General features: G+C 35.9%; 1 long non-coding RNA gene across 1 annotated transcript; it reads right to left on the bottom strand.

The window, feature by feature from the left end:
* Positions 1 to 15541: 15541 nt before the first annotated feature.
* On the bottom strand, positions 15542 to 34612 carry LOC128119069 (uncharacterized). Its single transcript, XR_008221438.1, has 5 exons — positions 29128 to 34612; positions 25730 to 25799; positions 17932 to 18038; positions 16361 to 16507; positions 15542 to 15944 (listed from the first exon to the last, which is right to left on the bottom strand). It is a non-coding gene; the product is annotated as an uncharacterized LOC128119069 (long non-coding RNA).
* Between the last annotated feature and the right edge of the window lie 37477 nt (positions 34613 to 72089).

Raw genomic sequence — 72089 nt, 5'->3', positions numbered from 1 at the left:
AGAACCAAATTGCAGATCATTTTAAGCTTATAGAAGTATGTGGAAGGCAAACTGTGAATCCCCAGGGCGTGGGGCTCAGGCCGAGATCCTCACACATATTGTTTTTAATGCGGGATATAAAACTAAGTTTTAGCATTTGATCCAATAGTAAACAAAATATTTTAGATTTGATTTGTAGATGAGCATGGGTTTCAGTGAACATTCATGTTTTCTCCTGTTGATAGAAGTTTAAATTGGTTAGGAGATAATATTGGCAAGATCTTTAAAATGTCTCCTTTAAAAAGTACCCACAAAGAATTTGATGCTTCAACTATTTAATAAAATTGATATTCTTGTTATGTTTCATCTGCAATGAGAGAGTAAAAATCAAATCCATCATGAGTTGATTAACCTATTTAAAATTTATGCTTTCAGGTCACCATATCTCTCTTATTGTTGGATACAAACATTGTCTACAAGCATTAAAGAAATATACTGTCATTGTTCTGAGCAAAAAGAGAAACAGGATACGTGTGCGTGTGTGTGTGCGTGTGTGTCACACACACGCACACACACACACACACACACACACACACATACACACACACGTATATATACTTGGATGGGGTAAAACTCAGGAGGTCTCAACCCTACTAAAAGAACTATATACAAGTAAAGAATGAACAGAGTGGAAGAAATAGTCTTCTCCAGGGAAGAACACACCAGTTCAATATCTAATAACACATAGTCATCCCTGAAGACATATATACACGTAACACTACACAAATTGTGCAGGTTTTAAATGCATATCTCTTAAAATCAACAAACATAATTGTACATGTGACTCTAGTCCTTTATTTTTCTGAAACAGGTCATCTTAAGTTTCCCAGATGGACATTTAACTTGTGATCTTCCTGTATTAGCCTCTCAAAGAGTTGGGGTTACAATCCTGTAACATTAGGTCTGGCTTTTACCTCATATTATTCCCCATATTATTAAATTCAAAATATCAACAAAAATACTCTATAATAAATGGTGGTTTCATAAATGGATAAAAGAACCATGCTTAGCAGGACCAGTGTTCTTAAAGGATATTTGCTTGTCTACAGTGTTGACACTGGATGATAAAGAATGAGTTGGAAGAGAATTTGAATGAATTCTTATAATTAATATTGCTTGCACACTTGAAATTTAAATATAATTGTTTCTTTTTATGCATTTGTAAGCAGGAGCAGATTTAGATAATCCATAGAATGGGAGAGTCCATTCTAATGGATAGACTGGGGTAGTTCATTCAAGAAAATAATGATATGTGAAATCCAAGTCAGGAATTTTCAGGGCATGTTGGGCCATGTTTAGTCTTTTTGTTGAAATTGGGGGTTGAATTGTAAGAAATGTGAAAACTACATGTTAAAAGAACCATAATGCCACCTGTAAGTTGTTGAACTGTTCTTTCAGAAGAAAGAACTGTTAGAGATGCTTAAGCAGAATGAGGTGGTGTGAATGGTCTTTGCAAAGGATCAGCCTGCCTGGATATGCAAAATTCATCAGAATAGAGGGAACCTGGGATTGAACTAATCTTTTTTTTTCCAAATTATAATGAAGGAAATATATGTCATCAGTCATAATGATAAAAAATAATTAATTAAGTAATTGTGAGAAATATAATTATGGATAATTTGGATATATTTATTAGTGGCTGGAGTACAAATATGTAGTTGATAACTTCAAAATGTTAATTTGTTTTTAGGAAAAGCACACTGTTGAAATCAGAACTAATAAAGAGTAAGAAAAAACTAATGCAACTAAGTATGTGGGCTCTGAAGAAAACATTCCTTGGGCAGGACTTTTTATTAGTATCTTGGTCTATGATTAGTAAATGTCTTTAGGGATGTAGGCTTAATTTATAGTAATAATTAAAGTGGGGCTAGAAAGAGAGGTCAGTCATTAAAGTGTCTGAGACAAAGCATGAGAATCTGAATCCAAATTTTAATATCAACCTAAAATCTGCAAGCTAAGTCAAAGGTCTGTACCCCAAGAAGTCAGAATAATGTATGTATTCATGTTACAGATTTTCTTCCTTAAAGTGATAAAGATATAACTACTTTTTACATTTCTAAACAGATTTTTAAATAGCACAAGTGCTATCAGCTATTTAAATTGGAGAGTTTCCGTGATGAGATTTGCTTTCAAAATATCCCGAAACTCAAACAAGTCCTGCAGAAGGAGTCCTTCTTCGCCACGGGACCAGCTGCCTTGTCACCAACAAGAAGACCAAATCTTCTCAGACCGTGAGCCAAATTGAACTCTCCTTCCTTGACGTTGTATGTCACACACATACAAAAAAAAGAAACTAAGATTTGTGGTACTTTTTCGACTCCTTCCCCACCCCAGTCAGTCTTCTGTGCAGGCGTAAATGATCAGCTTTTTACTCTTATTTTTTTGCATATTCAAAGGAAGCCAAATGTTCCAGAAATCCCATAACATCACTGAATTAAGAATCCTGCATTTCCTGCCTTTGCAACCCATCCAGAGAATCTTTACTGATCCCCTTTATTTTATAGGCACTTGTGACTATAGTTCTGTTTTGTACCACACTCACACTAAGTTGAAACTAATTTTCTTACCAAGAGTTATTTTATGAGTGTTTTAGATGTTTGACAGTATTGACTTAGGTTGCTAAGGTGTAATTACATCTATATTTCAGCACGTTACAGTTCCGATAGAAAGATGAAGAGTGAGACACTGTGCACCTCTTGTGCGATGTTTTGATTGTGTTCTGGCAAATAAAACTTGCTTGGAGTCAGAGGATGGGGCCAGTCACCAGCTGCCCAAAATTGGCCATAGAGGTTTGGAGAACTGTAGAGAGAGGAATAAGTAGTAAGGCAGGGCAGAGAGAAGATCCTGGCCCTTTTTGGACTGAGGAACTGAAGAGGTAGGAAGTAGGTGGTGGCTGGTCCTGGTTCTCTGATCTTTCAAGTTCTTACCCCAATACTTGACTCCTGATTTTTTTTATGGATAAAGATTAATTAGATTAATGCTTCCGGCACCAACTCAACAATCTGCATGTGACTGTCCCACATAATTTGTTGTGGTACAAGAGTATGCGTGCGCCAGTGACTGTCACTCTGGGAAATGGTGGAAACACCATTCTAAAAGGTTTGCCTGACAGCTTCGAGAGGTGACAGGAATGCAGTGCCACCCAGTTTTCCTTGGTGCTACGAAAAGTGGATTTTCCTTGTATTTAGGATAAGAACAACAATGTATTGAGAACCTTTCAGGAGGAAAGCATTCTAAAACCCACTCTGCTCTAATTCAGCTGATGCAGGGAGAAAATATATATGGGATAGATTATAAAGGAAATAGAAATACAAAGACTTAATGATGTTTCCAGTAAATAACAACCTCTAAGCTTTCTAGGTTATCTACTCCACAATTATAAAAATTCTTCACCAGGCATATTGTTTCATAAAAATATAGTAAAATTTTAGAGAGAACATAAAATTTTCCATTACTTTTTTCAGCAAAGCATAATCCAGTTGCCTCTCTGACATTTTCTACAACTGCCAATGATAGTGCTTAACAGTGATCAGCTAGCAAATCCAGATTCTACTTCCTTGTGAGTTATCAATTCATTGGCACATGTTATCTCAGGGGTGTGCTGGCAGGTTGGGTAAGTGATGAACAGGAATATCTATTACTACTAAATTTAAGTACCATGTAGTCATATTAGAAGATCACTCTAAATAAGACAAGAAGATTTGCCTTCATCCAGAAACCAAATCAAATCCAATCCGTTCATTTGATTATGGGCTAGGACCAAGACACCAATTCTAATAGTGCAAAGGAACCAAAGCCATACATACTTCTATCAGAAGTTTAGTTTAATTTAAAGGAACAATGGTACGTACATGTGATAAGTTTTATAATAACTATAGGCTCTGGAATTTACCTTTTGGAAGAAAGAACAATCAGAGGTAGTTAAGGAACAAGATGATGAAGTGAGAAAAATGTTCACACTTGATTACTCAGACATTATACACACTGTGTCTGAACAGAAAAGAATGGAATCTGGGAGATTATTGTCTACTAAAATATAGTGAGAGAAGCATGGAGTATTAATTATGAGAATAAAAAGAACAGAATAAGAGAAATAGAATGAATGAAATTTTGACATTTAATAATTGGATAGAATTTAAATATATTGTGCAATCTTTAAATGTAAGTTATGTAGATAGGTTATGTAGCTCTTTTTCTTAATGTCATTCTATACTTTCCATATGTGGCTTTCTTGCTGTTCAGTTTGGAGGGAGAAATGGCATAATTACATTACAATCAGAGAAATAAAAAGAATAATAATAGCTAACAATACAAACCTGGCAATATGGTTAAAAACAGTTCTGTCAGATATAAAATATTGCCTGAAAATGAGAAAAATAGCTCTAATTAATTAAAATCATCAGGAGTGTATTCATGAGCAAGTGCCTAGTTCCCATGTGGGGTAGCTCCTGGCATTATTAAAAAAAAAATACCACTCTTCACTTATTTGCAATTCTTTTGCCTCTGTGCTCTCTGTTGAGCTCATCTTCATGCTGGGAGTGGAACAACTCACACTAGGTTGGCATGCCCCTATCTCAACATGAATAAATAAATAAATGAATAGATAAATAAATTAATGAATTTGAAGCCTACCTTTTCAATGATCTATGTAGCTCTAAGGACTGCGGATACTCTAGTCACTAAAAGTTTGAAGTAGATTCCTTTCTTAGTCAGAAATATGACCATCCCTGAAAATATTTGATCTTCTAAACTTTCAGAGACATATCTAGTATACTTGTCATGAACTTGGGGATAAAGTAGGAACTTTAAACTTAAAAGTGATTGCTGCTCAACTTGTGAATTCACAAAGATATGAAACATTGGGACTCACTGATTGATCTATTGTGACAACAATGTTTTTTGTTTCTTTACCCAAAGGAAAAAAAAGAATATTAATCAAATAAAGTGTTTGTTGCATATCTGAAAATTTTCTACTTTGAAGTTAATGAAAGTTAGCTGGGAATAAAAAACAAAACAAAACAAAACTAAGACACTCTTAATGGACTAGAACTAATGGCTGCCTACAGGAAGGATGGTTTACATGTACGGTGAAGAGGAACTAGGAGGACAAACCCCCCAAAGCACATCAGTCTAAACAATTTTCAATTAGCATGAGGGATTTCAGGAAATAAGGTTTGGGGGTTGTAGCTAGAGTTTTCCTGCCTGGCCCACAGTCAGGACAAATCTCTGTCACCTGCCAGTCCCACAGCCACTCAGACCCAACCAAGTAAACACAGAGACTTACATTGCTTACAAACTGTATGGCCATGTCAGGCTTCTTGCTAACTGTTCTTATATCTTAAATTAATCCATTTCTATAAATCTATACCTTGCCATGTGGCTCGTGGCTTACCAGCATCTTCACATGCTGCTTGTCATGGCGGCGGCTGGCAGTGTCTCCCTGACTCAGCCTTCCATTTCCCAGAATTCTCCTCTCTCCTTTGTCCCACCTATACTTCCTCCCTGGCCACTGGCCAATCAGTGTTTTATTTATACAGAACGATATCCACAGCAGGGGGTAAAACAATTGAAATTTATTTCCTCTTGGGAAGTAGTCATATTCTCTACCAAGAATTGGATTTTCTCAAACAGGCAGTATTGCTCAGATAACCACAAAGTCCTTGTTCTCACTCTCAAGCACAAAATAGACATATGTCTGATAGAACATTTCACCTGGGTGAGGGAATCCAGCCACACTTAGCAGGTAATCCTATTTCCATACCATTTATTGTACCCAGGGCTGTTTGGAGCCCACAGTCTGTGACAGGCAGTCAGTTAAATAGAGATTAGTGTGCCGGTTGAGCAATAATTCAAATCCAAGTGAACCTGAAACCTAAAAAGCCAAAATCACTCCATCTTTCCTGTTCTGGTTCATCAGTCTATTTCAGGTAAGAATAAGAAAATCGAACTTCTAAAAACTCATATTGGAAAACACAGAGTGAATGCAGTTTTCAAATAGAGTGTCATAACTTCTGTGTTATTAATAACAGTCTTTTATCTTATCCTAGTATCTATCAGATTGGAAATTTTCATTTTATGCAAAATACTTTTTATATTCACCATAACTGTATTATGATAAACTGAGAAGGCTAGATGTGTACAGGGAAACTGAGATAGTCCCCCATACAATTGGAAAGGGACCACTCTGAGAGGACAAGAATGTATCATAGATTTAAAAAATATATATATAACAGTATTTTAACGATATATAGACAAGAAGAGCACTAGAACTAAGCTGTATCCTAAGTACCATTAAAGTGGCTATCCTAAGGAAATGTAAAAATATGTATGGAACAAATCAGTGACATACATCACTCTTCTACCTGTTCAATGTGATGGAAGCACACACAATTACTGTATTTAGCATTTTGAAAACAATCTTCCTATATAAACGACCAATGACTTAAATGCATTTCATAGAAGTCTTTTATAATATTACTTTGGATTCGTATTTGTACTTATTATTTTGTTGATGGAAGATTTGTATGTTTAATTTATCAGGCAAGACAAAAAATACCATCTTTCCTATGTATAAATCATATAACCTTATTTTTACCCAGAAATTATTATTGTGACATGATATTTTATAAAGCAGTAGTTCAGAAAAACCATATAACAAGATCTTAAAGCTAGCATGAAGATCATAACCAGAGGAACCTTGAGATAAATTCCAAGCATACTCATTTGGAAATATAAACACATGGAATTCTTTAAGTGAATTAAATGTTAATTAGAATTAAAAAGAGAGATTGGGGTCAATCAATTTCAATTTCTTTTATTAGGCACATGTTTTCTGCCCAAAGTACATAAAAAACAAGACATTTGCAAATCTCACTGATTTTGAGTGAAGAACACTAAATACTAGCACTAATCCTACCTTCCACAGACATCTAGAGGGAGTATTTATTACTTAAGTATTAGAAATTAGAGGAAGAGTATGAAAATGGATCAACATCTAGAAATCATTCCCTGAAGCAGGACAGATAAAACACAAACCAATGGTGAGAACTCAGTCCAAGATTCAGGACGCCTATTCAGGAAGGCCAGGTTAATAGAAAACAATGGAGAATAAGAGGATAATACAGTCACCTCACAGTAAAACTGTGGTTTAAAACTTGTCATTCATAAACAGAAGTCTAATTATTGACAAAACAGATAAAGTTGGATGCATAATGGACAGAGAATGTCTGAACCAGAATAGTACAAAATAATTAGGAGACATGAAATAGAGACGTAAATAGATTTTTATTGGTCTAATGTCAAACAAGTCTAGATGGATTCACCAGTGCAAACATCAAGTAAACACTTCATAAGTGTCCTGTAACTGCCCCTGCTAAAATGCAAGGTACATTTGAGACTAAATCATCAGATAATCCCACTGTCTGAAGAAAAAATAATGATTATGTTCTACTTTTAACACATGCCAGCACACAGCAGTCTAGCCAGGGCACAGTCTGCTTGCTGTACTGCCAAAATTGCTTCTTTACTCTATCTTAAAAACATTTTAGAGTACTAATAGTTTCCATTTTCAGACTTTTGGAACATGGATGCTGAGACAATCAGGCTCAAGCTAGTCAGATGAGTGAAATTGGTATGTGGGAAGGTGAATCTATCTCTAGCATAAGTAAGTCAAACCTCTGTACCTACTGAAGCATTATACTGGGGTTGCGTCAGTGAGAAGCAAAGGATGTAGTTCTTATTTATTGCTACAATATTTGATAAGTTCACCCTAGTAACTAAGAAAAACCCAATGCTGTCATATAAATATTTATTGGTCAATCTTTATGTGGGCCTTATCAAATGTTTAGAATTAAAAAGAAAGCTAAAGTGTGATTTGGAATCAACAACTTTAATTTCTATTATTAGTAAGATTTTTTTTTGCTCAAAGAATACTGAAATACTGATGTGCAATAAAGAATGTTAAAGACTAACACTAATCAAACAGCACAGAAAATTTATGGGAACAACCACAATAAATAATTACATAGCCTGCCAAAAATTATGAAAATTACTCATTCATGACATTAATACTTTCAGATACAGTTGGCTTTGAAAACATTGGGCTCAATGTGGAAATGTATTTATTCCTTAGTATTCATGGGAGACTAGTCCAAGTGCCCTGTGAATCAAAGGTAGAGGAGATTTTGTGTATATGTCCCTTCTATAACATTTACATTTATATATAACCCAATGTAGCCTCCCATAGACATTAAACAGTCTCTAGATTATATGCACTGTAGAAGACTATGCAAAGACAATATAAATGGCTAATGCAGTCTGCTGTTTAAAAAGACAGTAGCAAGAAAAAAGTTCTGTACGTGTTTATTACTGATCAAATGATTTTAATGCCTACTGAGTGCTACATAGTTTTCTACTATTTTTATCAATTATACATCAATGTATAAATGAGACCAAAGTCTTCGCCTCCTGTAAGTTACCTTTTTACAAGTAGAAGTTTAATAAAAAGCACATATAAGTCAGTATAATGCAGGTTCTAAGGCAGTCAGTATGGTAGATAATATTGAGCAGTTTCGTGGGACGTGTGAATATCCCAGATTACACAGAAGACCTTATTGTATTGTGAGGGTGAGACTTGAGTAAAGTCTGAAAGGATGCAGCAGCTAGTAAGATAGATGGAAAGATGAAGGATAACCGCAAACGCCCTGAAATTAAAGCACAAGAAGTGAGTTCCAGGAAGGAAAGGCATCCAGAAGCATTTCTTGGAGTCCACAAAGACAAGAGGAGGATATTTGGGGATAGTCTACAAAGTTCAAAATTTGGGGGTAAACAAAGACCCTGAAAACCCACCATGAGCAATGGCTTTCACATCCATGGAAAGAAAAAATAATACTGCAGATTACTGATATGTTTCTACACAGGGTCTCAGATAGTTCACAGTGGCCTCATGAAGCTTTCTGTCTCTAAACATAACTTTAAAGTCCTCATATTTAGACTCTGTTTTCCATGTACTGCATATATTGAACATAACAATGTGATAACAGTCATATTCTAAAACGGCTTAATAATTTGAACAATGTATTCTATCACTTATGTCAAAGAAAATTATAAATTATTTATTGTAAAGATTAATTTAGTGCTAAAAAAGCCGGGCGGTGGTGGCGCACGCCTTTAATCCCAGCACTCGGGAGGCAGAGCCAGGTGGATCTCTGTGAGTTCGAGGCCAGCCTGGGCTACCAAGTGAGTTCCAGGAAAAGGCACAAAGCTACACAGAGAAACCCTGTCTCGAAAAACCAAAAAAAAAAAAAAAAAAAAAGTTAATTTAGTGCTAAAAACAATCATGTTTATAAAAAAGTTAACCATGATAGTTTAAAAGTGAGACAGGAAGAATTTCACATAAAGATGGAAAATAAAGGAAATAAGACTATTCATGGACATAGCAAACAATTTTATTGGATGTCTGCCAAAATAGAATTCTAGAGCATTGTGGTAATTTAGTAGATTAAATTTAAGGATTGTGATAAATTAAATGAGACATAACACTTTGAAAGTTTATTATCATCAAACCTCCTTTATAAAATAAATAAATAAACCTACGAGGCATTTAAAATACATTAACAAATTCAACCAAATCAGAAAAATTTCGACCTTAAGTGGATAAATTTAGGTCAATTTCTTAAAATATAATTTCTCTTAAATTATTTCTGACCGTAAAATATTAATATGGGGTTAACCATGTCATGTTGGACAAGTAATCTACTTGAAGTTTTAAGAGTTAGAATAAGTATGGCATAGATTTTTATATTTATTTTCCTCAGAGGATAATCAAATGGAAATGTCCTTCCAATATTCATTGTGAAGAGAAATGAATAAAACAGGGGGATGGCCTGAATATTTGGCAAGATGGGGGTTCCTTTCCATTCATGTGCATTTGTGCAGGTTAGATACACAAAATAGACCAACCACTCTCTCTACATATATATCTCAAAATCTCTGATTATAGTTACATAAGTATCTCATGTTCTTAAATAGCTTTTGAAGAAGCAATTCATAATAAACATGAGCAAAGCTAAGGTTTCTTTCAACCTCGAGTCAAAGTTCAGTTAACACTGCCAGGTACTTCTCAGGAGTCCCAATTCACACTGTGCTGTTTTCTTTAAATGCAGCTACTCCTTTGGTGGCTTCGCCACTTACTATATTTGAAGTGGTACATTCCATTATTTTAGGTGCTGGCACTTTAATTCCTTCATGATTCAAAACAACGAAAAGGATTATTTTCATGGCTTCCCAAAAGGAGGACCTTATCACCTAGAAGTGTGGAAAAGATGAATTTTAAAGTTAAAAAAAAAGGTTATCAATGTCAAAAGTACTGAAAATGAGATTATAAAGCTCAAATCCACATTTTTTATCATGTCTACCACAATGGACACTACTTTTAGCACCCCATTTTTTATATCTTGATCTTACTGTGAAATGTAAGTCTACACTTTTTGAACACATATTCAGAAGCTATTTATATATTTTCTGACAAATTTTTGGGAAAACTAAGTGAAAATATAAATAATATACGAGAGAGTATAAGAAATATTTTTATTTAATTGACTATTCATGAAATAATTTATTCTCAATCATATAAAGACATAGACTCCATAAGCAAAGTGAAAATTGCTTTAGAATACTATTTTCATATAACTTGATACTCTTTTTGATAGGTAGTACTAACATAATAAAGATAAACTGACAAATTTTAACTATATTATTTTTAATTAGAGATTTGTTTCCTACCCAAACCAATCATAATGTAATAATGAGACAGATGGATCCATCCCAGTGTCTCAATCTCCTTTAGGCAGATTCCACCCCTTGAACTTTTCAACATGTGATCTTATAGTACCTTACCTACAAGAGTCTGTATTATTACCATTGTGGCTTTTAGACAGTGATATTTATGGTTTTTTTTTTTTTTTTTTTTTTTTTTTTTGGTTTTTCGAGACAGGGTTTCTCTGTGTAGCTTTGCGCCTCTCCTGGAACTCACTTGGTAGCCCAGGCTGGCCTCGAACTCACAGAGATTCGCCGGCCTCTGCCTCCCGAGTGCTGGGATTAAAGGCGTGCACCACCACCGCCCGGCCGATATTTATGTTTTGAATTTAATTTAGTGAATTTAGATTCTCTCCCTTAAATCTTCATCAATAATTTTACATCTTCCAAAGAAGACTGATGTTACAATAGGTCCAAAGATGTATGTTCCCTTAGAGGGTTGCCTGCCAAGTTATCTTAGTTTCCTCTCTTTCCACGATGATGCAATTTCAAAGGATACTGTGTAATGAACCATGGCATAATAAAGACTAGGATGACCTTATGAACGGGCAATGGAAAGGGAACTATGTAAAGGAAGAAACAGGAACATCCTGTACTTAAATGTCACACAGTGAACTTATCGTCCAATTTGAAACATCATGTTCAATTAAGAATTCTAAAACTTCTATCACACAAGCACTTACAAAATTCACATACCTTTGAGAGAGCTCTTGATATAAATTTATCTCAAATGATTACTAAGGAGACTGGACTTCAACCAATTTACATTTCGATAGGTTTGGGGATATCTGTGAAACGGTTTTCCAGCCTCATGGAGACTACTGGAAAAACTGAAGCTGCAAAAAGAACTTTGTAAAAGCAAGGAAAACACCATTTGTTGAACAAAGAAAGTAAGTAAAAGAATCTTCCCTTTTTTGCCATTAATAACTATTTTTTTAATTTAATTTAATTTTATTTTACAATACAAATCAGTTCTACATATCAGCCACGGATTCCCTTGTTCTCCCCCCTCCCGTCCCCCTCACCTTCCCCACAGCCCCCCCCCCCCCATTCCCATCTCCTCCAGGGCAAAGCCTTCCCCACAAACTGAGATCAACCTGGTAGACTCAGTCCAGGCAGGTCCAGTCCCCTCCTCCCAGGCCGAGCCAAGCAATCCTGCATAGGCCCCAGGTTTCAAACAGCCAACTCATGCAATGAACACAGGACCCGGTCCCACTGCCTGGATGCCTCCCAAACAGATCAGGCCAATCAACTGTCTCACCCACTCAGAGGGCCTGATCCAGTTGGTGACCCCTCAGCCATTGGTTCATAGTTCATGTGTTTCCATTCATTTGGCTATTTGTCCCTGTGCTTTATCCAACCTTGGTCTCAACAATTCTAGCTCATATAAACCCTCCTCATTCTCGCTAATTGGTTTGCTAGATTTTCAATACCTGGCATGGAATTCCTCTTATTGAGTGGGCCTTAGTTACAATTAGACAATTAGATAGCTGTTGTTTATCCTTCATATGAAATCAACAGTGGTAACGATATGGGATATTGTGTCTTGACAGTCATTTTTATGATTTATAGGCTTTATAGTTGGGTGAAGATTATGAATTTTTTTTTTTGCTCATGGAAGCTTGCATAGCTCTTTCCTACTCCGTGAGAGCTAGTTCTTGGGGAAGAGTTTTCCAGGTCATTATCAGTTTGATTCCACTAAGTCCTGTGCCTAAAGACTGTGGTATGTTCAGCAACTGGGTCTTACCTTAAGTTCTGGGAAGTAAACAAAAAGAAAAAAGCTTCTTGGTACAACAGATGGAGAATACTACAGAGATCCACTGCTGGATAAAATATAAAGAGTAAGTGACAATGGGGTGGTCCATCTGTAAAGCAACCCCTACCCCTGATACTCTGAGAATGTTACAGAAGAGGGTGTGGAAAGATTGCCAGAGCAAGGGTACTAAGATTTCTGCTGAAAGATGATTTTTCTTCTCTACATTAGAGGGAAGATACAGCAATGAAATCTCAAAAATACAGTTTCCTGAACACATCCTACATTAGGAAAACTCCAGTTGCTAATGTGGATAGAGGAAATATCAAAAGGCCCCCACCTTAGATGAGGCACTATAGGCAATCAATACAATCAATCACTGCTGAGCGAGAGAATCTATTTTCTTCAGAGAGGTGCTTCCTGGAAGGCTGTTCAATCCCAAGTGATCAGCTGTGAACACATCTACATATAAGCAGCACTAAATTGAGTCAGAAAGATACAAACACACACACACATGCACACACACACACACACACACACACACACACACACACCAATAGCAGTAACTAAAGAAGTCATGAATTTGAGACGGAATGGGTGAACATCAGAAAAGCTGAACAGGAAGAGAGGGGGTAGAAATAGTTCAAATACAGTACACATGTGTGAAATTCAGTACAAAATCAAATTAAAGAGAAAAACAAATATGACCAAAACAAAGACAAGGACAAACTTCCTTCACTTCACTTAGGCCATTAAAGGCAAAGCCAGGCTAAAGTTAGCTCATATTTCAAGACCATTAACATGACTCTGTTCTAGGAGACAAATTATGTACTACGAAGAAAGACTTCAAATGCCATTTCCTAAGCCAAAACACTGCCAAAAATTATTAATTTATTCATTTATCCATGTATTGAAATGTAAATAAGCAGGCTAAAGCTGATCTTAGGTGGAAAAATATAATAATGAACTAACTAGCCACAGCCATGTTGCTGAAGTAAATTAAACTCCAGTGGGAGAGATAAGGGAAAAAGATTAAATAAAAAAAAGGAGGTGAGTCAGACAGATATAAAATGTTACCATAGTATCATGATCATGGGAAGGGAATTGTTTGACTAAGAGAATTTTTAAAAAAGTCTTCATAGGCAAAAGCATATTTGTAGTGAACTATGAAAACAGACAATTTCCAACAGATGAACCTAGGGATAGAGTGAGTGAATAAACGGTATCTAGGAGAAAGCTATTTGGACTACTATTATTGGCATGAAGTCTAATCCAGATGTAATAAACTCTCTTGTGGAAATTAAGTGGTTTTTTTTTAAAGCAGAAAAGAGATATATTCATTGTGTCCACAATGGGAAAAGAGATAGCTAGATTTAGCCAAGCTTCCAAGTCCATCTTCATTTTGAGCCTTATTGTTCTTATCTTTCAAGCATGAAAATGAAAAAAGATTGTTTATAACTTATTTCTACTGCTATGATGGCATAGAATCTGTGTTTGGTCTCACATTTGCTAGGGGAGAACTTGAACAATATTTACTGGCTGAATGATAACCAGAGCTACCTTACCAACAACCACATGGCCATCTCTTCTCCACATCATTGTAATGACTAGGAAATGTTCCTCATGGACCCATTTGTCAGAACAACTGTTCCTCAGTGGGTGGTGCTAATTTTGGAGGATGTGGAAAGTCCAAAGGCGGACTCGAGATGGAGGAATTTGGTCACTGCAGATGGGCCTTTGAAATACATTCCTAGTCTTTGTTATTGTCAGTCTCTTTGCTTCACCGTTAGTCATGATGTGAACAGTCTCCACTGCATGATCCTGTCACCACGAGTCTTCTCCTATGATTGACTAAAATCTTCCGAAATTGTGAGACAAAAATCTTTTCCTCTCTTAAGTTGTTCCCATAAGTTATTGTGTTCATGACGGTTTATTTAATTTTCAGATCCAAGGGTACATCCACCCTATTTTCCCATCATACTTTTACACATAGTTTTTTTTCATCATTGTTCTATCTGCTTCAGTCCTGAAGTATACCCAGTGCATCACTGTGGACATAGAGAAGAGTTCATCAACAAGCAAAACTAGGGTATTTGTACAACTGATAACAATGATCACTGTTCTCAAACTGAGTATGCTAGAAAAAAATGGCAACATTCTGATCACAAGGATGGTGTCTTATAGCTAAAATGTCAGGAAAGATAGGCAGACAAAAAGAACTCTTAGAAGTAGACCTGGTTTTATTGTCAATTGGCCAATAACCTACCTAGTCATTGAGGTTTTGTTGCTGTTCACGAGCTGTTAAGTCCTCTGATTCTTAAAACATATGTGTTTGATTTTCTTTGCATAGAATCCGTATCCCCAACCACTAAACTATTTTGAATTTCAATTACAGTTTTTTAATCTTTTAAACTGAAAATGTTTATAGCTCTTATTTTTATTATTATTACTTATTATTTGGTTTTGGTGCTGTTTTGAGACAGAGTCTTTCTATGTAGCCCTGGATGTTCTGAAACTCATGGTGTAAACCAGGCTGGCTTTGAACTCATAAGTCCTCCTGCTTCAACCTTTCAAGTGCTGGGATGGAACACATGCACCACTACCCTGGGTATCTTGTATGTCTTTACTAAAGAAATTAAACACCAAAACATAAACTGGAATATTCATTCTTAATTTCAGGTTTTCATGCAAACTTGAAAACAAAATCCCAAGAAAAGAGGATGACAGCCTCTCCAGGAATAAGAAAAGGTGTTATACTGAGAACCTTAACAAAAGAAAAGGCTTTCAAAGGATAAAAAGGAAAACACTGTTTTTTAATTTTAGTTTTCATTTTATATACCAACCAGTTCCCCCTCCCTCCCCTTCTCCCGCTAAACCTCCACCTCCCCCCCCCACCCCACAATTCATCCATTCCTCAGAGAGGGTAAGGCCTCCCATGGGGAGTCCACAAAGTCTGGCATATCAAGTTGAGGCAGCACCAAGCCACTCTCCCCTGTATCAAGGCTGAGCAAAGTATCCCACCATAGGAAGGGATACTCCAAAAAGCCAGTACATACACTAGGGATAAATCCTGGTCCCACTGTCAGTGGCCCCACAAACTGTTCAAGGCAAACAACTGTCACCCACATTCAGAGGACCCAGTTCGGTCCCATGCAGGTTCCCAGTGGTCAGTCCACAGTCCATGAACTCCCACTACCTCTGGTCGGCTGTCTCCGTGGGTTTCTCCATCATGATCTTTGCTCATTTCTTCTCACTCTTTGACTGGACTCTGGGAGCTCTGCCTAGTGCTTGGCTGTGGCTCTCTGCATCTGCTTCCATCAGTTACTGGATGAAGGTTCTATGATGACAATTTGATTAGACATCAATTTGATTACAGGGGAACAAACACCAGTTCAGGCACTCTCTCGACTACTGCTTGAAGTCTTAACTGGGGTCATCCTTGTGGATTCCTGGGAATTTCCCTAGCATTAGATTTCTCCCTAATCCCATAATGGCTCCCTCTATCAAGAATCTCTTTCCTTGCTCTCCCTCTCTGTTTCTCCTCAGGGACCATCCCATTGTTCCCTCATGTTCTCTTCCTGGCCCTCAGGCTCCCAATTTACTCAGGATCTCTTATCTATTTCCCCTTCCTAGGGAGATCCATGCATATCTCTTTTAGGGTCCTCCTTGTTACCTAGCTTCTCTGGGGTTGTGGATTGTAGCCTAGTTATCTTTTGCTTTATGTCTAATATCCACTTATGAGTGAGTACATACCGTGTTTGTCTTTCTGGGTCTGGGTTACCTCACTCGGGATTTTTTTTTTCTAGTTCCATCTATTTCACAAGGACATTTTCTTAACTATGTTCATAGCAGTGTTATCCATAATAGCCAGAACTTGGAAACAACCTAGATGCCCCTCAACTGAAGAAGGGATAGAGAAAATGTCGTACATTTACACAATGGAGTATTACTCAGTGGTAAAAAACAATGACATCATGAAAACACCTTTTTTTGAGACTTTCAATCATTTTTGTATAATTTCATCCCAGTGTATATTTTGCTTTCATTTTTGTTTCTATCTCTTTACAGCCTAAACTATTACTCTTCCTTCAGGGAATGAAGTGTTTTCCAGAGACAAAAAAGGAAGTGAGGAAAATAAAATTTGTAGCTGTAATTTTTTTCTATGCCATTCTCTTTTACCTGGACATGAATACCCAAGTTCAAATGGTCAGCAGTCATACAGATGTGTTATTTCTCTGATTATCTCCTGAGTGTCAATTTACTTCTCCTCATTTTACACATTAAAAAGAATCATTGAGGATCCAAGAACCAAATTACTCCACATCACTACTACTCAAATACAAGTACAACTGAAGTTGGTCTACTATGGGGAGCTAGCTTCTTTTACTGGAGCTTATCACATACTTCCTGTCACCCATCCTTACTCAACAATGATTTGTGACAATGAAGTCTTTTCATTTTAAAATACACTTTCACTATTTGTAATGATTTGAACATTGTAGGAGAAGTAGTCAGCTCTGAAGTTTTGAGGAACTATTTACATATTTTATAGTCATCATAACTGTGGACCCTTGCAATGAGAAGGAAAGTGCTTTCAGTTGGTTTAATACTTTTTTTTTCAAACTACAGTGACTAACAAAAGTTGTCAGTTATTTTGAATGTATTGACAACCTTGTTATATATAAGATAAATTTAAAACTCCTTTTGGTTATTCCAATTTACCATAAAATAAGAGGGCGGATGTTAAATGGATGTCCTCTTTCCCAGACAGACTTACTGCACAAAGAGAATTATTTTGTAGGTATAGATGTTCAGAAGGGAGAAATACTAGTCTGTCTATTGACCACGGAGTCTCAGATTGTGCAAATCTTTACCCATTGTGTTTGTGTTTGCCTTTGTTTGGGACTTACAGAGGCTAAGCTACTTTCACAATTGCAACAGTATTCATTATTAAAATAGTCATACCTGTTTCACCTGCCCTCGTAATAGGATAGGACTAACAGTAACAGATTATTTCCTGCTGTAATATGTAAGCTCTTGTGATTTATGCAGTGTCCTCGTGAGCATGCCACAGTTACCTAAAGCCAACCTGGCTTTCATTTTCCCCCAGTGAAGAAACTTCCAAACACAGCCATAATTAAAAGCAAATTTCATGGCAACTAGGAGGAGAACTTTTTAACATTCATTGGTGAAAATAATATTATGTCGTTAAATTACAAAGATAAGTAAATTTATAAACTGAGAGCAGTAGTGGCTTTGTAGTCCTATATTCATTTCCATTTTAAGTATCATTTTAAAATTTTAATATCATTGTAAGTAATTACCTGTCACTTGAAGAACCACGGTGTTTCCGTTAGTATAGTGTCTGATACAGCTTTGGAGAGAAGTTGTTTTTTTGCTTCTGGAAATGTCAGAATGTGTTTCAAACCGCCTGCAGGAATAGAGAGTTAATTGGTTTTAGTTTTTCCTGTGATTTTATTCATTGTTAACCAGTTTCTTGGTGTCCTTTAGTGTGCTTCTGCTTCCAATCTTATTTTTCCGTGCTGTTTAAAGATACTATCACCATTGGTTACAAAACAGAAGATACCCTGTGCTAAACAAAGTAGAATTTAGAGGTATCATGAGAAAATCTGAGTATAGGAACTGTTAGACTAAGGTTCGTCCACAATGAGACTCAAGGAAATATGTAGCAAGAAGAATCACTTAAACCAGAAATTATCATTAATAAATCAAGAGAAATCAAGTGCACATGAAAAGCTGCAGGCCATATATGCTATGTTCTCAGATACGAGATCCACTACCTGTGTAATTGCTCTACCATGGAGAATATGCATTTGTGCAAATGTTATAAATTATCATAAAGCATACACTATGAAATCTCTTCATAGTTCCACCCTTAGTGATTTCCCACTTGGAGAAAGAGCCCCTGACTCACACATTCTCTTATACAAAAGTAATCCTCTTAGATCAAGGGAATAAGAGATATATTAACCACTGCAATTATTCTTTACCCGTGTATTAGCATGAATGAGAGGTTCATGGGCAATAAGGATAAAAACAGAAGCAAAAGCTCTCAAAGTTTTAAATTAAGTAAAAAAAAAAAAAAAGGAAGATATGCTCAGACTACTGCTGTGGCCTACTAATTACAAAATTACGGAATGAGAGTGCATCTCATTCCAAAGATATGACTTCTTAATGCTTTTTCTTTTCTTTTTCCTGGTAACAGAATCTTCTCTTTAACAAAATCTAACTTAATCAATTAATTCACTCTATGTACCTTTGTTTTCCCACATAAAAACTATGGACAATGGCTATCTTATAGGAGGTCTTTGATACTATGCCTGCAATAATGGGAGAACTCAGTAAATGAGAGCTACCGGTTGATACCATGATTCACTGTCTATTTATTACTCTTATTATAATCCTCATATGGCAGGCATAATGGCATATTGAAAATAAACTTGGCACTCAAGTAGATTCAGTAGTAGAGTCTGGAAAATATATATAGTGTTGCTAAAAAATACTCATACCAAGTAATGTACATGATAATTAAAAATTAATGAGAGGCAATCTATCAATGCATGCTAAATATGTGATTTTGATGCACTCATCTTCTCAAAGAATAGCCAATTATAGCTAGTACATCATTCCTGTTTTATGCAACCATCAAAGAGAAAGTAAAAGTAGAAAATAAGCTCTATCCTACCTCAGCTTCTACAGCAGGGAAAGTAGGGATTATACCCATTTCTCTTAAAAATTACGGGTTCTCTCTCTCTCTCTCTCTCTCTCTCTCTCTCTCTCTCTCTCTCTCTCTCTCTCTCTCCCAAACACACACACACACACACACACACACACACACACACACATATACATACATGTGTATATATATATATACTGATTGATTTTGGGAGCCCACAGTGACTACATCTTGTGGCTTGATTCCATCTTGACTTAGGGTCAGAGAGTTCAAGCTTGTTTTTGCTACTCAGGTCTCAATAACAGGATGTTTTGCCAAAGGTGTTGGTTACCAGATGTCCTGAGAATTAAGGAGGTATTTACATTTGTCTGTTCCTTGAACCATGGTGTCCTTAAGATAAGGAGGACCTTTTGCCTCCTTACTTTCTGTATATAAGTCATGAGAAATAAATTCAGGGCTGCAGTATTCACTGACAGTCCTCCAAATCTCTCCTGTCTTGTCTCTTCTTAATCCTCTCTCCCCTAGTCAGGTGCTGTCGACAGGTTGGCTGGTCCCAACAATAGATAGACAGATAGATAGATAGATAGATAGATAGATAGATAGATAGATAGATAGATAGATAGATATAGACATGTTTATATACACACATATACCTATATAATTTATATATAAACATACATATGCAATACATATTTTAATTATTTATAATTTAATTATATATAATATATAAATGTATATATATATAATAAACTGTATGTCCTCTCTAAAGATGTATAGATACAAATTCAAGTTTACAAAAGCCACAATCAACTTAAAGTTAACATTGTATCAGGGACACCTGTGTACCAAAGTAGGTGAACACAATATCAAATATTCTGTCATGGTTAAATGTATTTTATCTACAGCCTTTACCTATTTTTAAACATATAATAGACTCATTTTTCATATTTAGTTTCTTTGAGAATTTAATTTGATGTGTTTTGATAATCTTAACCACCTCTCGAAAGTCCTTCCAAATCTGCCCATCAGCATCCCTACCTACATAATTTTGTGTCCAATTTATTTTCACTTATCATGTCCGATTTATGCTGTTTTTAAAATATTTTATATGTGGCCTTCTGCTGGGGTATGGCTGACTTATCAGGGACTACACTCCTCAAGCAAACTGACTCTCCTCATCCAAACAGCCATCAATTGTCAATAGCTCGAAGCAGGGCTTAATATCATCCTGACTTCTCTATGCCAGGATTTGGTCTGTTTTGATCTGGCACAATTCCTTGTATGTTATTACAATAGCTCTGCATTCATGTGTGCTGCTGCCCTCCTGTGTACAGAAAACACTGTTTATTTATAGTTACCTATAACCTCTGGCTCTTAGGTTCTTTCTGTCCCCTGCTCCATAATAATCCCCGAACTATTAGAGGAGGAGGTATGGTACATACGTTACAATTAGACCTGAGCAGTCTTCATTCTCTTGTATTTTTCATTTTTACATGGTGAGAGACTATTTGTTAATCATCATCAGTTGCAAATAGAAGCCTCTCTGATGTAGGTTGAGAGATGCATTAACCTATGCCTATAACAGTAAGTCTTTAGAAATTGGTTCCCTACTATATCCTTTTAGCAAAATAGGTAGGTCTCCCTTAAAGCATATGACCTATCTAGCCACAGGTTCTTGGCTTGATAATGTTGTCAGATATGAGTTTTATCTTGTAGAATGGGCCTTAAATACAAACAGAAAATGGTTGTTTATCCCCCATGATGTGTTGCCAGATCAGTTATTGCTCTTGCTCGTAGGGTTCACAGTTCTGCAAGATTGATGATTGTTTTTATCCTCAGGGAACATGCTTAACACCTTGCAGAACTATAAAAGCTAGCCAGTAGGGATGAAGCTTCCAGGTCAGTACCATCATGCTATATTCATGTTCTATAACTCATGTATGTGGTGTCTTCATCAATAGGGTCATACATTGAAAATAGCCTATAACATTTGGTGGTCTATTGTAACTCACTGGCTTAAAACACCAAAGGAAGGAACAAATTCCTAGAACTGGGCTTTTTATTTGTTAGCTTGTGATGTCTTGTAGAGGTATTGTCACCTGCATTGTTGGATACCTCCATTTTATATATATCTCCATATATATGGAATCTACAGTAGTAGGTTTCCATACAACTTTTTAAAGGATCTTTGGTAAAATCCAAATAGTTATTGACTTTTTTTCTGGCTGGCTAGCTGGCTTGCATCTTTGACAACATTCATTAAAATCTATTATCATTGTAACATTTTCCCCCTGACTTCATGGTAATAATAACAATGGCCACTGACACAGTCACTTCAACCAAAACTAACAGTTTCTATCCTCTGAATTCTTGATGGTTATTGACTGACTCCATTGTGTTATTTGAATTGGAGGCAATTTTAAACAGTAGCCAGGAAATGATAGGGCAAGGGAGTAGGTTGGTGGCCAAGAACACCTTGCAGACAGGTCATAGTTGGATCTAAGATGGAAAGAATGCTTTGTTGTATTTCTGAGCTTTCTGACTAAAACAAGTACTCAGAGAAACAACTGGTGATCAGAAGGGTTGTACTTCTTATAATACGCAACAGAATAGTTTGGCTTGTAAATTCCATTCTGGTGATGCAGAGCAACAGCATCAATATTTTCAATGAATTTTTCAATAATTGTTACATATATTGTATGTAGGGGAAATTACATGGTGTGGCTAGACTACTGAAGCTTTTAATTTTTTCTCTTCCTCGTTTCTGTAATATAATTGCACATTCCTATTTAAAATTAAATCAACTATTTCTCATACTGATTATGTGAGCTGTATCTTAAGAAAACTGTCACATTGTTCAGTCCATTTACTGAAACTGTGGAATTATAAAAACGCTAAATTATCCTCCTTTCGGTTGCATTTGAACTGACTCTTTTATTTTCATTTTGATAGGGAGAATAAGGGTAGATTTAGTCAAATGGTCTTATACGTAATAGGAAAGGGAGAAGTCCAAAACTTAAAAATATATAAAAAATTATCAAAGGCCTTGATTTTAAAGAAAAATGCTTACTGTAACATCTTAATGACAATTTGCCACTTGCTTAAAGTTATTTTTTAATTGTGTGGTACACAAGAGAGCTATAGAAATCAATGGAGCTGAAACTTTCTAAGCTGTACAATTTTTGAAAATAATGTACTCTTAAGAAATGTGTGTTCCTAATATAATAAATAAGATGTTGGTTGTAAGTATTCAAAAAGAATGTAGTAATTATATATACTTCATTGATTTGCAAAATATGTAAAAAAAAACTTGGGTTAGAAATTTCTACATAATCTACTGGGGATTAGGAAATTAAGTGATATACTGCAAAAACTGCAGGTAAGATTGACAAAATCCTAATATAACTAAAATCTATGTGTGTTGGGAAGGGTGTTGGTGAGCCTTTCCTGATTTCCCTCAAAGAGTACACAGACAGAAAGGTAAGGTCCACGTGGTAATGTCACAGCAATGTGGTACTGGTATCATGCCGAGTGCATCATCGGTCTTTATGGAACTTGATCCATTAGTATGTATAGGTTTTATATGTTTATGTTTCACTTAAAATTGAAATTAATGCTTCAAAAAAGAGGCAATCCTCATGAATGAAACAAAAAGTAGAGCATGCAAACTAGTATCGATTATTGGATATGTAACAATGTGTGGGTGGGAAAGTTCAAGGAACCTGGGAGAACTATTGAATTCTACTGTTTACTGATATAAGGGCTTGGTGATAACATGGTAACTTCACAATGATCATAGACCTCTCTTATAACAGTATTTTTTAAATTTAAGGTGTACAAGAGTCAAGATCTTCTACTCAATAGAGATGAACCATCTCATCCATAATGCAATTTGAATGTATTTTTGATAAAATAGCATTTGAGTCAATAATGGTTTTATGAGAATGATTACTGCAGTCTAGTGAGATCCACTAAGAATATGTGCAGAGTGAAAGGTGGAATATAGGGAGAGGGTAGGAGTTATAAAAGTCATTGTTGAGTTGCTTTGATTATTTTTCCAAAAATGGCAAGAGTGAATCTGTCTTAAACTTAAAATTCATAGATCTTTATTGAGTTCCACATGAGCACAATTAACCATATATATCAAAATCTGTGTACATAAATAAACCCTCATAATTTCTGTAAACACTGGAGAATTGGCCCTGTGAATAAGCACACTTGTGAAACAGGCCTGGGGGCCTGTTTTGGGATGCCAAGTGTGGTCAGATGCCCACCTGTAACCCTGGAACTGTTGGACAGAATCAGGAAGAGTACTGGGGTTTGTTATCTGCCAATCTAGGCAGAAACATTGAGTCCCAAGGTTCCGTTAAAGACCTTCCCTTAATAGAATAAGGTTGGGAGAAACAGAACAGGTCATCTGACACCCTCTTCTACCCTCTGCATGCACAGGTACACATGTGCATATAGGACATGTATGCATACACTGTAAACATATTCACAAGAAACTTTCTATAAAGTAAGGTATATTTGAAAATAAATACTTAAAGATAAAATGATAAAATTGCAAAAAAAATACACAGCATAAAAATTACATGAATCAGTGTTTTGTGGCAGTCTTAAAGGGCTGATATGTCCCCACTGACATGAAAATTCCAACTAAATTATTCTTATTTGTGTTGTTTCTGTTTTATAGCAAAACCACTACATACAATAGAAAAACCTTATTTAGAAAAAACTCAAAATAAATTTACTCTATGATATGATAAGGTAAACTATCTTTCAAGTCACTTTAAATTAAGAAAAATAGGAGACACAATATTATTTTAAAATTGGGAAAAAAATAAAAAAGGAAGTAAGATTTTCAAAGGAAAAAAATGTTAGGTATAAGAAAACCTATTAACAGTAGCTAAAAGCAAAATTGATGACAGCTGAGGTTCCCAGGCCCCTGAACAACTTCTGCTGGGCTGTCTCGAAATTTCAAACAAAGGAGATGTTGGGCCACTGGGAAATGACGGCTAAAAAACCTTCAGTGACTTTCTTTTGGCTAATAAATCAAAATCCTCCTTGCGGAAACGTACGAGTTTTTCTATGCAGTTCCCCCTGGAAATACCTTCACTGATCTGGTGGAACTTGCCAGAAGGAGTTTGCATTTCCCCTCTCTATATCCATCATTCTCATGTGCATGTCCATGCAGCCATGCTACCCTCCCTGTATCATGCTATTTCTCCTGATCTGATGATTCAGATCCTAGGCATCTTTCAAGGTCTTCGCACATCTGCCATCTGCTACCAAACCATATCCAACTATCCTAGGCAATGTTGACCTTTCCTTTCCTCAGCCTCCTGGGTAATTTTCATTTGGTCTGAAACATAACTGGTAATTATTGGAAAATCAGCAACAGCTGTTCAACTGGATGTTTTTAATGGGCCAGCACGGTGAGTGCTGTCCCATTTTGGCTTCTCTGTTCCTTTCCCCTTTCAAATGATATTGGTGGATTCCACAGAATAGTCATTTCGGCTCCGTTGTGTATGGTATCTGGTTGAGGAAACTTCACAGGAAAATCATCTAGCACAGAGTCAAATGTCAGTACCTTCCTTTCCATTCTAGACTCCTCAGGAAAGGTTTCTGCAAATGATGCACGAGTAATACAGAGACTTGAGTCCTTGTATTTGCATTTACCTGGATCGTATTCTCAGAATCTTTTCCAAGTTCTTTCAACTGTAAGTCTGCTCTTTTGCCCCCATCTCTGCTTCTTCTCTCTGGAATTTTTTGCTTCTCTCTTCTCTGTACAGCTTTCCATAAATTCCAAGTTCCTTGAAACTTTTCAATAAATTGATTTTGTTCAATTAACCTGAATTTCCTTCAGTTATTTATGGCTCAGTACTCTAGGGTGTGCAGGCACTGCACACAGTGTATAAGTAGCTGGTATTATCTCAGGTCACTGGGGGTAAACCAGAGAAAAGCCACTTTTCTGTTTCTGTATAGCTTCAGTAAATAGGTATGTTTTTACACAGCAGAAATCAATCCCAGTTAATTCAAGGCAACCTTAGTCATTTCAGTATTTCATTAATCCATTGAAAACCTCACAGGGAAGTTTCTAGTTTCTGGGACTTACAAAGCACAGGTCAAAGGAGGCATCTATTATTCCAAAACCAATTGGCATGCCTCACTTCAGCCTGGATTCATGGCAGGGTTATATACGGATCATGGCCTCCCAAAATCCATACACTGAATTCCTCACCCCTAGATGCTTAGAATGTGATGGTATTTAGCAGGCAGGCCTCTAAAGATCTAAATAAGGTCCTTATTTTGGGATCTATATAACTGATACCTTGCAAGAAGATGAAACTGAGGATAAACAAAGGCACCAGAAATGGACCCACCAAAAAGTAAGAGTTCATAAAGACTTGGCAAGTAACTGCTACCTGCAAGACAAAGACAGAAGCCCCAGCAGACACCAAACCAACCACCAGATTGCTCTTGGGTTTCCTGCCTCTAGAACGACAAGAAATGAATCATCTGTTATTTGCCACATGAAGTTTGCATCTGTGGGGGAAAAGAAAGCACACTGTGTTAAACATACTTTGTTAGCCAAATACTACCATAATTTCTTCCTATATAGTTTTGAATATTGTTTAGATACTTCTTTGACCCTGTTGAGCAGATCTGCTTCTCTTTTATACCCATGCTCTTAAGCACTATTTGAGGAGAGATGATTCAGCAGTTAAAAACAAGTGTTGTTCTTGCAGAGGACCCTAATTCAATCTCAGCACCCACATGATAGTTTACAACCATCCCTAGCTCCAGGATTCAGGGTGCTCTAACAGCCCCTTTGACCTCCGTGGCCACCAGGCATGCATGTGGTGCACATATATACATATAAGTAAAGCACTCATTTATATAAATTAAATAAACTTAATCAATATTTGAAATTGTTTCCCAATAAATAATGATGTAATTTACTTGGTTCATGCATGGTTATAAATTATGTGTTCAATGCACAATACATAAACTTACCAGATAAATGTTTAGAACCTGTATCATATTGCCAATTGACACTTTCATTATTTTAGACTGAATTTACTATTTGCAGTGACTTTCTCTTTGGTTTCATGGTTCTACTCCTCTAGTGAAACAGCATCTTATAACTGCTAAGATGATAGCTGGATATGAGGCTTGCCATACAATGACTTTACACATAGAAACACTCAAGTCAAACCTTTCACAGCTTGATTTCTATAAAATAACTATGAACACATATCATGATTTTCATATAATATAAAATATTGGTCAGCCTCTAAGCTTTCATATTACAAAATTGAAGGCAGTAGAGGGTAGTCTCAATGGTCACATATATCTTACTAATTGGCAGAAGACCATGATTAATGTTAGCATGCAACAGTGCTGAAATAAAATTGGTTAAATTCAGTTTTACCTTTTGTTGTTATTTTAGAAAGAAGTGGGAATTTTTTGTGAAGTTAGAAAAAGAGAATGCTAGTTTTCCAACTGAGAAATGACACAAATATTACTGGACAGCCAACATCTGGTCTCATTTAAGTCTGTTCTGGACAGGAAAAAAAATTAAGATTATACCAGAGGGAGCAACCCTTATGCTTGTGGGGAAATGAAGGGGATGACATGGTAGGTCTTTCCAGTGATTAAAAAGCTTCCATTTCCACATAGCCTTCCCACAAATAGAGCATTTATCTTTGTTCAACTTTTGCATTTGATTGTCTAGTGTACAAAATCTCAAGGAAAAAATGCTAGAATTCCATTTTCCCAGTGATCAATGCCAAGTAAAGGCATTAAAACCTTCCCAACTCTTTAGCCAGCTACCTTCAAAGGCCACCATAGAGAAAAGGACAATAATTTCACATTCAGGGATTGGGTGATCACCTTACTTTTAAGGAAAGTATGAAAGAAATCTGTTCTCTCAAGGTCAATATATATGATTACCAGGAAATTTGGGGAAATTAAATTCAGTGGTGTTGCAAGGGCAGATGCTGTAGGTAATAACTTCCATATAAATCAAAGGTGAACTGAAGGTTGCCTGTTTGCCTTTTTAGCATTGTAAAACACCAGGGCCAGAAGTTGGTGTCTTTGCAATGTAGCCACACAGCTGTTGTGCACTTTTGTCAATTTTACACCTGCCTGGAGAAAAAAGTCACCTCACTGAGTCATGCAAGTCTAAGGCAAGCAGTTAAAGCTGCAGAGTGTAACCGAGGGTATTCTACATGATTTCACTCCGGTCAGCCTACTTAATGTCCCCTCTGTACAATTATGATGCTGTTTCTGGTTCTATACGACTCCACTAAAAAGCTATGAGTTATAAACTTTATAACATAGTTACAATATTGTTACTAAAATTTAAATGAATGCACCGAGGCTGGAAGCCAACTGGCTGTAGGATTTAAGTCTATTTCTTAGGGAATGCTAGACTTTGAGAATCAAAATGTCAAATATATGTGAGCAGAACTGTTTGTTTTGTTTAAAATAATTATTTTCAATTATCCAGCAGCGACTGAGGATCTTTACTTCTAAATAACCTATATCATTTCAGATATGATATAGCTAGAATATAGCAGGGGATTCCAGGCAAGGAGATACACATTTTAAGATGTTAGAAGCTTTAGAAATATATTTAGAAACACAAACAAAGACACACACATATTTTTGTACAAATAAATATTTAAGGTTTACAATTGTTAGCAAATACTAAATGCTTTGATGAATAATAATGGTCACACACTCATGAGTTGTTTTTTCTTGTTGAACAGCATAATTTTAACTAATAAATTATGTATGTTTATATTTTAAGGGCCCTTAACAGAAATATCCATTTTCACTACTGTAAACTGAAAGAGACCATGTGGAAGAATAGGTTGGTGGCCTTTGGGTCAAGTTGCTTTGCTCCCACTCAATTCCAGACCTACATAGGTTGCCATAGTCCCATCAGCCATCTCTCTCCCCAGAAGGAAACAGACTTTTACCCTCAGCAGCAACTCACTGTCCAAAATCAAGGCTGGCAAAGTCAGACTTTCAGCAGCAATAGAGATGACTGGTAGAAAGAGTAGGACTGTCTGACTGTGAGGGGACAGTGTCTTAACTCCACGTGTATCACCATTCCAAACAGCAGTGACAGATGGTAAATACACATTGGCTCAACTAAACTGACACAAAGCATCACTTCTAAAAATACGTTTATAATACTAGATAATGGGGTCAATGTCTTAGATGGTAAATAAAATGCATACTAGTTATAACATTACAATGACTTGGATGAGTAACATAGCCCCACTGTTTCTTCATACGAAATGTATAATACTATTTATCCAGAAGGATCGTAGTAAAGAACGTATCGGTTAATGGCCCAACGGTTGACATTAATGGGAGCTAAAAAATTTACAAAACTATAAAATGACTTATGATATGCAGAGACAATTAGTGGTGACTGATTTTTCCCTATAGATTTTTATCCCACAAGACACTCTAAGTAGATACACAAGTAGGAAAATAGTAGCAAAAGATATCTTGATTGATATAAAGCCCCTAGCTCTAAAACACTCAGATAATCATTACTGTCTGTTGCATATACTCATCTTCAGTGTGCTTGGCTATGTGTATTCTGTTTTGCTCAACATGAACAATGCCTTTAGCCCCTCTTAGAAACTCTGACTTACTTAAATATCAAATTGGGTTTTTTTGTTTGTTTGTTTGTTTGTTTGTTTGTTTTAAAGCCAGAATGAATGCAAAGAAAATGGCTCAGTGGGTGAAGTACCTACTGTGAAAGCATGGAGACCTGAATTAGATTCTCAGTACTCACATGAAAGGTTGGATGTGGCTGTACATTGTTGTGATGCCGGCCCTGGGAGGTCAGGGTAGACGAGGGGATCCCAGAGCTCATTGACCAGCAAGTCTAGCCAAAATACCAAACTCTAGTTTAGTAAGAGACCATGTCTCAAACAAATAAAATGAGAAGCAATTGAGAAAGACATCCTAACATCCTCCTCTGGCCTCTATACACTCCTGCGTAGGCAAGCATATACACACTTTTACACATATAATATCCAAAATGGAGAACCAGGAATATGCAATGAAATACACACACAATTCATGGATTACAATATTAAATTTTGATATCTGAACCTGTTGATTAGGAGTAAATTACTCTGTTATCCATGTGCACATAAGAAAGGAAGTACTTTACACACATTTGAGTTGTTCAAGTTCTAGTGATTGACATGAAGGCCACGAGAAAAATATGAGTTCTAAACATAGATTAGAAGTAGGATATGTGGGAATATTTCCACTAAATGCTGCTTACATCAGCACCCTTAGGAAGCAATCAGTGAGCACATATTCCATGAATACATAGTTCAGATTGTTTCTTCCCTATGTGTATTTACATCGAGCTCTGTGTGAGTCTCTTGGAAGTCATGTCATATTCTAGCCCAAATATTTGTTTTCATCTCTCATGTTTCACAAAGACTTCTTGGTTATCCTCTACTCCATAAGAAGATGTGATAGAGCCCCATTCCCTAAAGCACTTATTTCTTAATCACTGATCTACCCTTTTGTCTTTCCATCAACTCTGGAGTTTTCTGCTAAGTATTTGTTTGAAAACTGTGGTATAAATCACATATATTCTGATAAAATCTCTTCTTCTATTACAGTTTTCTGTCCCTACTAAATTATTGATCCTTGCTCTTCTCTATTTCATGTGACCTCTACAGTCTTTTTTTCTGTACTGCATCCTAACGTACTAAATCTTAAATTGCATCATTTCCCCAGAGGCCTGTGACCACAAAAATGGAGTACTCTCATGAGAATTTTCCAAAATTGTAATTAATATGAAAGGTTTCATATTTTTAATCTTTCCCCATCATGTGGCAGTGAGTAAAACAATTTTAAAAGTTTATGGTCTGCTTACCTGCAAGAGATAGATTATCCTAGTTTTCCTGCATCATTTCCAGTGTGAGGAATGATTATTTTGGGGGAGATTCATGCTGCCAAGACCCTTCTCACCTTTCTACAGAAAAGTCCTCCACTTCCACATTTCCATTACTTTCTCATGTCAAGCAATTTGCTTGCTATTGATTATTCCAAACAAAGCTCAAGTATATTGTTTGCATAGGAAAAAAACAGAAATACTCCATTGCATCGATATTTGCCCTCATATCAGGCGCCTTTCTAGCATAATGCATTGGAGAAAAAGGTTATACTTTCCAGCTAATGCTTATGATATTTTTAGTCAAGTTTCTCTGTCCCACTGGCTTCTGAATATAGAAAAGCAACAGCTAACATTTATTTTTTTTAGCTACTCTAAAGCAAACCCCTGCATGTATTCGTTATTTTTAAATTTTGATTTGTTCATATGAAATATCACCTGCACTAGATTATAAAATCCATGAGGTCATGCCTGGAGGAGAGAGGGCTCAACTATCAGCTGGATCAGACCCTGTATGCATTAGTTAATTTTTTAATTTGGATGTGTTCATATGAAATATCACCTGCAGTAGATTACAAGATTCATGAAGTCATGGCTAGTGAGATGGCTCAACAGTTAAGACTGCTTGTTTCTGTTTCCGAGGACCAGAGTTCAGTTTCCAGAACTGACACCAGGTGGCTACCTGTAATTCCAGTTTCAGGGCTCCAGCTCTCTCTTCTGGCCTCCTCAGGCATCTGCGTACATGTGCACATACTGATAAACATACACACACACACACACACACACACACACACACACACACACACACACACACCACATGTAAAAAGTAAACATAATTATTACAAATAAAGATTCATAGTCACCATTCGTTTTTAAATAAGAAAGGAGTAGACAACAGTACCTATAATTGAATCAAAGTAACAAAAATTTAATAAGATTCTATACCTTTGTCCTTAAGGAAATGCACACACATTAAACATCAATAGAGGTTATAGAAGAATTTAAGGTAATAGAAAATTTTGAATAGAAACAAAGAGGACTACATCAGTGGGCTGTCTACATCAGTGCCGATTTACATGCTCCAAATGCTGAGTAGTTTTCTCCCAATGGTTATGACTCATCACTTAGCAATGATGACACTGAAGTTAAGATTAAGATGATCCTTTTTGGCTGCATTCCTTGATATTTATCTGCTGCATCATACTGGGAAACTACCTCACTGTCAATGGAGAGCAACACCTCTTAATTGTTCTAATTAGCTCCTTGATGCCAGCATCAAAAACACTTCTCTACTTCTTCAGAAAATAAAAACAATAAGATGGCTCACAATTTAAGTTTCCTCACATGTAACAAATTACAATTAAATGTAGCCATGTAACTGATAATACATGATATGAAATCCAAAGTTGTCAAAAAGGTTGTAACATTGACTGAAAGTCAACTCATTTCATATACATTTGGAAAACAAAACATATAAAATAATATGAAAGCTGGAAATGAAGTTCAAGTGAGTAAGCATATTCATTCTGGTTTGTTCATGTCAGAAACAGCAGGACATAAGAAAATTAAACAAATTAAATAGATAAAAAGCTTATCTTTTTAATTCTATGTTAAAAATCATATTAATTATTACATAATATTAGTATAATAAAAATTAATTCTGTGTTAATAAAATTAGAAATGGGAGTGAACAAAATTCTGGAGAAATGAAGCAATATAATTATAGGCCTGAAGAAGTTACATATCATGATGGGTAAATCCCATTTTTTTGAATTAGATTCTGTTGTGTTTGAGGGAATGAAGAAGAACAAATTTAACTTTGGGCAAATGAAGTACATTTTCTTTTTTTATAGGGTCTTCAATGGCTCAGTGTAGCAATTTTTGATTTGGGGGTTTTTGAATAAGTGAGTAGAATCGAAAATAAAACGGCTTGAAACAAGATACACATCCAAATGTTTTCAAAGAGCTGATTAGTTGAATGCCCTGGGATGTTTATAATGTCTACAAGGGTTTGGGTTCTGTTGACCTCCAACCTGATTTGCCCATGACATCATAGGTTTATTATAAATAGTTCTACTGCTCTGTGTGGTATGTTCCTGTTCTCTATCAGAGCAGCATGCTCTATAACACAATTTACATGGCTAATATAAAGAAACTAGAAACCTAAGAAAAAGTCCATGTTTATAACAATACATGGAAAATACTACTGAAGGAAAGAGGGTTTGGAAATATTAATCATTTCAATTATGTATTTTATTTTTAATTAGGGATATATGTGTGTCTATGTGCTCAGGTGTTCTGGTGCCTGCAAAGGCCAGAGGCTACTAGATCCCTTGGATGAGTAACAGGAGGATTTGTTTAACTGACATCTGTGCTGGAAACAGAACTGGGGTCCTCTGCAAAATCAGAACATGCTCTTAAACAATGAGTTATCTTCCCAGCCCTGAAAATATCAGTCTTTATGGATTTGCTTGCTAGTTAGAACTTAGGCACATTATGTAATTAATACCTTTCACATTTTCAGAGTCAACTCAGTTCTCCTTTGACTGGGGACCAACTGCCACAAAACCTCTATAAGAATTGCATTTTCTTCTAGGATTACCTTTTTCCTTTTAACATTGTTATGCAATTTTCTAACAGCTAAATCATATTGCAAATATATTATACCAACACCATGTGTATATAAAAGAGACCACTCATGAGAGGAACATTAGTTGACTTGTATTTCATTTACTATTATTTTATTATTCTTACTCAACTTTTCTAACAAAATTTAACCTTCTGGAAGCCACTGACAATTCTATTACTATTTTTAGTTACCTGTCTGCCTATATCACATAAAAAGCCAAGTTTGATTGATTAAGTGGTGCCCCGTTAGGAGAAGTTTCTGCCTCAGATAGTTGCTGAGTCTTGCTAGCTGTGTTCTTCAAGCATTTTAATAGCTTGTCCTCTCTATTGTCGATGCAGCACTCTGACACATCTAGTAAATTTTCTTCATCAGAATGGGCATTGTTGGCTCATATGCCTCATGCTTCAGATTTTATTATATCATATTTTTTCTATAGAACACTAATCTCAGTGGAGATCACTTAGAGATAAAAGTGAATACTTTTCAGAGCTGAACTATTCTTCTTTATTAAGGCAAGTATTTAGTGAGTTTTCAGCTCTTTTAAATTGTTTTTTAGTTTTTGAGATTAATATAATTACATCCTTTCTCTGCTCTCTTTCCTACCCCCAAACCTTCCCGTAGCCCTTCCCACTCTCCTTCAAATTCACGGCCAGCAATTTTTCACTAATTGTCATAATTTGCATATAACAATCAGTAGAATGCCATTGCTTATATGCTTCCAGAGCTGATCATTTGTCACTGAATCATTAATTGGTATACTCTTTTCTAGTACAGATTTGCTTTAACCAAAACTCCCTCTAGATTGGAGATCTGTGGTAAAGATTTGTTTGACAGAAAAAAAAATATTAAGAAACATCAGCATATTTTATATCATTAGTATCACAAACTACCTAATAAATGTTACCTTTTCATATTTCTTTTTTCTTGCTGTAAAGAAACATGTGTACTTTTGATGTATCATTATTGTTGTTAGGAGATGTGCGTGCCTGCGTGTGTGTGTGCGTGCATATGTGTGATGTAAGAGTGAAGTCAGAGGTCAACTGCCATAAATGAGTCCTCTCCTACTGCCATGGGTAGTGGGATCTAATTCAGATCATCATTTGTGCAGTAAATTCTTTTAGGGACTGAGCTATCTCTTGGGCCAACGTGATTTTTTAACAAATGAAGATCAGGAGCTTTCTCTGGTCTCAAAGAACCTGAGTGTTTGAATCCTATCACAGTCATATAAATCATTCAAAGTATTTTAAAAATCTTGCACTTGACATTGTCATTGGTATATTATTGATGCAGCTTCAGATGTGGCCTTACAGAGTGGTGTTGCCTTTAAGCCTTTAATTATGTATAAAATGAAGCAAAGTATTTTTACATTCTCCATTTAAACATGAAAAAGTCAAAATAATTTTAGTCTTGAAATATTTTGACTTTACAATATACCCTACATGCTATCACTGAATTCAGAAAGGGTTATAGTAAACAAGCTATGTTGTTCCAGATTGTACTATAGTCCTCTTCTACTTACTGTCTTATTCCTTACTGAATAAATATAAAATGCAACGCTAGTATTTTCTTTCTTTCCAAAGATGCACTTTTTCATGCAAATATGTACATATTAAGTAGACAGGTAAATGAATTATGACAAAATATATGCTACATAACCCCTTACAAAATCCTGGAATGTTTGTATATGTCCCTGGAGAATATCCATCTTCTTCCTGTCATTACCATTTTGCCTGTTTTAGAATTTCAGATATATATTTATTATATTTTATATAATTTTTATACTTATTACATTATATTTTATAATGTATTATATTAAATATATATGTATATACATATATATATATAATGACATTCTGTGTCTTACTTTCTTCATTAGAGATATATTTTCATATTTGCTGTTGTGGTTCATGCATATATCAACTGATAGTATTTTCTTCTTTGGAAATAATGTTCTATTATCTCAATGAGCAACTTTTTAAATCTGCCCCTCTATTATTAGACATTTGAGTTGTACTAAGTACTGGATATTATCAGAGCTCCAAGAACTCCTGACATCTTTGGTTCTCATATCTCTTGAGTAATGTCTAGAAACATTGTGTCAAGCAGTAAGTCTCTATAGGATATTATAAGTAATTTCCTATTTTTGCGGGGCAGTTATCCACCACATATGCCTATCAGCAGTGTGTGAAGTCCTCCTTGATCCACACCCTTACTGCCTTAGTAATTCTTTGCTATCCCCTGCTTTATCTTCAAATGAAAATCATGTCAAAAAGGTCTTACGAAATCCCATATCCATTGCATTACTGACGACAGTATATGAAAAATAGAATCAACTGTACTGATAGGTTATGACAAAAAGTTTCATATGTATGATGAAATACTATTCTGCTATCCAAAGTGTGAAATCCTACCTATTCATCACAATATGAATAGATCTGAATTTCATTATATTTTTGTTATTTGGGTCTGTTTTCCTTTTAGCAGTCTTGGGAAGTGAGCCCAGAATTTTGTACATTTAAGACAAGCACACTGCTTTCAAGCTGTATCATAAACCATACAGATCATTATGTTAAGTGAAATAAGCAAGACATAACAAGAAAAGTTGTCACATGATTTCACTAATGTATGAACTCTGAAAGATTTGTGTCACAAAAGCTGATAACAGAATGCTATCAGGGGCTGGGGAGACAGGGAGAGTAGAAGGGTGGATATCAAAAGTTCATCAATGGATATGAAGTTCTAATTAAATAGGAGCGAGAAACAGTGGCTGAGGATATAGCACAGTCAGTGACTGCCATGACAGATGAAGACCTTAGTTCAGAACCCTAATGCTCATGTAAAACATTGGTCATAATGATGCTTACCTGCAATCAAGCTGTTAGGACAGGAAGATCCCTGAAGCTTTGCTTATTGACCAGCAAGTCTTGTCAAATCCGTGAGATTTAGGTTCAGTGAGAAACCACATCTAAAAAAAATAAATAAAGATGGGATTGACTGATTTTTATATTCATTGTCAACCTCTGGCCAGTGTATGTGTGACTGGTGTGAAAATTTTCACACTTCTGTAAATATCCCAGGTATTTATAACACACACACACACACACACACACACACACACACACACACACACACACACACACACATGTACAGTCACACATGGGCATGCATGCAGAGAGAGATTAGATAGATAGATAGATAGATAGATAGATAGATAGATAGATAGATAGATCAAACGGGAGGAGAGGGAGAATAAATACTTTTGATATTGACACCCAGTTCATGCTACAGTCTCTTGAAATGGTATTGTGATGGCTGAAAATGCAGGATCACATCCATGAAAATTGTACCTGGCCTCTCATTTCTAACCAAACTTAAGCATTCCTGAAGAAAAACATTTTTTGGTTCATGGTTAGACCATTCAAAAGAATGACAAAAAAAGTTTTAAAAATAATTTTGTCTAAATTTTGTAAGTTCCCACTAGTTTGGTTTGGTTGTCTCTGTAGGCTCTGTAGGTTTCCCATCATGGTCTTGATGCCCCTTGCTCATAGAATCTCTCTTCTCTCTTTGACTGGACTCCTGGAGCTTGGCCTGGTGTTTGGCTGTGGATCTCTGCTTCTGCTTCCATCAGTTACTGGAGAAAGTTTCTATGATGACAGTTAGGGTATTCACTGATCTGATTACTGGAGTAAGCCAGTTCAGGAACTCTCTCTACTATTGCTAATAGTCTAAGCTGGGCTCATCCTTGTGGATTCCTGGGAACTTCCCTAGTAACGGGTTTCTCCCTATCCCCATGAAGTCTCTTTCTATTAGAGCCTCCACTGGACTGGACTGGACTAGGTCCTCTGATTAAGTGAGACAGTTTTGTAGCTTGATCTGCTTAAGCCCCCACCCCCACCCCCCCCACCCCCACCCCAGCACACTGGCAGTAGGATCAGGATACACCCCTGGTGCATGAGCTGCCTTTTTGGAGCCCATTACTTATGGTGGGACACCTTGCTCAGCCTTGAGACACGGGGAGGGGCTTGGACAGGCCACTACTGAATGTACCAGGCTCTGCTGACTCCGCATGTGAGGCCTTACCTTCCTGAAGAAGGGAATGGGGTGTGAGTTGGGGGAGGAAGGCTGGAGGGGAGGGAGGAGGGAATAGGGGGATCTGTGACTGGTATGTAAAATGAATAAAAAATTTCTTAATAAAAAATATTATTTTGGCACAGTTCAATAATTATAACCATTCCAAAAATATTTCTGTTCTTCTTAGATTCTGATAAGTGGTAGTTTGTGGACACATTTTTGAAAATGTGTTTTAATCATCAGTGGTGTTATCAGAAGTCTGGTCTACTTCCCCAAATTATAGGAGGCGTGTGAAAAGAAAATATATTCTGCCAGTCTGTGTCATTGAGATAATTCACCATATCTCCAAACCACATGTTCTTGGACACCATAATACAAGTTACATCATTTAAACTTTGCATTCCCATGTACAACAGCACACCTCAGTTTCTCCATCCTTAAAAATTATATGAGGGAACCCTAACTAAATGGCCCAAAACAACATTATTTTGAAGCCAATAAGAAAATGCACAAATACACATAGAAAACTGTACTTTACCAACTTTTATGCCAAATTTTCATAAACATGGCTCCTTTTAAAGATTTTCACACTCTTTCACACACATGTCCTTTCAACAGGCATGATCACATTTATGATTTTCTCCTTGTCTTAATAAAACTTTTGTTAGTGGGAAAAAAATGTTCTCACATTTCCTTCTAATTACTTTTAATTCAACTTTCCTAACAGGTAAAAATGAATTTCAAGAGTTCCTGCCCAGAGCATCTGTAGCAAAAAGTCTATTTTCAAATAGTACATTTCCTTTTCATTTTACAGAGTTTGTCCATAAAATAAACTTGGTTTAACATTAGTGTGAAATTAGTGCATCTGGGAACTTTCAATAAAAATCGAAGTAAAACAACTTCTAAACAGTACCCCAATCTTTGAAGAGAGGTGATATTTTTTTCTTACAAGTTTTGCGTTTCAAATTGCTACAACTTCCCTTTCTACAAACGCTGCAATATTTTATGAGTGTTTGTGTCTGAGAACCATGAAATGAAGTGCTATTAATGTCTGTCCTGTATGTACTTTAGAGCATTGTAATTTTTCTAAAGAGCAGATAATTGCGTGATTGTCTGTTATTAATTCAGTAGATGCAATTGTACAGAGCAGAACTTTTGAAAATACTTTTCAGAATTATCAAAGGACAGAACATAGTTTTGGGACCTTTGGGTTTTATGTTCTTGTTCCATACATGCTGTTTCTCATTAACTGGATTGGAGGCAAAGAAAACAATTTTCTCCCACTTACAATGAAAATTTTAGTGAATTAAAAAGGGCAGTGATCTGGAAAAAATATGAAAAGTCACTATGTAAGGATGTTTAACAACAAATAGAGTGTTTATAATATAAATGTGTATTTTATCTCTTGAAATATGCACATCATTTTGCCTGTGCAGTTTTCTTTCTTTTCTTTCTGTTCTTGGTGTCAGAAGAAACACGGAACAATGGAGTCAGGTGGTTAAATATAAGTTTAGGTAGGTCTAAAGGATTAGCGGGAGGAATTTCACTTCAATCCTAATGATCAAAAAAAATCCCAAAGTTCAGTAAGTAAAGGATGTGTCACAGGGACCCATCAGACACATGACAAGTTACTCAGAGAGCACAGACTGAAATTCACCTGTATCTTATCCTGTGTTTGTGATCTTTAGCTGCCTTAAAATGGAGCAAACCTCTTGCCACATCTTTCTTTCCCTGAAATACCAGCTCTTGAAACTCTTTATTATTCAACTTTTCCCCCTTCAAATAAATTCTCTCTTCTTTTACAAACTTCATCATTTTTTTCTGAACATCTACTGTCAAGAAGACCAGATTTTGTTTAAGAAGTTTATTATCCCATTTCATCTTTCAAATATATATATATTTTGGTTTTTCGAGACAGGGTTTCTCTGTGTAGCTTTGCACCTTTCCTGGAACTCACTTGGTAGTCCAGGCTGGCCTTGAACTCACCGAGATCCGCCTGGCTCTGCCTCCCGAGTGCTGGGATTAAAGGCGTGCGCCACCACCGCCTGGCTCAACTATATTTTTGAAAATACCTAGTCTATCATCTCCTTACACATTTCTAATCCTTTTATTTTTCCCAAATCCTTATTATTAAAAACAAGATACACAGAAACACAACAAAAATGCATTTCATTTCCTCCATTAGTATTTTTAATAGAAAACTAATCAAGAGATTGGATGATTATTACTACCTCTTGATAATCTCTCCAATTTCTTCAAAATCTAGCAATTATATGCTACAAAATTTCTCACGCAATTTTCTTTTTTATTAATTTTTGGTACAATATGTATTGATCATAGTTTCACCTCCCTCAACTGCTTTTAGATCCTCCCCACCACCCAAATCCACACTTTTTATTTCTCTCTCTCTCTTTGGCAAACAGACAAAACAAAAAAAAACAACAAACAGGGATTAAAAAATACAAGAAACACACGTACATACACACAAAACCTATAAAACCACAAAATCATAAACTACAATATACAACCAAAGAAACAGTAAGACAAAAACAAAATGTCAAAACACAGCAATGTAAGACAGAAAGTCTTCAAAAATATCTTTGAATTCATTTTGTGTTGGCCATCTACTGCTGGGCATGGGGCTACCCCTTAAGTATGGTTTATATGCTCATTGAGACTCTGTTGGAGTAAACTATTTTTTTCCATTGCAAACAGTTGCCATTTGGAGATTGCTTCTAACTTAAGGATGGGAGCTTGTGTCCACTTCATTCTCAGCACTAGGATTCCATCTGACTTAGAGTTGATAGTAACATCATAGTCTTTCAAGACTCACTTCTAACACAACAAAAGAAAGGCTAACTCTCTTGAGTAATTATCTCAAGATCAAAACACCACTGAAGTATAGAGGAAAAATTGCTCATTTGCTTCTTCTCTCCATTTGTTTCACTAAACTATAATGAATAAATTATCCTAGTTTTTCTTTGGACTATGAATAAAATTTTATATTCACACTCAGTATATGAACATATAATCAAAATTATTTTTAGGATAAATGATGAGCTTAGAGAACACATGATTGAAAATTATTTATCATAAGAAAGCATTTTTCACTTTAGAATATTTGATTAGTACATATAAATAGACAAGCATTTGGCTTATTAATAAATAAAATTTATTTTGTAGACTTTAAAACCATGCTAGGCAATGGTGGAACAAAGCTTGTGGGAGCAGCCAACAAATACCTTGACTTGACTAAAGGCCCAGTCAGTGAGATGGAACCCATACTGGACACTGCCTGGGTGACCAAGTACCTGAGATTAGATAACTCAGGGACCTAGAGTAAAACCAAATGATACTGGTCTAAAAAAAAAGAGAAAAAAAAAAAGTAGTGACAAAATCACTCCTAATGATATTCTTCTATACTCATAGGTTGGTGACCTGTTCAGCCATCATAAGAGAAGCTTCTTCCTGTTGGAGATGGTAACAAATACAGAGATTCATAGCCAGACATTTTGCAGAGAGTGCAAGACCTTGGAACACTCAGCCCTAATTGTAATGTCTCCATCCAACCCCTCCTCTCAGATATCAGAGAACTCTGTGGAAGAGGAGACTGGAAAGAGTTTAAAAGCCATAGGGAATTAAGGATGCCCAAAAAACAAAGACCTCTTAATCAACATAAGCAATGTCAAATGAACTCATAAAGACTGAAGTAGCATTCACAGGGCCTGCACCACCAGACTGCACCCGGTCCTCTGCATTTATATTATGGCTTCCACTTCAGTGTTCTTGTGGGATTCCTGAGTGTGTGAATGAGTGGGTCTCTGATTCTTTGCCTCTCTTTGGCTCTTTTCCAACTTCAACATGATCGTTGTTATTTTATTTTGATATATTTAAAATATATCATTCATTGAATGAATGAATGAAAATTTATCTGCTAAGGTAAAGGTTAACAACTGAACTTTTATTAAAAAAAACATTTCATAGCTGCTGGGAGATGGAAAATCAGTTGTCTCCAATGTAATGGCAGTAGGTATACCAACCACTCCAGGGCAGGACTCATATTCAGGAATAGTTAACTAGTATACAATAGATGCCACATTTTTTTTTAATTAATTTATTTTGCAATACAATTCAGTTCTACATATCAGCCACGGATTCCCTTGTTCTCCCCCCTCCCGTGCCCCTCACCTTCCCCCCAACCCCCCCCCCCCATTCCCATCTCCTCCAGGGCAAAGCCTTCCCCACAGACTGAGGTCAACCTGGTAGACTCAGTCCAGGTAGGTCTAGTCCCCTCCTCCCAGGCCGAGCCAAACAATCCTGCATAGGCCCCAGGTTTCAAACAGCCAACTCATGCAATGAGCACAAGATCTGGTCCCACTGCCTGGGTGTCTCCCAAACAGATCAAGCCAATCAACTGTCTCATCCATTCAGAGGGCCTGATCCAGTGGGGACCCCTCAGCCATTGGTTCATAGTTCATGTGTTTCCATTCATTTGGCTATTTGTCCCTGTGCTTTATCCAACCTTGGTTTCAACAATTCTCGCTCATATAAACCCTCCTCATTCTCGCTAATTGGACTCCCAGAGATCCACCCGGGGCCTAGTCATGGATTTCTGCATCCAGATCCCTCAGTAGTTGGATGAGGTTTCTAGCACAACAATTAGGGTGTTTGGCCATCCCATCACCAGAGTAGGTCAGTTCGGGCTGTCTCTCGACCACTGCCAGCAGTCTGTTGTGTGGGTATCTTTGTGGATTTCTGTGGGCCTCTCTAGCACTTTGCTTCTTCCTATTCTCATGTGGTCTTTATTTACCATGGTCTCCTATTCCTTGTTCTCCCTCTCTGTTGTTGATCCAGCTGGGATCTCCCGCTCCCCCAAGCTCTCTTTCCCTCAACCCTCGCCTTTCATTACCCCCACTCATGTCCAGGCTGTTCATGTAGATCTCATTCCATTTCTCTGTCATTGGGTGATCCCTGTGTCTTTCTTGGGGTCCTGTTTTCCAGGTAGCCTCCCTGGTGATGTGAGTAGCAGACAAGTCATCCTTGTTTCATGTCTAGTATCCTGCTATGAGTGAGTACATACCATGTTTGTCTTTCTGAGTCTGGGTTACCTCACTCAGGATGATTTTTTCTAGATCTATCCATTTGTCTGCAAACCTCATGATGCCATTGTTTTTCTCTGCTGAGTAGTATTCCATTGTGTATATGTACCACATTTTGTTTATCCATTCTTCAGTTGAAGGGCATCTGGGTTGTTTCCATGTTCTGGCTATTACAAACAATGCTGATATGAACATAACTGAACAAGTGCTCTTATGGTGTGGTTGAGCATTTCTTGGGTATATGCCCAAGAGTGGTATAGCTGGATCTTGGGGGAGATTGATTCCCAATTTTCTAAGAAAGCGCCATATTGATTTCCAAAGTGGTTGTACAAGCTTGCATTCCCACCAGCAGTGGAGGAGAGTTCCCCTAGCTCCACATCCTCTCCAGCATAAGGTGTCTTCAGTGTTTTTGATCATAGCCATTCTGACAGGCGTAAGGTGGTATCTCAGAGTTGTTTTGATTTGCATTTCCCTGATGATTAGGGATGTTGAGCAGTTCCTTAAATGTCTTTCGGCCATTTGAGTTTCCTCTGTTGAGAATTCTCTGTTTAGTTCTATAGCCCATTTCTTAATTGGACTGTTGGGCATTTTGATGTCTAATTTCTTGAATTCCTTATATATTCTGGATATCAGTCCTCTGTCAGATGTGGGGTTGGTGAAGATCTTTTCCCATTCTGTAGGCTGTCGCTTTGCCTTGTTGACCATATCCTTTGCTCTACAAAAGCTTCTCAGTTTCAAGAGGTCCCATTGATTGATTGTTTCTCTCAGAGTCTGTGCTACTGGTGTTCTATTTAGGAAGTAGTCTCCTATGCCAATGCGTTCAAGACTACTTCCTACTTTCTCTTCTAGCAGGTTCAGAGTAGCTGGATTTATGTTGAGGTCCTTGATCCACTTGAACTTAAGTTTTGTGCACGGTGATAGATATGGATCTGTTTGCAGCCTTCTACAAGTTGATATCCAGTTTTGCCAGCACCATTTGTTGAAGATGCTTTCTTTTTTCCATTGTGCACTTTTGGCTTCTTTGTCAAAAATTATATGTTCATAGGTGTGCGGATTAATGTCAGGGTCTTCAATTCGATTCCATTGGTCCACATGTCGGTTTTTATGCCAGTACCAAGCTGTTTTTATTACTGTAGCTCTATAGTAGAGCTTGAAGTCAGGGATCGTGATGCCTCCAGAAGTTGTGTTATTGTACAGGATTCCTTTAGATGCCACATTTTTTTCTGTGCTTTTATTTGGTTATATTTTGGCAGAATTTTTGTTTGTTTATTTGTTTTGTTTGCTTGTTTTTTGTTTTGGATATTGTTTTATTTTGTTTTCTTGGTTTGGAGATTTTTTTTTTTTTTTTTTTTTTTTTTTTGGTTTTTCGAGACAGGGTTTCTCTGTGTAGCTTTGCGCCTTTCCAGGAACTCACTTGGTAGTCCAGGCTGGCCTCGAACTCACAGAGATCCGCCTGGCTCTGCCTCCCGAGTGCTGGGATTAAAGGTGTGCGCCACCACCGCCCGGCTGGAGATTTTTTTGTTGTGTTGGTTTTTGCTCATTTTTGATAAAGAACTTAAAGTTGGATGGGTAGGGAGGAGGAGAAGATCTAGAATGAGTTAAGGAAGGAAAAAATATGATCAAAATATATTTAAATTCGAAAATTGTGCTAAATGATAAAAATACAATAAAAAATACAAACAGCTGTAGTGACATATTAATATTTTTTGTGAAGTCAGTGCTAATATCTATACTTGTGGTAACACCACCTGGGTTATGATTAAGATGCTCTACATATAGATAAAATATATATATTAGTGAATTTAGCACGAAAGGTTTTTCTCTTATCTAGAAATCAGGTAGTTTATACTCTAAAGCTGAAGCAGAGGATTCATGAACTCATTGCAAAACAAGATTGGCCATCATATCCCCACTCCTAACAGCATGTGAGTCTCATCAGCAAGATTGTTTCATGGCCTAAGATAAGCACAAGAAACTTAGCCACCATTGCATTTAGTCAACAACCAAGACAAAAATGAGAAGCATAGAGTTACTCAATTCCTCCCTGTCTGAGCATTTGAACAGCCTTCAGAGCTGTTCCACACAATACTTCTGCTTATAAATCATACGCCTGAACTTAGATACAGGCTTACAACTGATTATAAAAGAGACTGGAAATTCCACATCATGATAATAAAAACAACCTGACATCATACTTCAAATGTGTTATAATTTTAAATCTCTTTCTAAGAGAGTCAACTGCAAGTAAATTCATGAAGATGTATATGCCTTGGTTGGCTCATTTGTAAAAATAAAGAAATAAAATCTGCCTTTGACATCATGGAAGATAATGGTAATAACAGGGATACCAGATGTTAAATGCTGTGCAGAATTGCATATTTAACTGTGCATAGAGTTTTAAAAGAAATCTCTAATGGTTACTTACTATTATTATTTTGTCAAGGATGTCTTAAAATTGAATGAACATCAACATCATTTCCCTGAGTTAATCGTATTTATGGAGAATTCGCAGATCAAAGGGCTAAGACATTCCTAAGTTGGGACTCTGACTTCCATCTTACCTTTGCAGACATGGTCTATTGTTTTGCATGTTTTTAAAGACAGACTTTATCAACAAATGACTTTCTCTCAGTTAAAACCAAAACTCTTCAATTAAAATCACATCCATATCAAATACACAAATCATAAGACAACCAGGTTAATCATAGACTTCTTTCACTAGTCTTATTGAGCTACAGCCAAATTAAATGTGAGCATCTGGCTCATGGAAATGTATCAAATGATTAACTGTGTTATTTAAGACAGAGTTTTCACTATAAAAACTACACTATGATATCATGGCTCTGTAAACACCAGTTCTAGACATTTGGCAGTTCTTTAAATGATTTAATCATTGGCGAATAATGTTTTTAGTTCTGATGTATAATCCTTGGCTATCCATCAATCAGAAAAATAATTTCTTTGTTCATCTTATTCCTCTCCAATATAATGTTCTATCTTCATGCATGACCTGTCTCAAGAGCTGCAGTTTCAAAATGTAAATGAAAAGTCAAGTATCTTAATGTCTCTACTCAAATGAACAACATGCCTAATGTACTGTAAGGGTTTACATAGGCAAATTGAGTTCTAAGTAGCAAATCTAAACTGTTGCTAATAAAATCTAAAGAAACACAAATAAAAAGGAAAAGATCTTTAAAATTAAGGCCACAGAGTTTCAAGAGAATGATTAATCCTGAATCTTACTGAGTGATATGAGACAGTTACTTGTGAAATCTGAAGAATGATAAATACTACAAAATTTTGTATTTTATATGTTAGTCACACATTTTTCTTCAAAAATTCTTATTATTTCTCTTTCTGCAAACATCCATAGAAGTATATTTTCAAACACTACAGTATGTTTCTGGCATTCATGGGTAAGCCTGGGTTTTCTTTCAATTTCTCAAATTTCAGTTTAGGTAGATAGTATTTATTTTATATCTACTCTAAAGAGTAAACATACTCAGTACTGTGTTTACCATACTTAAATTTGGAATATGATTTGGATAGCTTATATTACCAATTAATAAAATTCCTTAGGAAACAGAAATAGTACACTTCCAAGTCCATATTTACTGACTTGTAATTGAGCATCTGTATATGAGATTAGGAGTTAATGATTGCTCCATATGTTCGGAGAGTTGCATATTATGGAAAATATTCATCTTATCACACACACTCCTGAAAATGAAGTTCAAATAAAATTTGTTCCTATTCTTAATGGCACACATCCATGCAAAATTTACCTAATTCCTGCATCTTTATAATTAACCATACATAACTGGTCCAGAGCACTCTCCTCCATAAACTTTAATTGTCACCTTTGCAAATGTGTAGCCCTAATTTTATCATTATTTTTGCTCCTAGGCCATTCCCTATTGCCCTTTTTATTGTTACTAATTTTTCACAAACACTGGCAGATTGGATATGTGTTTATTTCTTGCCCCCTTTAATTTAAATGCAATTAAAAGCAGAGTCTGTCATCTTTTTTCCATTACTTTTATCATTCTTTTATTGCCTGGCCAGTTCCTTAAAAGCTGAAAGTCCATAACTGTTTGTTGAATGTATGACTCATCACATTAGCATCCTCAGCCCTGCCCTCTACCCTGGACTTTCTCCCTAGGAGGTGTCCGGTCTTTACTCTTGACCTCACCTAGGCCATTCTCCAAACTGCTGCCTAAATGACTATTTCCCAAAGCTAAGCTAATCATGCTGCTTTTACGCCTAACTTCCTGCTTTAAAGCATTTAGCTCTTCCTTCAGCATCAAACCGTCTATCCTGGACCCTGAGCTTCAGATTACAGTGTGAGTGCCATCCTCTTGAAAAAACTTTCAGAAAAATTACAGATCTCATTAGAATTACCCAATATAGACAACCTACCACTTAACATTTAAATTCTTATTTCAGGCTTTGTCACATTATCTTATTAAAATTGATTTTCTCCATCACTAAACTATAAAGCCCAATGGAGGCACAAATAGTCTTCATATATTGATCGATCATCATTGTTGACCATAATCAAGTGAATAATTCATTACTACTGAAAATATATCAAAAAATAATTCATGACTGCTGTGCATATATACTTTTGAGGTGTTAAATATATATATATATGTATATATCTATGTCATAGAAAGCTTGTTGTCATGCCTATGCATGAAAACTCTACATTTGATTAGGGAAAAGTTAAAAGATCTTAACTAGTAGAAGTTTTATTTGCCCTAGTACACTTTTAAAACATACTAAATTTATATGTGATTAATATCACAATGAAAAGGAATTTGATCAAGAATCTTTATCATATTGATAGTATTTGCCATTACTGTGTTGGTACAAAAGGACCCCGCACAAATGTTAAGAAGCATGTATCAGCTGTAGTAAATGATATTTTGTTTTTAGGATCAGTTATTTTTTTTTCATTTTAAAGACAAAGCTGGTCAGATCCTATCATCAGCAATATTGTTGACCTCCCCACTTCCCCAGAAGCTACTGGCTGTGATTTATCTCCACTGCATCCTGTCACTTTGACTAGTTTTCCTCAAAGTGAATGATGCCTCTCTGTTCTACCTCATTCTAAGTTCAATGTGGAATCATCATTTTAAACAGGATTTTTACATGGAGATCCTGCAAGCTCACATTTGATAGCTATCATATTTATTTTCAGAAATGATTTTCATCATTAGAGAAGAAATTTTGTGGTTTTAGTGATCATTTTATGACTATATATCAAAACTCAAAATACTGTCCTCTATAGTTGATGATTGTTGTGCTAAATAAAATGGGCATCAAAGAAGACAATTTTAAAACCTAAGGAAGACAGTTGGCTCTGAATTGCATCAATAGTTTTCACAAATATGAGTACAATTTTTTTCTTTTTCTTTTTCTCTCTTTCTGTCTGTTTCTTTTCAATCTTTTTTAAAAATATATTTTACTTGAAATGCTTTAATTTTCCTCTTTTATTGAAAATACACAATTTCATATACAATATATCCTGATTATAGTTTTCCTTCCCTCTACTCCTCTCAGTACCTCCCTACCTCCCCTCTCCTCCAGATCCACTCCCTTTGCATCTCTCATTAGAAAATTAGAACAGCCTTCCATGAGATAACAACCAAACATGATAAAGTAAATATAAGATGAAGCAAAAACTATCACAATGAAGTTGAACACAGGAACTCAACAGGAGGAAGAGTCTCAAGAGTAGTCACTAGAGTCTGAGACCTACTCATTCTCACTCTCAGGATTCCCATAAAAATACTACGCCCAAGGCTATAAAATATACAGAGAAGACCTGGTACAGACCCTTGCATGCCTTGTGCTTGCTGCTTCAGTCTCTATGAGTTCATATGTACCTTACTTAGTTGATTCAGTGAGCCTCATTCTTCTGGTGTCCTCTATCCCCTCTGGCTGCCTCTTTTCACCCCTGAGCTCTGAAGTGAGGGATTGGATGGAGACATCTCATTTAGAGCTGTGTGTTCAAAGGGCTCCCTCTCTGCTTAATGACTGTCTGTGGGCCTCTGCATCTGTTCCCATCTACTGCTGAAGAAAACTTCTCTGATGATGACTGAGGAGGCATTGATCTATGAGTATAATAAAATATCATTGGAAGTGAAGTTATTGATAATTGTTTTTTTTAGACAGTAGTGTTTAGTTTTACCTTAGGTCTCTGGATCATCTGGTCTTCAGTTCTTAGCTACACAGGCAGTGGTTTGGTATGGGTTTCATCTTGTGGAGTGGGCCTTAAGTCAAATCAGACATTGGTTGGCTACTCCGACAAGTTCTGTGTCATGATTACTCTAACATATCTTGCAAGCAGGACAGATCGTAGGTTAAAGGTTTTATGGTTTGGTTGGTGTCCACATTTCTCTTTCAGTAGCCGGCAGAGTACCTTCCCATACAAAAGAGCCTAGATGTAGGAGTAAGGGCTCCATGTAGGCACCAGCTCAAATTCTCCTTCATGTTCAATGAGTTGTGTGGGTGTTGTCCTATACAATGGGATCTCACTTTAAAAAAAAGAAAAACAAAAAACACAAGAGCAGGAACCAGTGGCTAGAGAGGCAGGTTCCTTAGGGGTGAATCTACTACTATTATTCTGCCAAATGTACATGGGAAATAAATAAATTCCCAAATGATTTACTGTTACACCATAGATTAGTGCACCTTTTAATACTCATGAAAGATGCACTAATTTTAAGGGATGGTGAGTAACACAAAGACCCACAACAGGTCAAGGTACAGAGAATAAGGGACCCAGCCCTAAATGAGACTCTATAATACACTTCTTCCCAAGGCTCAGAGATATTTGCTGAAAAAGGGTTATGAAAACCAAAATAAGCAGAGACAATGGATGACTACAAAGAAACTATTTTCTGGACACAACAGGGAAGTTGTGCATACAAATTCAACTGTCATGCCTGCACATGCTTGACCTGTGCAAGCTTGTGACAGACCAAATCCAAGGATGGAGGAGGGGAGGTGGGCATGAAGTTCCAGCCCTATCTGAGGAACTATTGATAATTAATAATTTCTAGGAAAGCAAGAGTTAGATTTCTTTAAGGATGTGGCTCCTGGTAGATTTATCAGTCACCAGTGGATGGTCACACTCCTTGAGTATATAGGCAACACTAGCAGGACTTGCTAGGTTAAGAAAAATGAGGAAGCAAAATTGGGTGGATAGGGAATGGGGAGGGGTTCTGGGAGGGGATGAAGGAGGGTTAATATGGCCAAAACATAAACAATGTGTAAAATTCTCAAAAAAAAAATAATAAAAAGAAAGAACATTTTAAAAGGAGACAAGAGAAAGATCTCCCCAGAGACCCACTCGTCCATTTTGGATCAAGCACTGGACTATTAGCTTCTGCTTATTGCGTGACCTCATTGCATGCTGCTGATTCTAGGCATATGCCAGAAAACAGAATTCTATGTTGGTTAGCAACTGACATTCAAATGCTCTTCTAACAGAAGAAAGGAGAATCAATAGTAAATGCCATAACGTATCTAATCTTTTTTTTTTTAATGAAAAGAAGCAATCCCCTGATATAGTAAATGCAATTTGAAGCTTTGCACCTGTTTTCTTTAGATGGACCTTGTGCTGGTCCTTCGGCCCACAGGTCTGTGGTCATTTTGCCCCCTGTAGGCACTGGGTTTATGTATTCCCCGAGACGTAATGGTACTCGATGTCCTCAAAGTCTTCCCATCTACTTGAATACAATTGCAAGTGCCCAAAGTTCTGCCCTGCTTCCTCCTGACGATTTCCATCCTGTTCCTTAGAGTCAAACTCCAATGCCACTGCTGTGTTCTACAATTGTAGATTCTCAGTGCAATCTTATCTCTCATTTATCTTTCTTACATGACTCAGTTTGTGTTCTGTTTCATACGCTTTGTTTTCTTATGCCACTTTAGGTTGTTGTAAGGAGATCTTAACCCTTTGCATATTGACTGATAAAAAAATTTTCATCTGTAGAGCATAATTAAAGGCATATGTTTGAGGAAACAGCTTTGCATGTTCTTCTGATGGATGTTCTCTCTATTTCCTTTAATAATCATTTTAGTACACACAATTTCAATTTGTACAATATTCATTTCATAAGGACATTGAGTGGTTAAATTTTCCAGGACCTCAGTAAGAACAGGCCCAGGAGTTTGTTTTTGTGTTTGTTTTCTCTAGACAATTTTTAGGTAGCGTGCTTATCACCTTCCATGGAAGAAAAATAATAATAAGGGTTTCTTTCTCAATTACTTTGTTATCTGTTCAATAGACGATCATTCATTTTGTTCTATAAAGAATGGGAGTGACTGTGATAAACTCCCCTTAGCTTGTATTTATTGTGGCAGAAAACACTATTACCAACAAAACTTGTACAAGCATGATGTCACTGAAAAGGATGAGCATTCAGAGTCCTAGAAATGTAATTTGAGATAGACCAACAATAATTCCCATTCTGTCCACCTTCAGCTAATACAAAATGACAATTGGCAAAGAAAAGATTCATTTCCTTCCTGGAAGAATTCCAAGTTGTCTGAACAACTGAATTTTTCTATTATGTACAAATGGTCACTAATGCTTTTCATCGGACATTGATCGTGCATAATCTGGCCTTTAGGCCAGAAAAGAAAACATCTTAGAATGGTTTCCTAATAAAATGTGGCCACTGTCTCCATGAAAATGAATACAGAAAAAATGCCTGCCAAACAGTACTAGAACACATGATGTAACTATTGATCACAAAAGATCATAAAATGTTGAACAAGCCCCAATAAAAATTCTTTGGCAAATTATGTGTAATCAGTGTAAAGTTTTCTAGGATCAACTTTCCTAGTATGAAACATCTAATGAGAAAATATGTGATGTGGTTTCTACAGATATCTATGATATCCATATTCTTTCTGTCAAAACAATGTATCTATTACTGAGACATTATGTACAAGCTTTTCTTAATATATATTGTATTAATATTAATTTTTATGAAGCATCACTTTGATTTCTCAATTCACATAAAAAATATGTTTGACTATTGTATCTTGGTACTTGTTGGGTATGCTGTATGATCATCCTGATAGTAAGACTCAGTCACTCCAGGACTTTGAAACTGGTCCTTCGACTACAACCAACCCTAGACCAGGAGACAACTTTATCAAAGTGTTTCATATGCTATGTGAATGCCTATAAATTACTTTCAGTGTGTTTATGAGACTGACCCTTCCCATCAAGCACAATAATTATCTGATTTGAACAGTTCTGTGTAGATTGGCAGTGTTGTTTTGCTCTTCTGGATTCCACCATTTAAAGATACTTGAGCACTAGAGATTCAGACTCCAAACCAAACCACTGACTCAGGGAGCTGAAAAAGCATGTTTTCACTTAGAGAACAATACAGAGTTCCAGAAATATTTGCTAGTCCAAGTGGTATTTGAGCTCTATAATTTAAAACCCTACAAAGACAGTTATTCTAGCTAGTAGGTGACCACAGTGTCTCACCATAAATTGCTTACGTACTTTCTGTTGCCAGATAGGATTGATCTAGGATCTAGGACAAGGCAGAGCCCATGTGTGGAAAGAGGATACATACATAATAACTATGCCATTATTTAATAAGCCTGAAAAGATTCCTGAAGCCACCACCCTTTTCAAGATTGCCTCAGCCTCACTCCAACAACTGTGGAGCAACTAATAGTTGGTGCATACTTCATTAAGCTATAGACTCTGCTTATCAGATTCCCAAGAAACGATGTGTGGAAGGTGGAAAAAGAAAATGCATGATAATATGCTCAGTTTCAACTTATCACTATGCCATTAAACCACAAGCGCTTCCACAGCCCATAAAACAAGAGCATGTCATAGCCTTTCATGCCACATAAAGAATCCTTTCATTTATTCTCAGTTGCAGACACCAACATACAAATTCTTATATAAAATAGTTACAAGAAGTAATTTGAGGCCTTACATAAAATACTCCCTTCTTTGTGTTTCTTTTCTTTTATTTACTTTTCTATTTTTTTTTGTTTTTTTTTTTTTAGAGACAAAGTTTCTCTGTGTAGCCTTGGTTGTCCTGAAACTCACTATGTAGACCAGACTGGCCTCATACACACCCTGGAACTCATTTTGTAGCCCCAACTGACCTCATACCTACTCTTGCCTCCCAAGAACTGGGATTAAAGGCATGCACCACCACTACCTAGCATCCTTTCTTAATGGTACAAGATTGATCACATCCAAAGATTGCAGTCACACAGATGCAACTTTGCTTTGCAGGAGTCACAACCATGACAGAATGCTACCTTAACCATGATCAAACTGGTGAAATTTAGCTAAGAGGGAGCATAGACATCCATCCAATGGATGTGTCCTCTACCCTAGGGAAACCCATTCAAGCACTCATGATTGGCAAATAAGGTTGCAGGCATAGAACAGGCAGTGCCGTTCCTTTCTTTGATTCATCAGGTTATCAGAGCTCTTCGTCATAGAACATGTAATGCCCTTTCTACTGTCAGCATGTTGTACCTGTTAAAATCACCCTTCTGTAATGTTTCATATATGCTTCACACGCACATACACACACACACACACACACACACACACACACACACACACATACATACAACATGGCCTCATGGTAAACAATATCTAAAATCTTTAAATAGGAAGCTTGGAAAAAGGGGTAACCAATGCTCATGGTGAAATAGCCTGAGCTGGAATAAAAGTGTTTTCCAGGTTAGGAAGTCTTCTATTGCTCTTCTAAAGTGAAATTCTAATCCAGCCTCACAGAGTCTCACTATATCTCAGTCAGAACAGTAAAGTCTTCTGTACAGATGGGAGTGATTGCTACATAATGTCTCTGAGGGGAGAAATGGTAAACTTCTCATAATGTATAAACAACATGTATATAAAGAATTGTGTACAGATTTCACTTCAAGTCTTTTTTTTTTTTTTTTAAAAAAAAAAAAAAAAAGGAAGAGGAGTGCTAAGCTCCTGTTCTAGATGTGAAGGTTCTGATGTCAGGACCACTAATTGCCTAAGTCACTCACTTACTGAATTAAAGAAATTGACTTTGAGCCAGTAATTTTTTTTTCCTGAGATATCCTGTAGCAAAAATTGTTGTTTCAGAGAATAGAAAGAATTTGAGTTTGCAGTAATGAAAACGTTTACGCAAAGAAAAACAAATAAAGTTGCCCCCCAATTTTTGAAAACCCTTGTATTAGTACAAACAAGGTATCCTCTGAATCTCACATGTGTGAAATAAATATATAAACAAATAAATGAATGAAATAAAAATGTTCAGAAACATACTGTAAATACACACCCTAACATTGCATGGCTTATCAGTCACCATACCCAACTATTCAACTTTAATCTTATTTGAACTCAAAAACAATAAAATTTCTATTTCAGGAAATTTGAAATGGTTTTTGAAAGTTTAATTAATTTGTAATCTTCAAACTGTCACCAGTAAACACAGGAGATTTGAAGGCTGGATGGCAGAAAATAAAGAAAAACAATAAACTGGAGTAGACTAATGGTCTTGGTTTCACTTCTGACTTTTTGGGACAAGTCATAGATCACAGCTCACCAAACTTCTGGATTCCTTTACCATTTTGTGTATTTCTGGCTTTAACTCTGACATCCACATAGCCTGGCTTTGAATTTCATGTTGGACCTCTATATCTTCTGTAGGATCCACTACGGTTGGGTTCACACGGTATGGTCAACATGAAAACTAGCCTATTTGATGGTATACTATTTTTACCTTTGTCATCTGATTTGTGAAATTAACAATTTGTTATGATTCTCACCCATCAGGGCTCATGACTCTAGTCTTTCTTTTCCTCTCCTCAGTTTCCCACACAAGGAAGGGCTACATTGCTTGTTAGCACATAAGAATGTGTCCTTAGAAAATGATGTATTTTCTTTTTCCAAATGGCTTAGATGATATAAGAGAGACATGATAAATGACCTTCCAAGAGCAGTATCAGGTGAGAAGCAGAAAACCTTGCAAGTGTAAAGTGTAAGTAAGGCAAAAAGAAAAAAAAAATGATCAGAATTGACAGGACACTCCGTGACTAGCAAGCCAAGAATGGATGAGTTTTAAAATGTTATGTATACTGTAAGTATGAGATACTATGATTAATTTAAATTCCAAATAAGATAGCATTGAACACAGTGATTAAGAATTTCATAATTTTTTTGTTACCAACAATGAAAGGAAAGATCCTCTATTAGGCACAGTGCATGCAATCATTATTTTTCTGGATGCTATGACACTTGGACTCATTGAATCCTTCAAAATGCCTCTGCAATACAGACAGTTCAAAATCAGAGAACACTTTTTTAATCAATTATCTGAAAAGCAAGAAGTAAAAATAACAAACTGCAAAACTATATAGAAACATAAAATACTACATACATTAAAGTAAATACGCTAACCTTGACTCAAGAAGCTAGACAGCTTATTGCATAATAAAACAAACTGGAGTAAAAGAAATATAAATTGCTAACAAGAGAATTAATAATTACAAATTTGAATAAGCCTAGAAACCAGTTTTAGTGTTCGAATATAAAACAAAAGGAGACAAATAAGCATAACTATTGACAGTATAGAAAATGTAGCTAAAGATAAGATAAATCCAAAGTATAACAAAGGGCTGTAGATCACAAAATGCAAATAATTTGGGAAACTAAAAAATTCTAGGAAATTAATTATTCTAAAACTATTCAAAAGAGCAAACAAATACCTAAAAGAAAAAGTTAACTACTCATTACAGTAACAGGATACTGATTCACTGATGGAGATATTGAGTCATTAGTAGGATATGATTACCAGGGTTATGCTCTTTACCATGTCTGGCTTTTATCAGTTTTCTGTATTTTTGTTCTTCTATCACTGCAAAAATCTACACACTCATTAGTATCCCAATTACTGAAAATAACTAGCTTCTGTCTTTATGTAGAGCACACCAGAGCAATTATATAGTGAAGAACTTTGATCTCTAAACAAAAATAAACTTTCTCTAATGAATATACCAAATAATTTTTAGAGGGATAGGTAATTGCTGCAGAGAAAAATTAATTTTGAAATTTAAAGTAACTGATTTTAAGCAACAGATTACTCTACCAAAATGAAGGCACCAAGTATACAAGTAATTGTGTTAGTAGAGATTAGTGATATACAGAAAACGGAAATGAGTAGTATATGTTCATAGAGAAAATAATCTTTCTGAAACTGCAAACTACAGGCATCTATTTTTTTCTTGATTGCTCAGACTCAGTCATCCTGTAACATTTTTAATTATTCTCTTAATTTTCACTTTTTCAGATAAATATATGCAAATCATTTGCTGTAGAGTATCTGTGATCATACTCAAATATATAAATCAAACTACTTATATATAGCAAATTGCCAGTTGTAAAAATTATTCATCAGTGGCCTTTGGACTGTTTTACCAAGAAATTTCACAATAAAAGTAACAAATAGTCTTCTTCCACTTGATGTAATCTGTAATTTATCTACACAGATGCAAAAGAGTATTATTATTAAAATAATAAGCATTATTAAAAGCATACACATCTTTTAATTAGAGTTGTTGCATCAAAATGCTTAATAAATCAAACTATGATGGCTATAAGTAACAACAAAACAATTTTCCTCACAAGTCTCCTATCTAAACAAGGCTCAATGGTACCACTCAGAACTACTTCACCTTGCAGGAGGTGATAAATCACTTCACAAAGTCTATGATTTCCAATGCTTTTAGCCTAACTCACATATCTCCCTCGGGCCTTGCTGTGCCTGAGGGTTTACCTGGTGCTGGTTGTCAAAGCATCTACACATGACCCCTGTTATCTGGTTTTCCTTAGCTCATGGTAAACTTAGATTTCAAAAACAGATATCAAGACATCATGTAATAAAGGCCCATGCCATGAGAGTGAGCCCACCCCTGACACTGCCTGGAGTGCCAGGAGTCAGAGGCTGTGTGGCGCAAAGACCTAGGATAGAACCAAACATGACCGAAGGAAAAAAATGAGTGTAATGATGCCTAACAACAGTCTTCTCTACTCATTGCCTTAGCCCAATAATCATCAGAAAGGCTTCATCTAGCAACTGGTGGAAAGAGATGCAGAGACCCACAGTCAAACATTAGGCTGAACTCAGGGAACCCTGCTGAAGAGAGGGAGGAAGGATTGTAGGAGGGAGTGAGGTCAAGGACATCACAAGAAAACCCTCAGAATCACCTAACCTGGTCTTGTAAGAGCTCAGAGACTAAACCAACAACCAGGGAGCCTACAAGGAACTGACCTAGGCTCTCTGCATATGTATGACAGTTGTGTAACTTGGTCTTCTTGTGGGACTCCTAACAGTGGGGTCATGTACTATCTCTGACTGCTACTGGCTTTTGGGACCCTACTCCACATACTGCTGGGTCACCTTGCCCCGATTAATACAAGGCAAGGTACTTAGTCGTACTGCAACTTGATATGCCATGTTTTATTGACTGCCCTTTTCTGATTAGAAATGGAGGAGTGGACTGGGGGCGGGGGTCAGATGAGAGATGGGGGAGGATCTGGGAGGAGAAAATGAGGTTGGGATGTAAAATAAACAAACAAAACAAACAAATAAACAAATAAGTATAGAAAGAAAGGCCCAGAAGGTTTTAGGCAAGCTGCTGGGAGAAAAAACGGCATCAGTTGTCTTACTCAGCTCCGTACACTACGTGCTAGAAGACTGACCTACTGAAGGATATGTCCATGGTGCAAAAATGGCGTGGTGGTTATGGGGCAACCAACCTCTTCCATGTGGATGTAAGGTCTGTTTCGCAGAAATGATTTTATGCCTGATGCTGTAAACCTAATCAAAAACCCATGACTAGGAAGATCACGGGCCCTACGGGTGAAGCGCCCATTATTGCTTTGCTAAATTTCCATGCTGTCAAACAGCATTTTCAGTATTTATTTATGTTTATAGCCATAGAATTTTTGCTACTCTTAGTTCACAAAAATCCTCATTTAGCCTTGGGTAGTGGTTATTTCAAAGACTCCAAACTGGTCTAAGTACCAAGTATAAATAACTGCGTACTCAGCTGTGGTGGGTTATATGTATCAAACTCCCTCCATCCATGGTCAAGGAACTTTGAAAAAGAGAGACAGAAAGAAGGTAAGAACATGAAAATGGGAGGAGGTATAAAAATGCAGATTTCTGGACCTGACATGGATGTCACATCCATAACCTCACATCATTGGGGTAGAATTCAAAAGACCTACACAAGATCAAGCAAGTCAAAATTCCAACATGACTGAGGAGAAACCCCCAAGGAACTACTCCTATGGGAGGACCTGGTACAAGTTGATGGCACTGAAGGAGGGAAATAGAATCACTCACTTTGGGGATGTGGCCACTTGTCGGTTACTTGAGCCCCAGTGGATGACCACACACCCATAAACACATGGGCAGCACTAAGTGGACTCATGGGTTATTAATAATAAAAGAGACATGAAATTCAAAGGAAGATGGAGTGGGACCACTAGGGTGAGCTGGAAAGAGGTAGTGATACATATATATGAAACTTTCAAAAGGTAAAACATACTATTAAGATTTAGGTAAAAGCAGTTCCAATTTAATGACCTATATTCTGCAGTCATATTGCATTAAATCTGTTACACTCTCTTGCTAGGACATTTAAAGGTGGGCCGTTGTCATTTATCAGAAATCTTAAAGAAACATCATATGGTATTAAGTTTAGTCAGAGCAAGTATTTTCAGTGTTTAAGTATAATTAATTACACTCAACTAACAGAGGAAGGACAAAATGATAAAAATGAATATGTAAATCCAGATGTTTCAATGACTAAATTAAATGCAAATGAAGTCAAGGTGATCATTCAGACCTATTTCATCTAATTATTTCAAGTGAATGAAGTGTAGTGAACAGTTATTTGAGTAGGTCTTGACATTTAGCTAGAAGTAAAGCATTCAGATCCATTATAGACTTTTCTCAGTAAAGAATCAAAAGTCAATTCTATCAATGATGAAGACTTGGTTAATATTATCTTTCATTTTATTTACTTCCTTTCAAATTTCTTCATTATTGTGTCTTCAGTAATTGTTATACCTGTAATGGTCAAGTGAGAAGTTCATTAATTCATCTGTGCAAATGTGAAACAAACAAGCACACAAACTGCACCCTGCAACCACATATCCTCATCCAGCTGTTCTTAAGTAGGTAAATACTAGAAGCAAGTCATGTTTTTCTGAGGAGGGAGTTAACAAAGCATAGAAGTGGATGCAATAGAAAACTCTGTTTACTATAATTTATTGGCATAATTAAAATAGTTTATTATTATAATATGCCACAATAAAGTTCTTATAAATTCTTTAAATAATATCAAAAAAGTTAACTGCATTTTAAGTACTAAAAAAAGAAACAAATAAAAGAGCATGAAAATGTTTTATTTTCTCCATTGAGGAGGCACAATAGAGATTTAAGGTAAGCATGACATCTCTGATAGATACCTGGTTCAATTATCACCAGTATGGTAACATTTGCAACATACCCAGCAAAACTATTTGAATAATTATAGTGATGCTATTAAAGTGGTAGACCACTTTCTCTTCATTTATTAGAAGAAAATTATGTCATGATACTTTGCTTAAATAAGACATTCCAACTATTTTAGAGCTACTGCAGTTTTGACTTTACTTCCCTTGGGTCTTTAATTTATTCTGACTGTTAAATTGCTTATGCAATAATTTTAAATATAAGCTGGTGTTTTGTATAGTATGTAATTAAATTGTATGGATTGTGAACTGAGTTTTATGCAGCCAGAATTACTATACTCACTACATATCCTATTTTATATTTTGCCAATATATAGCTTACAAACAATTAAAGTTCCTCAATCAGATGGAATTTACCAGTCATTTGTTTTTCTCAGACAAAACTGTAATGCCTGGAAATACATAAGCAATAAAATAAACAAAACTGATGAATTCATTATGCTGTTTATATCATGAAAGGGCAGATTTGCTACAACTTCTTTTTATATAGCCTCATTGGGAATCTGTTGTCTATAGGGTTGGTTGCTTAAATGATGATTATGATTGATTCTAACATATTTTCCTCAATTTAATGTTTTGAACCCTAGGTCATGGAAGTATTTTGAAGGCTATGGAGTCTTCAGATATTGTCAGGTTGGTGGGAATAGATTTCTAGGCATGGACCTTTGAAGGTTATAACCAGCCTATGGTTCCCGCCTCTCCTCTTTGCTTCCTGATTAGCCACGACATGAATAGCTGACATATGTTCCTGCTGCCAAGTATGTGGAAGTTCTGATATGTCTTCTCCTAACTAATGGACTGAAGCTGTGATCCAATATGAATCTCTCTTTTCGTAAAAGTTCATGCATTTTGATCACACCGATGGAAAAGTACCTTAAAAAAAACACACACACACACTCAAACACAAGGTTTTTGTTTGTTAGTTCATTTGTTTGTTTTGCAATAATATTTTGCTCAGAGAGCTCATTAAGCATAGTGGTGAGTATATATATATATGTATTGAATATATATTTCTATACTATAAGATAATTGTGTTTATTTTCAGAAGTCAACATTAATAAGTCAAACATGTTTTTTCTACATTAAGGTATGATACCAGAATAGATAAACTCATTATAGGCATATAATTGTCTATGAATGAGAAAAATAGCAAAAAAAATCAATATTATGAGTAGGAAAAATGATGTTTTCTAGTATAATTGTGTATATTTAAAATATAAAAGTAAGATAATTTCTGTGAAATCATCTCAGCATAGTATTCTAAAACATTTTTATTTAAAAATGTATTGAATTAGCTAATAAAAAAGCACTTTGTGATATATTTACAAAATATATTTAATGGTTACTAGATTTTAATGTTTACACATAGACGTATATATACATATATATCTGTATATATCCCATGAAATTTTCCTTTGTCTTAGTTCCTTTAAGTTATAAAGTGTTCTTGAAATACTTATTGAAAATATTGATTATATTTGGACCATCTAGAGAATATTTATTGATCTTAATTGGTTCTGGTATTCTTCTGAGCATTTGAAATAACATCATTCTTAGCTAAAATAATTTTATATTTATGTTATTCATTCTGTGCTATAGCTCTTAGCATATTGTTTAATAAATCTTCACAGAACCCTCTGAAAAAGGTATTATTTAATGTTTGTAATTATGATGAAATAACTATAATGATGAAAACACAAACTGAAGTTTGGAGAGATTAAGAAATGTATCCTGTTTTACATACAGAGACACTTGCACACCCATGCTTGTTGCTGCTCTAGTCATAATAGCCAGAAATTGTGAACAGCTTAGATATCCATCAACTGATGAATGGATAATGAAAATATGGCTCATTTTCATAAGTGAATAATATTCAGATGTTAAGAAAAAATCAAATTATGAAATTAACAGGTAAATGTATGGAGTGAGAAAAAATTATCCTTAATGAAGTAACTCAGATTCAAAAAGACAAATAATGTCTCTTGTATCTTGTCTGTGGACATTAACTTTTAAGACTTCAATATATGTGGTACAACACAAAGGAAAAAAATCAATTTTGATACCTAGTTAGGGATCAGGTAAGAGTGGAGAATCTCCCAAGGAATGGTTCAACGAAGAGTAAATGAGAATAGGAGAATTAAATGGAGGGGGAGGGGAGAGAAGGGTAAAAGAGGAAAGAAATATGGGAAGGAAAAACAAACACAGAAGGCAATTTGAAAAGATACAGGGAAATGTATTATTGTAGACACTTTCTAAAATAAATATACTCATGAAAGAAATATAAAGTAACCAAACAATAGGGGAGACAATGCCCCAACTAGACAAAATGATGAGTCCTTCTAGTCATTGGCTAAGGGGGCACACAGAAACCCCAAACATCACAAGCTATTGTCAAAGCTATGGTTTGCTCTCCACAGCCTGATGGTAAGGCAGTGTTGCTGATAACAACACTTACACATACCACCGAACATGGAAAAGTTGAGCTAGCGCCTAACTAGAAGCTTCACCCCTACTGACAATCATACATAGTATTGTAAGGTACTCTTCATGTTATTGGAGGAAACTATCATGCATGGCATTGTAAGGTACTCTTCATGTTATTGGAGGACAAAAGTAATCATCAATATCACCCAGCTACAAACCCAGAGGTCCACAACAGTGACCTGCCTGCTGGATATACTGTTGCAATATTACCACAAATATTATGGGAGTAATCAAACACTTTCTGAGTGGATTTAAGGACCACTCCATGAGATAGAACCCATAACTGGAACCACTAAGGCAGCCAAGAATCTGAGATTAGATAAGTCACAAGCATTGGGGAAAGTTTATTACTATTGTTCTACTATAGGAGCATAACAATAAAATTACTCCTAATGACATAGTGCTATACCAATAGATCAGTTTCTTGCTCAGCCCACCTCAGAGATGCTTCTTAGTGTAGTAGATGGAAAGTAACACAAAGACCCACAACTGGACAATATGCCCAGAGTGAGAGACTTTGGAGCACTCAGTCCTACATGGCATGTCTTTATCAAACTAGTCTCTTCAAAGCTCAGGAATCCATGTGGAAGAGGAGGCAGAAAGATTGTATATGGCTCCAAGAAAATTGTCTTCAAGACACAAGAAGACATTTAAACACACAGAGACTGTGGCAGCATGAATAAGGCCTGCACAGATTCTAACCAGATGAAGTGCCAGCACAGAGTGGGAAATGGACATGGGCTCTCACCTCTCACTAAGATGTTATTTGCAAATGATACTGTTTGGCAAAAGAAAAATCAGTTTTCTTCAATGGAATTTTACTGGGTATAACTATGCCTCAGGGCAGGTGTTTTGGACAATGCAAAATGAACTCAATGGTATTTTTATAGAATTTTATTTTGCCTTTTTTGCCTTTTTAGTTTTTTTCTTGTTTATTTTGACTTCTATTTTTGGGTTTTTGTGTATTTATTGCTTTATTTTATTTGCATGCTTGCATTGAAGAGAGAGAAAAAGGATATGGCATTGGGTGGGTAGTACAGTAAGGAGGATCTGGGATAAATTGGGGGAGAGGAAAACATGATCAAAATTGCATAAAAAATTTCAGCTAAAGATGATAATTAAAAGAATCAAAAGAAAACATTAAATAAACAAACAAATTAATATGTCAGGCCACAAATCTAGGTAGTGTAGACTTAGACTCCAAACCCAGAGTTCTTCATCTAGAGTCCTCTAAATGTAACATACAAAATTTCTATTTTACTTATTATTATTTAGATTAATGAAGGGCCACATATACATCAGTATGAGTTTAAATATTGAGAACAGAATCATTATTAGTGCTACCTGCATTTTTCTCTATCATGCCAGATGAAAAACTTTATAAAGTATTTATACTTTACTTCTACTCTGTATTCAGAACTACCTACAAATGTGCATTTCTATTGTATGGTTATACAGTGGCATGGGTACCATCACAAAGACTTTGGTGGAAAAACCATAGTCACATACTTTATATTTTATTAAACTCTTCTCATAGAAAAGTTAATACAATACCATTATCTTGTTCCTGGTAAAGTGAGACCTCATTTTATGACAGGCACAAGCATAGTTGCTCAGCCCATGTGTGTGTAGCCAGTTCTCTTTAAATTCTAGTCTTTCCAACAGAAGACCAATTTAAGTTCTTGTGAATATGTCAGATATTACAAAAGAAAAACAAAGATAGCGTTCTGAGATGAGACACAAAGTTTTTTCAAATTGGATAATTAAGTTTTAAGGATTCCAAGGATGAAAAGAAGATCATGAAAATGTGTATTCAAATGACCAAGAGAACGGGCACCAATGGGAACATAACCAAAATTTACTAACAGAACTTTGACAACTAGCCAACTATGGGAGAGTGATCTCAAATAAAAGCTGTTCTTTGGGCAAACAATACTGTTCTTGTATTGCAAACTTGAGGGCCCCAGTTCTAGCCCCAGAACTTAGGTAAAGGTGTAGGAACAGACCAATTCCACAAAGTTGTTCTTTGAAGTCCACTTGCATGCTATGGTATGTGTTTCTCTGCCCACACATCATACACACCCACAACATATGCCAATAATATTTTTATATTTGTCTTATTTTTATGTATTATTTATAGCATTTCTATTCCAACTTTCCCCCTCTCCAACTCCTCCAGTATCCACCTCTAACTCCCTTTGAAATTTATTAGCTTTTCTTCGAAAAAAAGTAGGACCTGAACAATTTAGCATGTCTATAATCCATACCTGTTTTTCACTGGGGGCCCTGAATATTTTTCTACTGAATTTATGAGATGCTCTGTTGGCAAAAAGGTATAAAATTTGAATACATCTTATATGTTTTATGATAATCATTGACTTCCAAATTTATGGTATTTGACTTTTAGTTTTGTCACTTTGAAAATTATCCAATGGTCTTTATACTTGCTCAGTCTATACAGGTAGGAACAAGAATATACAGTTAAGAAAGTGAGGTAAGGCTAGAGAGATGGCTTAGTGGTTAAAAGCATTGGCTGCCCTTCCAGAGGACCTGAGTTCACTTCCCAGCAACCATAAAGCTGTACACAACTCTCTGTAACTCCAGTTCCAGGGAATCTGATCCCCTCTTCTGGTCCCCTCAGGCACTCATGTAGTGTACAGAAATACATGCAGATAAAACATATACACATAAAATAATAAATTAATGAAAAGTGGGTTAGATCAGAACAATGAGACACACTTAACCCAAACTTCTGTTCTTTCTAGCAGAGAGCAAAGGATGTTGGAGGTTTGAGAACATACTTTCACCATAATTTGAGATAATGGTGTCCTTTTTTCTTTCATACAGTAGAGAAGATGCATCTTTAAATATTAAAGATATGGGAAAGTTAAGTATCTTTTTTGATCAAAATTCATTCTACACACACATAAAATTTTCTGACTATAATCCACAAGTGTGGTAATTAAGTAAATGAAAAGAAATTTTAGAAAAATGAAGAGTAACATAGAGTATTATTTCAACTCTTTCATGTATCAATCATGACTCCTCATTCAATGCTGTGGGATTTTTTTGTCCTAGATCTGGATGAAATAGAGCTGAATTAAAATCAAGTCTGAAACTTGATTAGAGCACACCTATGGATGATGAGATCATTGAATTAAAGTCTTATGAAGTACAGTTGACATTTTCTATAAGAGCCCTTCTCTACTTTCTTTTTTTCTTTTTTTAAATTTTTTTCACTTTTTAATTTATTTTTCTATTGTCAGCTTGATACAGTATAAATTCTTATCCTAATTGTGAAATGTTTCACTGAGACTTGCCCAGTAATTGAGTAAAAACAAAACTTATTATAAGCCACAGTCATTCTAGGGTCCCCCCTGCTATATAGCCTCTCTGGTTCTGTGGGTTGCAGTCTGATTGTTCTTTACTTTAGATCTAGGATCCACTTATGAATGAGTACATACCATGTTTGTCCTTCTGGGTTTGGGTTACCTCACTCAGGATGTTATTTTCTGGTTCCATTGAAATTTGCCTGCAAATTTCATGCTGTCGTTGTTTTTCTCTGCTGAGTAGTACTCCATTGTGTACATTTTCTTAATCCATTCTTCAGTTGACGGGCATCTAAGTTGTTTCCAGGTTCTGGCTATTACAAATAGTGCTGCTATGAACATAGTTGAGCATGTATCTTTATGGTATGATTGAGCATTCCTTGATGCTTGCATAACTGGATGTCAATATGTAAAAGATTACAAATAGATCCATTTCTGTCACCATGCACAAAACTCAAATCCAAGTGGATCAAAGACCTCTACATAAATCCAGTTACACTAAACTTAATAGAAGAGAAAGTAGGAAGTACTCTTGAACACATTGGCACAGGAGATCCAGCAGCACAGACACTGAGCGCAACAATTAATACATGGGACCTCTTGAAACTGAGAAGCTTTTGTAGGGCAAAAGACACGGTCAATAAGACAAAAAGACAGCCTACAGAATGGGAAAAGACCTTCACCAACCCCACATCTGACAGAGGACTGATCTTCAAAGTATATAAAGAACTCAAGAAACTAGACATCAAAATACTGAACAATCAAATTTAAAAATGGGCTGAAGAGCTAAACAGAGAATTCTCAAAAGAAGAATCACAAATGACTGAAAGACATTTAAAGAAATGCTCAACATCCTTAATCATCAGAGAAATGCAAATCAAAATGACTCTGAGATGCCACCTTACACCTGTCAGAATGGTTATGAACAAAAACACTAATAACAGTCAATGTTGGAGAGGATGTGGAGCAAAGGGAACACTCCTCCACTGTTGGTGGGAATGCAAACTTGTACAACCACTGTGGAAATCAGTATGGTGGTATCTCAGAAAATTGGAAATTGATCTACCTCAAGACCCAGACATACCACTCTTGGGTATATACCCAAGGAATCTTCTCTACTTTCTTAAATCACCATTTTAAAGCTTGTGTTCTGATGGTGGCTTTTCTAACACCCTTTCGTAGAGACACCTCAGTTCTCCTGGGATGCACCATCTCTCTCAGTGACAAATAAAACCTACTCCAGTGCAACTTCAAATATGTTCCTAGAAATTTGGATGGAGGAACTCTCAGAAAGAGGGAGAGCCTGGTGCATAGAAGAAATTCAAGCAGAAAATAAGTTGTTCTTTTTTTTAAATTCACTACAATTCAACTATTTTATCATTTAACCTCTATTTTGTTAATTCTTTTGAGGTTCAAACATTTCCATCACCTGCAAACTAAGAAAAATAACTATGCCTTTAATTTTGTTATTAGATTTCACACTTAGTTTTGAGAGGTTAGCAAAGTTTTATATATATATTTATATATATTCGAGGCCTTTAAAATGACTGTTTTACCTGTGTGAATATGTCGATTTGCTACATAGTACCATAGAAATGTTTCTTTGAAAACTAATTAAAAATAACAACTGATTGGGTTGATTATATTTTCTCACATTTCATATTGGAATTGACTATTTTCAGACTAGTTTTAAATAATTGCATATGGTATTTCTTTATTGGCCAACAATAAAAGAGGTGGGTGGTATTTGAAGCTTACATAATTAACGTAAAGAAAGAAAAGAAGAAAAGGTACACAAAGGAAAAAGATAATGACATTTTGGAAAGATACAAGGGCAGTTATAATTAATGGGGAATACTATGGTTGTGGAAGTGTGATAAATGACTTCTCTCCCAAAAGATATGAGGTCAGTTGCAAGGAGGAGATATGAGTACTTAGTTATTTTCTGGGGTTTTAGACAACTATTATATTTCCTGACCTCCAGGTAAAAATTCTTGCACTAATATTGAATTTCATAGAATGCCATGTCCCCTTCAGATGCTTATCTTTCATTATATGAAAGTAGTAAGTGACACTTCTCTCAGCTGTCCACATTCCATGTGGTCTCCCAGGTCATCCATTTCATCTCCATTCAATATTAGCACAAAAATACATATTCAACAGAAAGCTTTAAAAATTAGAAAAGCAAGGGCTAGACAGGTAACTCAGAGGTTAAGAACACTTACTGCTTTTGAAGTGAATGCAGAATCAGTTTCCAGCACCTCCTTGGTGATTTGCCTCTGCCTGTAATTCCAGTTCCAGAGGATCTAATGCTCTTTTCCAACTGATCTCTATGGGTTCCTGTACATGCACCATGCATGTACATACACTCGAGCACACATGCCCATAAACTAACTTAAAGAAAAAATACATAAATGAACACAAACCCTTTCCTATACTATTCAGACCCTTGTCAACAATATTAAAAATAAGTAATTCTTATCTATCATCAGATAGATAAATGTATTCAATACATTTAGCATGTATTATTTTGTGAGTTCAAGTTAAAAATTAATTTTCACATTTTTAACCATGACCTTAAAATCAGTAAAATATTTCAAATTTTTAGTAGCATTAATATCTATTGGCTTCTGATGAATTAATTTGACTTTTTTTCCCTCTGGAATATAGTTTATAGACAACATGTGTCAAGCTATGCATGGCAACATGTAAAAGAAACAAAGGAGAACCTCGGGTTTCTTTAAAGGACATACCGGTGCTTGCTGTTTGGTTTTGGCATCTACTTTGTCCCTTTCTGCCATCACCTCTAACCCCTCATCCCAGGATGAATAAACTAACCAGAACTGCTACACAGGAGATTACAGCAACAACTGTTTTTCCAGGCACTGCAGCACCTATTAAACTTTAATTAACACATAAAACTTTTATTACTTCTCTTCTTTTTGATGTGTTTGAAAAATAACTACCACCACAAATTCTTAATTTTAATGTAAAAAAAAGGCCAAAAAATCAACATACATGCCCACAAAAGACAAAAATAAAACTAACATCATTGAAGAGTTAGTATATAACATATGACTATTTTTCATATGCTATTTTAATTAACTCATCTATAACATTTTGAGAGAAAGGCTAGGGTTATTATCTAAATTTTATAAAACAGATTTAAAAAGACAAAGTTTGTTTCTCCACGGACAAATTTCTGGTGAATGGAACACTAGAAGCAAGGTTCAAATCCAGTTTTACTCTCAATGTTACCCTTGTGGCCTCTGAGTTTAATTTCATATGAAGTATTTTGTGCTCAAGTTACAGAGAACTGAAAACAAGTACATGTCACTGATAGTCTAGTAGTTTGAAGACAAATCTAATATCAGTGCTCTCTAAGTTATTTTAATCAAATAGTCTTTGAATATTCAAATGTAAAAAAAAGTATAATGTAATCAAAAATGTTTCTCCCCCCCCCCATTTTTATGCAGAAGGTTTATAGACAATGCTTTAAATGCACTGAATACATCAGGCATTCTGTGATGGCTATGGTACCTCCCTAGAAAGAAATCATTTTGTCAGAAGACAAATTGGGAAGTTTGTTGCTTAAAAAAGAATCAGGAAATATATTTAATAATCTACATAGTTTCTTCCAATTAGGCTTTGGTTTTGTGTACACTGTGAGTGCAATTTTTTTTACATTTATTTTTATTAGTTGAGAGTCTCATACAAAGTATTTTGATTATATTCACCTCTTGCCCAAATCGTCCCTGATTCACCCCTGCCCCCACTTCCCTAAATAACGAATGTTATGTCCTTTTTACTTTAAATCTTTCAAGACCAAACTGTGAAGCCCAAATATCCTTGAATGTGTGGTCTTCCACTTGCCAGTAGCTGTACTCTTACGATGAACAAGGCTCTCTAGAGGAGAAAAAAAAAGATACAGAAATATTACAATTAGGAAGAGTCATCATCATTAGAACTCACGTCAAATCAACTGAAATAGGATGAGGAGATAAATGTATAATTACTGTCTTTGGCCTTGACCCAATCTCAAAATTAAAAAACGTAGATTACAAATATCAAATCCAAGTTAGGTTGTTGTCTAAGGGAAAGATGATTGCTTAGAGGGTAGAAATCAAAACAGAGGGAGAAACTTCAGAAAGTCCTGAGCTCTAACTTGCTGTCTTTCTGAGCATGGGATGGTGGCTTCTGATGTACTTCATGGAGAAAGTGGGAAAGCCAGCATTGGTGAGCATGACTTTGTGTGGGTGTGTAAGTATGACCATGTATGTCCATCTTCATAGGATAATTGTTTGCATTGCACTCATAGGAGGAAACGTGAAAACCAAACATGGATAAGTCCAAACATCATCTGAAAATGCTACATTTGCTTCTCATGTACATATCGCTTTCCCCTGAATAAAATGACTATTTCCTTGACTCAGTAGTTTTATTTTTACAGTAAGTATAGGTGATATCTTCTTACTACTAATCAATAATTCACTTACAAGTCTGTCTTTGAAAGATATACCAAACTGAATGAGCATCCAAAAGACAGCTCTGTGTAATTATTTTTTGTCATCAGTAGCTATTATAAGATACTGTAAAGAAAAATCTGATGAGAAAAGGGCAATATTATTATGAAACTAAATGAAGCATTTGCATGGCTTCACAAAATAACAATGATGTGTTCAAAGGAGTGAAAGTCTGTACAGAAAAAGCCCAGCCCAATCAATTTCCTTTATGCTCATGTTCTACATGAAATATTATACCATACATGAAACTTGATATTTGGGTGCATCTAAATCATGAAGACTACCTACTACATACCACTAAGACTGTGTAAGTTAAGACAAATGTATTATATTAAATATAATAAGTTAATTACAATTTCTAATTTACATAATAATCCAAATCTAAATCATACTATTTTGTATCCATCTTTGAGGTTAGGGTTTAGATAAAAGTTGAATGAATGATACATATCATAAGAAACAATGAACTGGGTGTTGGAGATGCACACCTTTAATCACAGCACTCAGGAGGCAGAGGCAGGCGAATCTCAGAGTTCAAACCCAGCCTAGTGGTCTACAGAGCAAGTTACATGATAGCCAGAGCTCTTACATAGAGAAACCTCTTGAAAAAACAAAAGAAAAAGAAGAAAGAAGAAGAAGAAGAAGAAGAAGAAGAAGAAGAAGAAGAAGAAGAAGAAGAAGAAAACGAATCACTATATTTTAGTGGTTTCTCCTTAGTAACTTCCGAAATCTCAGAGAAGAAAAAGAAAAAAAAAAAGCCAAAATCATTTAAAGAATGTTAATCATGTAAAGCCCTAAGTTCCTATTGATCATTGCTAATAAAGTGGCATTAGCATTTCAAAAGTATGGAAAATGACTCAAGGAAAATGTTAACACCACATCTGTACTTAGCAATATCCGGACCATAGGAAAGTCTCTGAAACTAATGGCCTAGAATTAGGACAAATGAATTAACAGGAGTATGCAGAGATTAAGAGATCTGTAAAAATTAACAGATTACAACACATAGGCCTATCAGATCTCAAACAGATATTGAAAATATGGTATTACGATTAAGAGAAAATTTGAAATGTGACCACTGATTAGATATTTTATCACAGATCATTTTATAGTTGATTTTTAAGTGAGAAAGCAGCATTGTAGTGCCAGGACAAGAATCATATCGTTTCAGAGAAGTATACTGAAACATTTACTAAAGCAATGATATTTCAAATATGTACATTAGTATAATAGAGTAGGTGACAAAAGGATGGAAGATGAGCATAATGTGGGCAATGTGGCACATGAAGATTCAATATATCATTTTCGTGATGCAATGCATGTTCGTTTGGAAAAATTCTCCCATTGTATGGACTATTTATTTCCTTGATTTATTCTGTCATTTTTTTTTACAAAAGCTTATTAATTTTATGAAGACCCAATTGTCAACTCTTTCTCTAATATCCTAAGTGACCAGAACCCTATTTAGAAAGTTCATTATCTATTTGAATATTGTGTAGTCTAGTCCCTATCTTTTCTTTTAGAAGTATCAGAATTACAGGTCCTATCGTGGGAATTTTGATTCAGTTTGAGGATCCATTTGATTTTTGTACATGTGAGAAGGCAGCATCTCGATTCAGTCCTCTACATGTGACTATCCTAGCACCATTTGTTGAAGAGGCTACAGGGCTTACTTATTGACTCTAGGCCTATAGGCTAAAGAAGGATGCCTCAACATTACAGAGGAACTTTGGATGATTTTCCAGGCAGCCAGCTGTCACTGTCATTCTAGATTTTTGGAAGTTGCTTACAATCCTTTTCCTGTTTACTTAGGTAATATTATATCTTTCTGGAGTCTTTGATGTAGTTGAAGACTAGATAGTTATAATTATTTTCCTTGGTTATGATACAAGATAAATTAGATATGAAACCTCAGACTCATAAATAAAGGATAGAATATTTTCTTTAATTTTGCCAAATATGAATGGACTAGATATTATAATTGTAATTCTTGTTTGATAATTGTTTTGTTATATGTAATTTTACTATGTTAAATCTGACAGAAAAGGGGAAGTGCTATGGGATGTTGTTCTGTATGCTGTGAGTATGTATTTCTCAGATTGGTTGATAAATAAAATGCTGATTGGCCATTAGCTGGGCAGGAAGTATAGGTGAGGTAAACAGATGAGGAGAATTCGGGGAAGAGAAAGGACAAAGTCAGGAGTCCCCAGCCAGACACAGAGGAGACAAGATGACAAGACAGAACTGAGAAAAGGTACCAAGCCATGTGGCTAAATATAGATAAGAATTATGGATTAATAAGTATAAGAGCTAGTCAGTGATAAGCCTGAGCTAATGGCCAAGCAGTTATCAACAAATTAAGCCTCTGTGTGATTATTTTATAAGCAGGCCACCATGGGACTAAGGGGGCCTGGTGGAAACAGAGGAACCTTCTGGCTATACTCCCTCTTCAATCACTAATTAAGAAATGCTGTATAGGTTTGTCTATAGCCAGATCTTACGGAGACATTTTCTTAATTGAGGTTCCATTCTCTCAAATGACTTTACCTACTGTCAACTTGACATAACATCAGCAAGCGCAGTGAAGGAGACAGGAAGAGAGGGGGTACTTACAGAATTTTAAAATGTGGTGGTCTAGAAAGGAGAATAAATGTCCAAAACAAACATATTGGGAGAAACTAAGATGTTAGAAAAAAAGTGATGATGGGTACAACTTCCAAGTCAAGGAACAAGAAAGGTCAACTGTAGGAAGTGGTGAAGAGAGGTAAAAGATAAGACATGAATGGATATGTAGATATGGAAGTTTTCTGGTTAATTTTGGTTGTCAGTTTGAAGGATCTGAAATCAACTAAGAGATAATCCAAAGAAAACACTTGTAAAGGATTTTTTTTTTAATCAGGTTATTTGAAGTAGAAAGAAGCAATGTAAATGTAGGCTACGTTTTCCAATAATAGCCAAATAAAAGGAGGCCTGAGGGAAAAGAGAAGTTGATCACTTTTATAGAAAAGTGTCCCTTTAGAAAATACATACCAATTAACTTTGAAGGTGAAAGTTGATAACAGAGCTCAGTATGCTCAGTGCTTTTTACAGAAACAAAACAAAGCCCATTCTTGGCCA

The sequence above is a fragment of the Peromyscus californicus genome, unplaced genomic scaffold, assembly GCF_007827085.1.
Source record: "Peromyscus californicus insignis strain IS unplaced genomic scaffold, ASM782708v3 Scaffold_23__1_contigs__length_62951481, whole genome shotgun sequence".
Taxonomy (NCBI): domain Eukaryota; kingdom Metazoa; phylum Chordata; class Mammalia; order Rodentia; family Cricetidae; genus Peromyscus; species Peromyscus californicus.
The sequence above is the reverse complement of the archived record's forward strand: the minus strand, read 5'-3'. Positions and strand labels throughout refer to the sequence as shown.